The following is a 70,786-nucleotide window of genomic DNA, read 5'->3' as shown; positions in this document are numbered from 1 at the left end:
TGGTACCTGATCCAAGATATTTTCCAATCTTGAGCTTCTTCTCAGGTTGCTTTGGATCTAGGGCGACTTCCTCGACTTCGTCTCCTGGGCCAATTTCTTCTCGGCTCGGGAGGCGTGGGTCAAAATCTGAATCGATCATCATGACCTTGTGAACATCTTTGTCCTGACTCTCTTTGAGATAATTTGCATAGCAGCTCCTTGCGATAGCCTGAGTTCCGACTACTTCACCTATCCCGTGCTCGGTAGGGAACTTCATCTTCAAATATTCCACCGACGCAACGGCCCCGAGGGACTGCAAGGTCGGTCTGCCAATGATCGCATTGAATGAAGATTTTCCGGGGACCACTATCCATGCTGTGTTGATGGTTTTACTCCTCGGGTTTTCTCCCACAGTTATTGGGAGCGAGACTAATCCCTTGGGCTGGATTGAATCTCCCGTGAAGCCATAGAGGTTCTCAGGGGAAGGAGCCAACGTGTCTTGCTTAAGACCCATCTTGTTGAACGTGTCTTCATAGAGTACGTCAACAGCGCTTCCAGTGTCCACCAAAATCCGGTGTACGTTCCTGTTGCCGATTAAGGTCGAAATGACCAATGGATCGTTGTGAGGATACATCACCCACCGAGCATCTTCTGCTGTAAAGGTAATAGGCTCCGAGCTAGACTTGGCTATCTTGTTAGGCCTCTGCTCGGCTGTAAACAAGATCTGCCGGGGTCCTGCGTAGGCTTCCCTTACATAGCTTTTTTGAGCGCTCCTTGAAGTTCCTCCCACATGTGGTCCTCCGACTATGAGTGAGATTTCGGCGTATGCCTCACCTCTCTGCTCCTCTTGCTCCCCTTGCTCGGCCTTGAATTTCTTCAACGCTCCTCTTCGGATTAGAGCTTCTATGGCTTCTTTGAGGTTGAAACAGTCGGCAGTACGGTGACCAATGTCCGCGTGGAAAGCGCAATATTTTGTTTTGTCTCTCTTTGAGATATCTTTCTTGATCGGCTTTGGCTTAGGGAAATCTTCATTGTCCTGTGTAAGACTAAATATCTCCTCTATCGGGGCATTGAGCTTATGATATTTATCGAACTTACTGGAAAAAGGTTTCAGAGGTCCTGCTCCCGACCGGCTCTTCTTTGGTGGGCGGTGGTCCTCAGAGTGTCGTTCCCTATGCTCTTCTCGGTAGCTCTTCGGTGGTTTTGCTTTTCTTGCTGCCAGCCTTGCTTCCTCCGCGTTGATATATTTCTGAGCTCTCTTCAAGAAATCGTTGTAGTCCCTTGGACTAGTCTTCTGAAGAGACCACCAGAATTCTGACTCTGTTCGGACGCCGGAAGAAATCCCGAAGAGCTTAAAGTCTTCGTTCAGATCGTCAACCTGAAGTGCTTGTTCCGAATAGCGATTAATAAAATCTTTTAGAGACTCGTCATGGGCTTGTCTTACCGCCAGCAATCTTTCTTTGAGAGTTTTCCCTGAACTGGAACCGACAAACTGTTCCAAGAATTTTCTAGACAGCTGTTTCCAGGATCCTATGGAGTTTGGCTTTAGTTTTCTGTACCATCTTTTGGCTGAGCCAGTTAGAGTGATAGAGAAGGCTCTGCACATAACTTCTGGTCCGGCCCCTTGCAGCAGCATCCAAGAGGAAAAGGTGTCTATATGGTCTCCCGGGTCGGTCTTTCCGTCGTATACTGGGATGCTTGGCATCCTAAACCGATCAGGCAACGGGTGTTCTAACACGCGGGCCGTGAACGGGGAGATAGCTTCTCCAACCTTCGAAACAGACTCCTTCTGACCTAGAGCTACCTCTTCAATCCGACGTTCCAACCTTCTAAGGTTTGTTTTGTTGGTACTTGCACTGTCTTCGGTCTCCGAGCTTTCTAAGCTGTGCCTGAAAGTGCTTGAATGTCCTTTGTCCATGCTGGGCTGGTACCGATCAGGAATCTTTTCCTGACTGTACTGCTCCTTCTCGGACTCAGAAACATCTTCCATCCTCTCATACCGATCTCTGGCATGTTTCCGAGGTTTCTTAACCTGCGGATCTTGTCCGATGGGTTCCTTCCCTGATCGGTGCGAGGGCTCTTCATCTGGGATCACTATCGCGCTTCGCAGTGTGACCCTCTTTGCCTGTAACCTTCTCTTCAAATCCCTGTTATTTGCCTCTAAGACCGAGAGACGCTCTTGCATCTGTCTGAATTGTTCTTCGAGGCTGGGTTCCGGAAGGAGTTCAGCTATTTCTTCCGAGGTGAGAGGCAGGGTGCGGTTATGGTGCTCTATTTCCGTCTCCTGGATAGAGATAGCGTTCACGGGTGCGGACGAACTAGCCATATTCTTCAGCTGGTTCCCCTCCTTCTAGCGCCAACTGTTGACCTGTAAAATTAGTACAACAATATCTCACGAAAATACACTGACTCCGAGTACAGAGGTGATTTAGGCAAGACTTTCTCTTTATACAGACGAATCTAATACAAGAGAGCAATGTTTTCTAGAGATTTTAAGTGAAAGAAAGTGTGTAAAAAAGTCCCTCCCTCGTTCTGTGCTGCTGCCTCTATTTATACTCATCTGGTCGTGTCTTTGACGGTTATTTTGAGGAACGTGGGGTGATCAATCCCACGTTCTGGACGGTTATGGGTAACTGCCTTTCGCCTCTCTCTGAGGTGGGCGGTTAATGCTCCTGGCGTGGTTCCTGAACCGTCGAGGTGTGCGTTTTAGAGCTTGAAACATGTTTTCTATTAGTTTTGACTAGTCTTTGACCCACGTTCTTCTCTTCTCTTCGAAGTTCTGATCGGTGGGTTTCGTTCTTAACTTATGAACGGTTCGTTCCTTCTCAATGGATGGCCCTTCGGTTTACTTAACCTGAGCTCGGTGCTGGATTCATATTTCTGCTCGGTAGTCCGACTAGCCAGATCGGAGTCTGACTAATTTATCCCGTAACACCAAGTATAATGGCTATACGTTAAATCCTACATGAACTTTAATCCTTATACTTCTGTTGCAATCCACAATTCTAAGTTCTTAAGTAGTAACTCTCATTAGTTTATGTTGCACTAATTAAATCAATTTACACTCTTTTGTTTTAGAGAACTGATTTTTACTCGTGCCTTTGGTACGTAAGCGGTACTCATACAGATAGGACCCACAGCAGTGGTGGGGCCACTTGTGTGAGATGAGTTAGCGTGTTAAAAATCTAATTGAAAGGACATATAGAGAATTCGACGAGTTAAATGGTGAATACTTTCTCCGAAAGCCTAATGTGTAGAGAGAGGGGTTATTAGTGGTTACCACACGAGGCGACAAACGCTGTGTAGTCTTGGAAGAGGGTATCCAAACCGGAAGCAACATCCTCAACTAAGCCTTCACTCATTCCGATAGGAATGTCAAATAATTCTTTCACCGTCTCCTCCGCTATTCTCACCAGCTCCAAACCTGACTGCCCATACGGATCCGCTTTTGATTTTGGATTCCAATTCTGCTTTACGTTTTTATTTATTAATAATGGTGTTTTAGTTAAATAGTCGTTACAAATTAAAATTTTCTTAAAATTAATTAACTAAATAGTTCTAAAATAATAATATTAAAAAATATGAAGAACACACAAGACATACAAATAATTAAGAAATTCAACAGAAAATCCCATATAATTTTAATAATAAATTAACCAAAAAGTACAATGAAATCGAACTAAGTGATAAACATTAAAAAAAGATAAAAATTAACAAAAAAGATTACATAAATTAGCTAAGTAAACTTAATTGATTAAGAAAATAACTAAATTTTTTATTTTATAGTCAAATAGTTAGGGTTTTAAGCTTTTTAACAATATAACTAAAGTTTGACGCTCTTGAAGCCGTTGACATTTTATACATGGTAGTTAAGTACTATTTATTTCTGTATATAAATTTTCTGGTAGGGTTAGACACTTGGTATTCCCACATTTTTGTAAATGATCGACTATTTCACCATACAAATCTTAGTTATTTTTATAAATTTATTAATTTCAATTGAATATTTAACTACAAGACTATATATATTTCATGTAACAGTTTTAAACCTTGATTTTATTTAAATTTTTAAAACATCTGACTATGTATAAATCTTAAGATCATTATCTATTTTTATAATATTTAAGTTAGAAAGACTATTTATCAATATTTAAAATAAAATAAAGTAAAAAAAACAGACCTCGTTCTCTTTGGCTCGTTGAATGCAGTCTCTCCCTCTCTCCATTCTCATCCCAACCCACGTCTTCAAAAGATTAGAAACAAAAGACTCGACATCAAACGGAACCATCTCTCTCACAACCGACTTTCCTCCATCAGGGCAGTCCACAGAATCCTCCACAACCACGTGGACCAGCGTCTTCTCCAGCCTCGCCGCCGTCTGAAGCACCTCCACCGCGTCGGCGCTGAGGGCCGCCACGCCGCGCAGGTACCGCCGGAGCACCGAACCGAAGCACCCGTGGAGTGTCGCCGCCGCCACCGCCGCCGCGCTGGAGTGCCACGTGTTTAGGGTTGGGCTGAAACACTTCCTCTCTCTGAAAACTAGCTCCTCGGTCTCTTTCGCTAGTTTAAGCATCGCTGAGCTTCTCACTTCCTCGTTCCCGGTGATTCCATTTTCAGCCAACTAATGCATAAGCAAAAAATTACACTTTCAGTATATATTTTGTAATATGGCTGTATAAGAAATAATTAAACCAGAAATTTCTCGAATGAGGTGATTAAATTTAAACATGCAAGATATTGCTACCAAAATAAACTGTCTTTTTTTTTTTGAAGAGGCTATTACGTTATTGTGGGGCACATCAACTGTTCAAGAGGGCTATTACCTTAAAAAATGATCATGAGCGAGCAAAAAGTTTCCTAATTTTACTATATTATTAGCAAAATAAATAACTAAATTGTATTTATCTTTTTCTGTCCATCTATATCATTAATTAACAACTTACCATTCTTTGAGTTTATTTATTGGATTCGTACTACTTCATTATGATAGAAATCTTATGATACATTCATCCATAGGCAAAAGGCAAAGATATGAACTGGGGGGGGGGGGGGGGGGGGGGAGGACAAATTCTTCATACAGTTAAATGTACTATATTTTTATAATAAATTCATTCATCCATAGGCAAAAGGCAAAGATATGAACTGGGGGGGGGGGGGGGGGTGTTTAAACAAATGAGAATGTATATATATATATATATTTTATTACTTGTCTTGTGTTGTGTTATGCCGTTTGGACTGTAGAAAATTCGATGGAAGAAAAGCACTATTTACCTTTTGAAACGCATGGGTGATAGAAGATCTAATGAAATGCTCAACCCGATGACCGGAATCTTCCCCGCCGGCCTCGAGAAGCGCGATGGGCAAGAGCGTCTCGATCTGCCCGACCGTGCCTCTGAGAAAGTAGTCATGATACCTGGTCAGCCTCTTCTCCGCCCACTCCCTCACCGACCCCACCACCGCCCCAAACAGCTCCCCTCCCCCTCCCTCGGCCGCCAGAACCGAGTGAGCAGCGCAGAGAAGGTCGGGCTCAACCATGGCTGTGGCGACGTACTGGCGGAAGAGAACCCAGGCAAAGCAGGCGCTGTGGGCATGACGGTCGATCCCGAGCGTGGGCCACGTCTTGGCGATGAGTTCGAGGAGCTCGTCGACCTCGTCGAGGACGAGGGTGTCGTCGCGGGGGTCGAAGACGGCGGCGCCGAGGAGGGAGGCGTAGAGGTGGGCGTTGAGCGGGGATCCGTCAGCCCAGCGGCAGGCCTGGCCCCCGCGCCACGAGAGGGACACAGCGGAGTTGCAGAGGCTGCGCATGGCGTCCGCGGGGCGGCAGTCGGAGGAGCGCACCACCGCGCGGAGCCGGGCAGCGAAGGGCTCCGCGGAGGGGTCCAGTGGGAGGGACGGGTGGACGAGGAGCCCAAGCTCCAGGACTCGAAGCTGCCGCCTCTGCCAGGCGTTGTACTCACGCGTGTCGTTGAAGTCCGATGGCTTCAGGTGCCGCAGGAGCTCCAGTGGCAGGATTATCGTCTCCGCTCTTCTTCCCATCTGCAAATTTTTTATGATTCTCCATCATGTCATTATCATCAGTGTCTGTACATTTGGGTGGTGTGTCATCATTTACTGATTACATGTACTTTGAATTTGGATTTTGCAGAAGAAATATTGGAATTTTCTTTTCAGAAAATTACAATTTTTGTGGTACAATTTGATTGAATTTTAAATTTTCATTAGTCTTTTGAAAAAAATGAAATTCCAATTATAGTTATACATTTCCTTTCAAATTTTCCCATAAATTTTCTTTCCATTCAAATTGTTGACCTGTAAAATTAGTACAATAATATCTCACGAAAATACACTGACTCCGAGTACAAAGCCTCCGAGTACAGAGGTGATTTAGGCAAGACTTTCTCTTTATACAGACGAATCTAATACAAGAGAGCAATGTTTTCTAGAGATTTTAAGTGAAAGAAAGTGTGTAAAAAAGTCCCTCCTCGTTCTGTGCTGCTGCCTCTATTTATACTCATCTGGTCGTGTCTTTGACGGTTATTTTGAGGAACGTGGGGTGATCAATCCCACGTTCTGGACGGTTATGGGTAACTGCCTTTCGCCTCTCTCTGAGGTGGGCGGTTAATGCTCCTGGCGTGGTTCCTGAACCGTCGAGGTGTGCGTTTTAGAGCTTGAAACATGTTTTCTATTAGTTTTGACTAGTCTTTGACCCACGTTCTTCTCTTCTCTTCGAAGTTCTGATCGGTGGGTTTCGTTCTTAACTTATGAACGGTTCGTTCCTTCTCAATGGATGGCTCTTGGGTTTACTTAACCTGAGCTCGGTGCTGGATTCATATTTCTGCTCGGTAGTCCGACTAGCCAGATCGGAGTCTGACTAATTTATCCCGTAACAGCTGCCCTCCAGTTTCTTAGTCTTTTCTTTAGCAAAAATGGTAAGGAACTATTTCGATTTGCTTTGTGACCGTGTTCATCTTTGCTTACTCGTCTCGGGATGATCCGAGTAGAATTCTTCATTCTTTTTCTTTTTACAGGACGACGTCGTTTGTCGTCTGGCCTTTCTGAACCGTAGCGTCTTTTGCTTCGACGGTCAGATGTGTTTGGCTTCCTGGACAAGCTTAATCCTCACCGTTCATGAAGTCTTTATATAAGGCCTTTCCTCAACCTTTGACTTCATTTCGCTTTTTCTTCTGAATTCTGGTCTCAGAGCGTTCTCGGCTTGATCTGCTTATTCAGATTGTGCTTTTGGCTTTTTCGTTTTTGCTCGGATCTTCCGATCTTCAATCTCGCGGGTAAGGTCCGTTCTTTTTTCATTGTTTTGATACCTTCCTTTTGTTTTGAGATTGTTGTTCGGCAATCGATATCTTCTTTATTTATTGTATTCGGACCCTTCGGACTTTAGGAATCTTAGTTTCTCAACTTCATTAGGGCTATGGGTGGACTTGCGCGTCCTGATCTGAGCTTCGATCCTCGCGTCGTTCGGCGATCGGAACCTGATCCCGATAGTGTTACCTTGTTGGATGGGTCCAAATTTCCTTTCCTCAGAAGTCCCGTGTGGTATCATGTCCCAGAGATCGGATGGGACCGTCCTGTAATGGCATATGATGAATCATGCGTGCCTCCCAATCCTGAGTCCGAGGGGGTTGATAACGAGAAAAAGGTTTTTGACTCGTCTTCCCTGTCGTGTAGGGACACTATGGTCGTGGAGATATCGTCCTCGTCCGATTCTTCGAAGGAGAGCGGGTCGGAATCTCGTGATACGACGAGCCTTTCTCTTTCGCAAGACCGAGGAGAGGGTTGCTCTCAAGGCACTCCGGGTCCAAGTGGGAGGACTTTTGGGGTTGATCTTCCAGAGGAAGAGGAAGAGGCCCTGGTCTTTGAACGGAAAGAGGGCCAGTTTTCGGCCAAAGTTTGGACTTCTCGGGTTACCGAGAAATATCTACAAGGGTTGAGGGAGGAATTCGAGATAGCTGATGGAATTATCCTCTCGGCACCTTTGGAACACGAGAGAGCCGATCAGCCTCCCGTCGGAAAGATTGCGTTCAATAGGGCCATTTTGAACGTGATCGGAGGGTTGCCAATGCATCCTCTCATTTCCCAGTTCGTTTCCGACCTGGGTTGTTCTCCTACCCAGCTCGTCCCCAACGTGTATAAAATCTTTGTCGGGATGGCTGTGCTGTGGGCGAAAATTTATGATCGCCCTGTCACTTTGCAAGATTTCTCACAATACTACTCGTTTAAGTCGGCCCCAGGGCAGCATGGTTACTATTATGCTCGGGCTAATGACGATCAGTCTAAGGTGGTTACTCGCCTGCCGACCAGCCAGAAAAATTGGAAAGATCATTTCTTCTGGGTTGAAGGGAACGCCTCTTATGAAAGGTGCCCCATAAGGGCTCCGTTCTCGGAATTGGGTGTGATTTTGGTCCAGAATTTTTGTTTGATAATCTGTGCCGGGCTTTTGTTCTGGGTTCTTATATGTTTTATGTTTGGTTCCAGGTTCCCTTCCGCAATACTCCGAGGAGGAGCGACCACTTCACTCGGAAATTTTTGATCTTTCAGAGGCTGATCGGTCGACGTTTTTGTTATCGGATCCGGACCTGCTCGACCAATATTATTATTACCCTTATTCAAGTAAGTATTTTACCTGTCCTTTCTCAACTTACATATGTTCTTTTCTCATTTTCATTTTCGTTTCTTAACAGAGATCGCCCAGATGGCAAAAAAGAAATCCGCTCCCGAGCTGATCCCTCCCAATCCGAAACGCGTCAAGGCTTCTAAGGCTTCGACGGCCGGCAAGCGGGCGTCCTCGTCGATTTCGAAGGTCTCGGAGCCTCTGAGCTCTTCTCCCGTTAAGGGTCTGGCTGAGCCTTCCTCTGCCTCCGATCCTTTGGCTCCGGTCGTTTCTTTCTTCCGCGAGCGTTTCCCTGCCGAGAAGGCTCAGGAGGTTCTCAGGCTCGAGCCTTTGGAGAGGCTTAACCAGGCCACTGACTTGGCGATTTCGGTAAGTTTTGACTCGTCTAGTCGGTACTTCTTCCCTTTTGATAACTCATTGTGGCTGATCGTTTGATCGTTGCAGAATTTTGTCAGTATGACCGGGCTAGTCGGACTGCTAGGCTCCGAGCTCACCTCCTTGAGACAAAGGAATGATCGATTTCTCAAGGAGAGAGATGTTGCCAGGGATGAGACAGCCAAGGTTAGGTCTGAGTTAACTCGAAAGTTCCGAGAAGACCTCGAGGCTGCTCGTCTAGCGGCGGTGGAAGAGTACAAAGCTTCCGACGATTATCGTGATATGCGCGATGATCTCTATACCGCCGGGATGACCGAGGCTGTTCGGCTTCTTGGTCCGAAGAATCCTACTCTGGATGCGACGGATCTCGATCTCGACTCGGAGTCAAGGGCTAGCGAAGAAGGCGACCAGGAGTAGAATTTATAGTTGTTGTTTTATTATTATTTTTTTATTTCTGCTAACCCGCTTGGGTTTTGAACAATTGATCCGAGGTCGGATCTTTATTATGTAATTTTTGTTTTTCCCTTTCGGGATTTGAACAAATGATCCTTGGTCAGATCTATATTTTGTGTAAATTTAGTTTCAAAATTTTGGTAAAGTAAAGTATTACTATTACTAGGTATATTTTCTAAAAACTGTTCGTTAGTTATCCAGCCGCCCAGTTTACTTTGTCGAAATATTTAAAGATAATTTATATATAGCGTGATAAGTAATACATAATGCGATACATAAGTAATTACGAGCAGAGGAAAGAAAGATGAACAAATACTTGAAATTATAAGCACGTGATTACTCGAAACTCCGAGTAGAAAATTGAAAGATAGAAAATTACTTGAAATCATAAGTACGTGCGACCAAGCCGCCTTTCGAAAATTTTAACAAGTAACCATAATTTATGCGACCAAGCCGCTTTTTGAAAATGTAAAAGCGATTCATGCGACCAAGCCGCTTTTTGAAAGGTTAACAAATAAATAAGTCAAACGTAAAATTGGCGAAGGTGCTCAGCGTTCCAGGGGTTTTTCTCCATATCGCCGCTCAACTGTTGTAGTCGGTAGGCCCCGTTTCCGAAGTCTTCTCGGATGATGTAGGGTCCCTCCCAGTTTGCGTTGAAGGCTCCTTCCTGGTGGATTTTGGTGTGGAGAAAAACTCTTCTGAGGACTTTGTCGCCGACTTTGAATGACCTTGGTCGGACTCTCCTGTTGAAATACCGAGAAACCTTTTGCTGGTTAGCTAGATTTCTCAATCTGGCGTTTTCTCTTTTTTCTTCTAACAGGTCTAGACTAATTTCAAGCATGTCGTTGTTTACCTTTGTTGAGTAATTTTCTCTTCTCATTGTTGGTATTAAGACGTCGGTCGGTATGGCCGCGTCGGAACCGTATGCGAGGGAGAAAGGTGTTTCGCCAGTTGCGGAGTGCTCGGTGGTTCTGTATGACCAGAGGACTTCTTGAAGCATATCCACCCACTCTGACTTTTGCTCGTCTAACTTTGTTTTCAGGCCGTGTTTTATTGTTTTGTTGACGGCCTCCACCAATCCATTGGATTGTGGTCTGACTGGTGTAGAAAAAACTTTGTTAATGCCATATTTTTCACAAAAGCTTTTGAAGGAATCGCAGTCGAATTGGGTTCCGTGGTCGGATACAATTTTGACTGGTATTCCGAAACGAGTAATGATATTTTTCCATACGAATTTCTCAATTGCATGGGCCGTTATTTTATTTAAGGGTTCGGCTTCAACCCATTTTGAAAAATAGTCGATGGCTACAATCGCATACCTGCATCCTCCTCGGCCTGTAGGCAAAGCTCCGATTAGGTCTATTCCCCATTCTGCGAATGGGATCGAGCATGAAAGGGTGATGAGCGGATTAGGTGGAAGCCTCGGGATGTTTGAGAACTTCTGACACTTGACGCATCTTTGTGTCATGTGCCACGCATCGGCCTTTAATGTCGGCCAGTAGAGTCCTTGTCGGATGATCTTTTGCGCCAATGCCTCGCATCCGATGTGACTTCCGCATATCCCTTCATGGATTTCTTTGAGAGCATACTCGGCTTCATCCTCATCCAGGCACTTGAGTAGAGCTTGGGAAAATCCCCTTTTGTAGAGATTCTGACCTTCGAGGAAATATCGGGCGGCTCTGAACTTCAAACTTCTAGCCTCGTTTTTGTCGTTGGGTAGAGTTCCCTGCTGCAAGTATTTCCTGATCGGAGTTTGCCAAGACTTTCGTTGCTCGATATGAAGCACGTGGGTGGCCTGCTCGATGCTGGGCTGCCCAATTTTGATCACTGGGATTGACTCTGAGTCTGATCCTTGAGTGGCGTGCTTTGCTAATGCGTCGGCCTCTACATTCATGGCTCTTGGGACCTGGGTGATCTCGCAAAGTTCGAATTCGTTTGCTAAGTTCTTAGCCTTCTCGGCATATAGCGACATCTTTTCGCCTTTTGCCTGAAATTCACATTTCATTTGATTAACAATTAACTGAGAATCCGAATATACTTTGAGCTTTTTGATTTCTAAATCTTTTGCTATTTGCAGCCCATGTATCATAGCTTCGTACTCAGCTTCATTGTTCGACGTATTAAAATCGAATTTTAAAGCGAATTTTACCTTGTCTCCTTCTGGACTGGATAGCGCAATTCCGACCCCGGACACTTTTTCGTTGACTGCTCCGTCTACATACATGTCCCAAATCGGGAATTCGACTGGCCTGTATGTGAACTCTGCAATGAAGTCGGCGACTGCTTGTCCTTTAATTGCTGGTTGGGGGCTGAAGTGTATGTCATATTGTGTCAACTCAATTGACCATTTCATTAGCCTTCCGGATACGTCAGGCTTTTGCAGCACCTGGCGCAGTGGGAAATTGGTGAGGACCGTAATCGGATGTGCAAGGAAGTAGTGTTTTAGCTTCCGAGAAGCAGTGATGAGGGCGAAAGCTAGCTTTTCGAGCTCCGGGTATCTTCCTTCTGCCTCGTTAAGACGCCGCGAAGTATAATAAACCGGGACTTGGTGTTTTCCCTCATTCTTGATTAGTGCTGAGCTTACTGCATGTTCCGAGACGGCTAGGTAGATCTCCAGGGGCTCTCCCTCCTGTACTTTTCTCAAAGTCGGAGGCCATGCCAAGTGTTCCTTTAGAGATTCGAAGCTCTCGTCGCACTGCTTGGTCCATTCAAATTCCTTGGAGCCTCTGAGTATATTGAAGAAATGAATACTTCGGTCGGTAGACCGAGAGATAAAGCGACTTAGTGCAGCTATGCATCCCGTCAATTTTTGCACCTCTTTGATGTTTCGTGGTGGTCTCATGTTCCATAGGGCTGTGATCTTCTCTGGATTCACTTCAATGCCTTGTTCATGAACGATGAAACCCAAGAATTTTCCTGCGGAGACACCTAATGTACATTTTAGAGGATTTAATTTCATGCGATATTGCCTTAACAGTTCGAATGATCTTCTAAGATCATTCGTATGTTCAACTATTTTTCGGCTCTTAACTAACAAGTCATCAATGTATGCTTCCATTGTGATCCCGAGTAATTCGGCGAACATTCGATTTACTAATCTTTGATATGTTGCTCCAGCATTTTTTAACCCGAAAGGCATTACCGTATAACAGTATAGCCCCCGATCAGTTATGAATGCCGTGTGGTCCTGGTCGGGACCATACATAGGGATTTGATTGTAGCCAGAGTAGGCATCCATAAAACTTAGGATTTCATGACCTGCTGTGGCGTCTACTAACTGATCAATTCTCGGCATAGGAAAACTATCATTTGGGCAAGCCTTGTTCAGATCTGTAAAATCCACACAAGTTCTCCATTTCCCGTTGGGTTTCTTGACCAAGACGGGGTTGGCCACCCACTTAGAATATTTAGTTTCTTTTATTGACCCGTTAGAGATCAGTTTGTTTACTTCTTCTTTCAGAGCAGTATACCTTTCGGAGTTTAAAGCTCTTCTTTTCTGTCTGATAGGTTTTTCTTTAGGATCTATATTTAACCTATGACATGCTATTTGAGGATCTATCCCTGTCATGTCGGACTGCGACCAGGCAAATATATCTAAACTATTAGATAGGAGAGTAATTAGGTTACTTTTGGTACCTGATTCAAGATATTTTCCAATCTTGAGCTTCTTCTCAGGTTGCTTTGGATCTGGGGCGACTTCCTCGACTTCGTCTCCTGGGCCAATTTCTTCTCGGCTCGGGAGGTGTGGGTCAAAATCTGAATCGATCATCATGACCTTGTGAACATCTTTGTCCTGACTCTCTTTGAGATAATTCGCATAGCAGCTCCTTGCGATAGCCTGAGTTCCGACTACTTCACCTATCCCGTGCTCGGTAGGGAACTTCATCTTCAAATATTCCACCGACGCAACGGCCCCGAGGGACTGCAAGGTCGGTCTGCCAATGATCGCATTGAATGAAGATTTTCCGGGGACCACTATCCATGCTGTGTTGATGGTTTTACTCCTCGGGTTTTCTCCCACAGTTATTGGGAGCGAGACTAATCCCTTGGGCTGGATTGAATCTCCCGTGAAGCCATAGAGGTTCTCAGGGGAAGGAGCCAACGTGTCTTGCTTAAGACCCATCTTGTTGAACGTGTCTTCATAGAGTACGTCAACAGCGCTTCCAGTGTCCACCAAAATCCGGTGTACGTTCCTGTTGCCGATTAAGGCCGAAATGACCAATGGATCGTTGTGAGGATACATCACCCACCGAGCATCTTCTGCTGTAAAGGTAATAGGCTCCGAGCTAGACTTGGCTATCTTGTTAGGCCTCTGCTCGGCTGTAAACAAGATCTGCCGGGGTCCTGCGTAGGCTTCCCTTACATAGCTTTTTTGAGCGCTCCTTGAAGTTCCTCCCACATGTGGTCCTCCGACTATGAGTGAGATTTCGGCGTATGCCTCACCTCTCTGCTCCTCTTGCTCCCCTTGCTCGGCCTTGAATTTCTTCAACGCTCCTCTTCGGATTAGAGCTTCTATGGCTTCTTTGAGGTTGAAACAGTCGGCAGTACGGTGACCAATGTCCGCGTGGAAAGCGCAATATTTTGTTTTGTCTCTCTTTGAGATATCTTTCTTGATCGGCTTTGGCTTAGGGAAATCTTCCTTGTCCTGTGTAAGACTAAATATCTCCTCTATCGGGGCATTGAGCTTATGATATTTATCGAACTTACTGGAAAAAGGTTTCAGAGGTCCTGCTCCCGACCGGCTCTTCTTTGGTGGGCGGTGGTCCTCAGAGTGTCGTTCCCTATGCTCTTCTCGGTAGCTCTTCGGTGGCTTTGCTTTTCTTGTTGCCAGCCTTGCTTCCTCCGCGTTGATATATTTCTGAGCTCTCTTCAAGAAATCGTTGTAGTCCCTTGGACTAGTCTTCTGAAGAGACCACCAGAATTCTGACTCTGTTCGGACGCCGGAAGAAATCCCGAAGAGCTTAAAGTCTTCGTTCAGATCGTCAACCTGAAGTGCTTGTTCCGAATAGCGATTAATAAAATCTTTTAGAGACTCGTCATGGGCTTGTCTTACTGCCAGCAATCTTTCTTTGGGAGTTTTCCCTGAACTGGAACCGACAAACTGTTCCAAGAATTTTCTAGACAGCTGTTTCCAGGATCCTATGGAGTTTGGCTTTAGTTTTCTGTACCATCTTTTGGCTGAGCCAGTTAGAGTGATAGAGAAGGCTCTGCACATAACTTCTGGTCCGGCCCCTTGCAGCAGCATCCAAGAGGAAAATGTGTCTATATGGTCTCCCGGGTCGGTCTTTCCGTCGTATACTGGGATGCTTGGCATCCTAAACCGATCAGGCAACGGGTGTTCTAACACGCGGGCCGTGAACGGGGAGATAGCTTCTCCAACCTTCGGAACAGACTCCTTCTGACCTAGAGCTACCTCTTCAATCCGACGTTCCAACCTTCTAAGGTTTGTTTTGTTGGTGCTTGCACTGTCTTCGGTCTCCGAGCTTTCTAAGCTGTGCCTGAAAGTGCTTGAATGTCCTTTGTCCATGCTGGGCTGGTACCGATCAGGAATCTTTTCCTGACTGTACTGCTCCTTCTCGGACTCAGAAACATCTTCCATCCTCTCATACCGATCTCTGGCATGTTTCCGAGGTTTCTTAACCTGCGGATCTTGTCCGATGGGTTCTTCCCTGATCGGTGCGAGGGCTCTTCATCTGGGATCACTATCGCGCTTCGCAGTGTGACCCTCTTTGCCTGTAACCTTCTCTTCAAATCCCTGTTATTTGCCTCTAAGACCGAGAGACGCTCTTGCATCTGTCTGAATTGTTCTTCGAGGCTGGGTTCCGGAAGGAGTTCAGCTATTTCTTCCGAGGTGAGAGGCAGGGTGCGGTTATGGTGCTCTATCTCCGTCTCCTGGATAGAGACAGCGTTCACGGGTGCGGACGAACTAGCCATATTCTTCAGCTGGTTCCCCTCCTTCTAGCGCCAACTGTTGACCTGTAAAATTAGTACAACAATATCTCACGAAAATACACTGACTCCGAGTACAAAGCCTCCGAGTACAGAGGTGATTTAGGCAAGACTTTCTTTTATACAGACGAATCTAATACAAGAGAGCAATGTTTTCTAGAGATTTTAAGTGAAAGAAAGTGTGTAAAAAAGTCCCTCCTCGTTCTGTGCTGCTGCCTCTATTTATACTCATCTGGTCGTGTCTTTGACGGTTATTTTGAGGAACGTGGGGTGATCAATCCCACGTTCTGGACGGTTATGGGTAACTGCCTTTCGCCTCTCTCTGAGGTGGGCGGTTAATGCTCCTGGCGTGGTTCCTGAACCGTCGATGTGTGCGTTTTAGAGCTTGAAACATGTTTTCTATTAGTTTTGACTAGTCTTTGACCCACGTTCTTCTCTTCTCTTCGAAGTTCTGATCGGTGGGTTTCGTTCTTAACTTATGAACGGTTCGTTCCTTCTCAATGGATGGCCCTTGGGTTTACTTAACCTGAGCTCGGTGCTGGATTCATATTTCTGCTCGGTAGTCCGACTAGCCAGATCGGAGTCTGACTAATTTATCCCGTAACACAAATATTTCAGAATCCGAAAGAAAAAGTAAAAAAAAAATTAATGATAATGAAATCTAAATTTTTCCGTTCAATTTTTTGTTTCAAAGTTTCAGCACACCCTTATTGTCATTTGTCACTTAAGAGCTAATAGGTGTCCATTCACATCCTCAATATTATCTCTATTCAAAATCACTTGTAATGATAAAAGAGAACTCTGTCACTAACTGGTTCTTATATATGTTGATTTTTTTAATGCACATTTCTCTGTGTAAATTCGGTTTTGTAATAATTAAATATCAATTCTTTTTTTTTTTCCCATTCAAATTTTCTCGTTCTTATTCTCATAAGCTATACCACCTATTTGGCTTATTCAAATTAAATAGCTCATCACCCTTTTCAATTATTTGGCAATTTCTCTTTATTCTAAAACATTGAATGACACATGTTTGTATATGGGCCCGGGTCCACTAAAAGCCCTGTGCAAATAAGACAAATAAAAATAAATAAGTACTTGTGACTGGCCTATAAAAGGGTAAGCCACGGAATTCAAAAGTGGGAAGCATATAACTTTTAGAAAGATAGAAAGAGGGAAGAGAGAAAATGGCTGTTCCATAATAAAATAAAATTAAAAAAAAAAACATTTATTGATTAAGGATATATATATAACTCGAGGGAAAAAAAAGTATGGCTATTGATGATGATAATCACAAAAATTGCGGAGAAGAAGGGCTCGATGGTTATACGCAAGACGGGACTGTGGATCTCAAAGGAAACGCTGTTCTTAGATCAAAGAGAGGCGGTTGGAAAGCGTGTTCCTTCGTCGTTGGTAAATTAATGTCAAATTATTCCCTCTCTTTGTAAATACATATACGCATAAATATATAAATATACATATATATTTGGCATTATTTGCATATATACATATATATATATATATATTTATTTATGTATATTGTTTTTTTTTTTCTTTCCAAAGATCGTTCCATGAACTGAGGATGTGTGTGTGTGTTGTGTTTTTCTGATGAAGGAGTTGAAGTACTCCGCCCGATTTTCCTTCTCGACGAGAAGAACTTTTCATCGAATTATAGAAGTTAAATTGTCACACGTAATCATGTTGCTTAGCCCATAATTTTGTCATTATTAGTTATTTTTTACCTTCTTCTCATATACATGTTTAGAGTAACCAATCCAATTCTGTCTCTTTCCACTCTTGGGTTCACGAGAAGGTCTGTGTTACATGTGTGTGTTTGAGCATATATATATATATGTCAAAGTTAACAAACATGGTCTTTAAGTTATGGGACAATTAGATTAGCCCAATAATCCACGTAGCTTTAAAAAAAACCAGTAAAAAAATTATTTTATTAAAATATAATCTAACCTGTCGAAGTAAATTAATTGGTTAATGTAATTTAATTTATTTCGGAAAATATTCCACCAGGCCGAAGTAAATTAAATTTATTTAACTAATTAATTAATTTATTTAAGTCTATTAAGCTATTTTTTTAATAAAATAAAATTTCAGTAAAAATCTTAATTGAAGTTAAATAACTGACTAATTGCAAAAAATTATTGGGTAAATTTTATATATTTTTTACAGTTACATTGAGTTTATCGTCGTACACACACACATATATATATATATATATATATATATATATATATATATATATATATATATTGAAGCGAGATCTTTTACATTGGTTGTGTGTGTGGATGAACATGTACTAGTGTGGGTTTATATATCATTTGAGCTTTTATACTTAGTACAAATTGGTTTTAAGATGAAATTTAACATGGTATTAGAGCATTGTTACACAACTTAAAATTGGTCCGGCCAACGCGCAGCGTGAGGGGGATAGTTACTCAACCTGGTTACGCTAAGCGTGAGAGCAAGTATTGAAGTTGGATAGTACCACATTGATTGTATGTGTGAATGGACATTTATTTATATATCAGTTGAGCTTCTTCACTTAATAAAAGTGGTTTTAAGATAGAATTTAACAATATATATACACGTATTTCAGAGTTTACAAACATGGTCTATAGTCTATATATTATTAGGTAAATCTTCTTTTTTTTTTTATTTTTTAAGTTACATTGGGTTTATCCTCTTAGTGTATATATATGACCAATATATTCGGTGGTAGAAATTTCGAACTATTGCTTTGACCTTAAGACAATACATAGAACGACTTTTCTTCTATGCATTAAATTCAAGTTTGTTGCTTCTCTTAATTTCCTTATCTTTTGCGGTAAATACATGCATTTGTACACCAATCATTATATTTCATTGACTATCAACCACCTCTCCGTTGTTCATATCACGTCACACCGTAGCCCCACCTAAAAAAATCACAAAAGAATTTTTTATTTTCTTTCAAATAATCATATGAAGAAATATGCGGTGTTTTTAGCATGACGCCAATTTGAATAAACGCCAATCGTTTCACCCAAGTTGGTGTATGCATTTATGCTATATTATTATTTATGATTTTAAATAATTACAAGAAAAACGTCTGTATGAGTTATTATTAATTATTATGACATATTTAATTATCTGAGAAACAACCACGTTTTGATCAATTAATCCACTTTTTTAATTAAATTAACGTGACATTAAATTTATTTTTTCATTCTTTATTGACTTTTACAGTGTACGAGGTGTTTGAACGCATGGCATATTATGGAATACAGTCAAACTTGATAATATATCTAACAAAGAAGCTCCATCAAGGGACGGTGACTTCAGCGAATAATGTGACCAATTGGGTCGGTTCTATTTGGTTGACCCCTATTTTGGGTGCCTACGTGGCAGATGCCCATCTCGGTCGTTATTGGACTTTTAACATCGCCGCTATTATCTATCTCATGGTACGCAGATTAAACCTTATGATCATATTGTTTTATTGTATAGACTGCAAACATATATATATATATATATATATATATATATATATATATTGGTTTTATATATATTCGTATTGAAACTGTTTGATTCGCTTGCATCATTGATTATATACGTGTCTACAACTTAAGACTTTTTTTTCATCATCCGTTGCGTTGATAAGTTTTTACTCGTGACTCGTGAGTTTAAAAGTAGCTATGGCTTATGAAGAAACCTTCGGGAAATGTGCTGTACTAGTTTAGGGTCATGAAACTTAGATATTATCCTGTAGAACTTTGAAATCAGTGTCAATACAGCTTATGATTTCTTTGTGGCCTAACATGTTTATATAACGTGAGTCCAACTATTTAGCTACGTATTATACTGTGCAAGTAGTACATAAATATATTACTTAATACTGATGATATATTTTCTTAAACATTATTTATAATAGTTGTTATCGGAGCGCTATTTTCAAAGGTCACACAAAGTTGAATTATTTCGTACATGTCGGTTCAATATGTGGTCCTTAAGATTTTATATTGCAAAAGAATCACAAAATTTTCTTTGAGAATTTTGTCTGGTTGGAACACTTTCACATGCTTTGTTGATTAAAGATATATACGTTTGACCGAGTGGGTTAACTTAGAGGATCAGAAACGAATAATAAAACAATTAGCAACTCAATTTTTAATTAGTACATTACCTATTGTATAAATATAATTTATTCACATGTACTAATATTATTTTATTGATAATAAGAGCCGTAAACAAAGGAGAGAGATCTTGTAGTTCAGACAAAGTCAAAATGTCTAGCTGGTAACATACGTTTTGTTGTTACAAGAAGTTGGCCCATTGATTCAGGCTTGCTTATTGTCTCTCGTGGTGGTTCTAACATCTCAAAAAACATCTCTTAGTTATAGTTGTCAGCTCGCGGTGAGGTCTTGCTGACAACTTTATTTCTGGGCTCGCTGGATGCGTGCCATCTGTCTCTGTCTTGGATCAGAGGACATTCGTTTTGTTTGTCTCGTATATAAGACAATGCGAAACCCTAGGTAGGGTTACACACTTTCACGCCGAAAAACCTGAGTGTGCCAAAAAGGTTTTTGTGTATTCTCCATTGTGTGAGTTTTGTTTTCCTGGGCGAAGAACAACACACTAATACACTGAGTGATTGTAAGGGTGAAAAGCGAGGGGAGCTCAAGTCTAGGGGGAGCCTAGACTAGCATCAAGCTACGGTTCACTGGGAGTTAGGAATAGTGAAAGGTTATCATTCATTGTATTCCGATTAAACTCATTTTCCGTTAGTGAAGTTGCTCTTTTCATCGGGATACTCATCCCTCCAGATTAGGCTTTTAAGGCCGAACTAGGTTACCATTCTGTGTGTTCGTTTACTATTATTGTGTGGTGTCTTTACAGGTGTTACTACTGTCTGATACAACACCTTAGAAATAGTTCATACAGTAGATCTGGACTTTCAAGTGGTATCAGAGCGGGCACCCAAAGTTACTGGGTGAGATTCGTTAGATCTAGCTGTTGTTGACCGAGATGGACACGTTCAGGGAAAGAGGTTCTATCTCACGAGCACCACTTCTTGATGGGCAGAATTACGCGTACTGGAAAGCCAAGATGGGTGCGTTCATTAGGTCTATTGATCACAAAACATGGAAGTCTGTTGTCACAGGTTGGGAAGCACCCAAAAAGCTGCTGAGTGATGGTATCACCTCTGTGAAGAAGCCAGAAGTCGAGTGGAGTCCCACAGAAGATGAAGCAGCCCTGTACAACGCAAAAGCTCTCAATGCCATTTACAATGGTGTTGACAGGAATGTCTTCAGACTGATCAATACATGTGAAAGCGCTAAGGAGGCTTGGGACATCTTGGAAACTACTTATGAGGGCACTGACAAGGTCAAGAACTCTCGTCTCCAGCTTGTTACTACCAAGTTTGAGAACATGAAGATGTATGAGGAAGAGACAATCAGTGAGTTCTATGTAAGAATTAGAGACTTGTCCAATGAGTCTCATGCTCTCAGAGAACCCATGTCAGACGCTAAGCTGGTGAAGAAAATCTTGAGGTCTCTTCCAGAGAGATTCAAGATCAAGGTGACTACGATTGATGAAGTCCATGATACATCAGAAATGAAAGTTGATGAACTCATTGGGTCTCTTCTCACTTATGAAATGTCTTTCACTGACTCATCAGAGAAGAAGCACAGGGGTTTAGCTCTCAAGACCACGTCAGCTGAGCCTGAATATTCGAAAATGGAAGGATCCTCAGAATCCTACGATGAATCCCTTGCCCTGATGGTCAAAAACTATGGGAAGCTGATGAAGAGGTTTGAGAGGAGATCTCCAAACACACCAAGTCAGTCTAATCCCTCTCACAACCGAGAAAAGACTCCTCAGAACTACAAGCCAGGGAGTTTCAACAAGAAAGGGAGAGAGGATAGAAGCAACCCGTTTGGATCTAAAGTCAAGGGAATTCAGTGCAGAGAGTGTGAGGGTTTTGGTCATATTCAAGCTAAATGCCCAAATTACTTGAGACGCCAATAGAAGAACTTCAATACTACTCTCAGTGATGATGAGAGTGTTTCCGGGAGTGATGGTGAAGAAGAAGGAGGAAACAAGTTCTTGGCATTCATGACGAGGAACACTGAATCTAGTGAGGTCACCTCGAAGGAGAATAAAGGGAATGCCCTGGCTCCTTCTGAGGGTTCTAATGAGTTCAAGTCTGCTAGCAGTAAAGAACTAAGCGATGAATTTCTACTCCATACGTACGAAGTTATCATGTCTCAGACTGAGGCATCGAACTGCTCGGGGAGTCTTAGAGAAGAGGCAGAAGAGGAACTCAATGATGAAGTACTCTTAGAGGCTTACAAGACTCTCTTTGTAAAATGGGCAGATGAGTCTAATGCCTTCCTCAATCAAAAGGCTAAAATAGAAGAACTTGAGTTGATGCAATCTAGTCTCCTGGAAGAAATCGCTGAGATGAAAAAGGACTCTCGTGAGGAGATGAAGATCAGGATTGAATCTCTTCTAGAAGAGAAATCTCATCTGCTTAAGATCATTGGAAGTCTAAAGAAGGAAATCGCAAGACTGAATGGTGAGCTTGCTAGCATGACCAAATCTGTTCAAATGTTGAACTCAGGGACCTCAAGTCTGAATGAGATACTCAAGATTGGCCAATCCTCCTCCAACCACAGAGGACTTGGGTATTGTTCTGGGTCTTTTCCCTCTAAGAAGACTGTGTTTATCCCTGCTTCCCAGCAAAAATCTCGTTCAGCAGAAAAGGTGTCACACATACCTCCTGCAACATCTGATCAAATTTTTCCAAAGCATCACACAAGACCAGACTGGAAATGTCACTTCTGTGGAAAAAGGGGACATATTCGTCCATTCTGCTTCTCTCTGTATGGAAGATTTCTTGAGAGGAAAAATACTGGTCAAAAGGTTCTGGGTGCTCAAAGCAGATTTCCCAAGAAAAGGGTGGATCTGGGAGAAAGATCTCATCTTGTGTGGAGAATCAAGCAGGATCTAAGGGCACAGGTCGCCTATACTTCCTTGAAAGCTACAGCGAGAGAGGACTGGTATTTCGACAGTGGCTGCTCAAGACACATGACTGGAGAAGGCTCTTTCCTCAACAATGTTAAGGGATGTTCCAAGGGACATGTCACGTTTGGAGGAGGATCTACTGGTACTGTTGTAGGGAAAGGGAAGTGGAATGTATCTGGTTTGCCGGTTCTGGATAATATTCTTCTTGTCGATGGGCTCAAAGCCAATCTTATAAGCATCAGTCAACTATGTGATCAGGATCTCACTGTCACCTTCACTAAAAATGACTGCAAGGTAACACGAGAAGACAACTCAGTGTTTATGAAGGGGTTGAGGTCTCCAGACAATTGCTATCTGTGGTCTGGACCGTCTATGACTTCTGCTTCATATCTCCTGAGCCAAACAGATGCGACTGATTTATGGCGCAAGAGGCTTGGTCACTTGAATCTGAGAAGCCTGGGTAATTTGGTCTCCAAGGAGGCTGTCCGAGGTCTACCTTATCTCAAGATCAAAGAAGGCAAGATCTGTGGGCAATGTCAAGTTGGGAAACAAGTCCGTGCCTCTCATAAAAAGGTTGATTATCTCACCACTTCTCGGGTGTTGGAACTCCTCCACATGGATCTTATGGGACCGATGCAAGTAGAAAGTCTTGGTGGTCAACGATATATCCTTGTGGTTGTTGATAACTACTCCAGGTACACCTGGGTTGATTTCCTACGGGAAAAGTCTGATGCTTTTGAAGCTTTTCAATCCTTGAGCTTGAGACTTCAACGTGAGAAAGAAAACTCTACAGGAAAAGTAATGAAAATTCGGAGTGATCATGGTAAGGAGTTCGAGAATGGGAAGCTCCTTGATTTTTGCAGCTCCCAAGGGATCAAGCATGAGTTTTATGCTCCAATCACCCCTCGGCAAAATAGGATTGTAGAACGCAAGAACAGGACTATTCAAGAAATGGCGCGTGTCATGCTCCATGCTAAGTCTCTTCCATATCACTTTTGGGTAGAAGCAGTTCACACTGCTTGTCACATCCTCAACCGTGTCTCCATTCGCCCCGGTATGTCCTGCACCAGCTATGAATTTGGAGGGGGAGAAAGCCTAGTGTCAAATATTTCCATATCTTCGGTAGTACATGCTTTGTGCTTGCTGATAGGGAGCCGAGAAAGAAGTTGGATACCAAGAGTGATGAAGCTATTTTCCTAGGGTATTCCTCTAGTGGTGCTGCGTTCAGAGTCTTCAACAAGGGGACAAAATGTGTCATGGAATCGAGGAATTTCATTGTGGATGATGAAGACATGCCGTCAAAGGAAGATGAGACGGGAGTCTCATCTGAAATTCTCTCCAGTGTTCCTGAAGATGTCTCAGACACTGAAGAAGCTTCCGCTGTCAATGAAGAGAATCCCGCACTTGATTCAACGGCTATTGTCAAGAAAGTCTCTAGTAGGATAAAAAAGAATCATCCCTCCGATGCCATTATTGGAGAACTAAATGAAGGAGTCGTCACCAGGAGGAAAGAGCCAGTGAACTACAGAGAAATGATTAGTAATGTGTGCTTCACTTCCAGAATCGAACCCAAAAATGTCACATAAGCTGTCAGTGATGAGTTCTGGATGAATGCTATGCAAGAAGAATTGGTGCAGTTTGAAAGAAATGAAGTCTGGAAACTTGTTCCTCGACCTGAAGATGTCAATGTTATTGGCACCAAGTAGATTTTCAAGAATAAGTCAGATGCCCTTGGAAATGTTACCCGAAACAAAGCTAGACTGGTTGCTCAGGGCTACTCTCGGATTGAAGGTCTGGATTTTGAAGAAACGTTTGCCCCTGTTGCTAGGCATGAAGCCATTCGACTACTTCTGTCACGACCCGCGTGCGACAGCTCGCGCACGAGCCGTGACCGACAGAATCTGAAACATTACAAACTCAAAATATAAATTAATAAATATTAATTAGTTGCGAAAATCCGGGGAAAATTTTTCGCTTTTAACTTAGAGTCTTATAGCGACTCCTATAGATTTATGTTCCGGAACAAATAAACAAACCCCCGGTCGAAACCCCATAGCCCATAGGTCAAGGCAATACGCGCTCGGTCTCGGTCTTCAACTTCATTTCCCGCTTACGAGCTTTTCCTTTATCTACATTACCAAGGGACATAAACTATGAGTCGAATGACTCAGTAAGTGGGAGTCTAGCTTAGGAAAGAAAAGCAGCTAATGCAAAACATGTGACGTGCAAACAGCAAACAAGAATGCAGGATGCAGCTATCACCTAACAGTGACTAATGAGCGCGCATCCTAGAATACTAGCCGTCCCGCAAGGTTATACACTCCTCACTGCTATAACCTCCGGTCCGACTAGAGACCAGTTTTCAACTTCGAGCAGCAGTCGTCAACTGATCTAAGTTTTAACACATGTCTGGGATCCACTAGTGGTACTTCCTTCATCATGACGTCAGCGCCACTGGTCTCTGGCATAGTGAGCTCGCGAACCGCGACCATCACCCACTACGCCCCGGTGTGCTCAAGGCAGCTTCCGGTGAGTCTTCCAGCAAGCAATGAGCTCGCGATGCGCGACCTTCACCCATTGCTTCGAGTACTCGACGCACGGACCGACATGGCCCGCCAAGCACAAGTCAGGGACTTGTGAGTACCACCGACACAAGATTAAAGTTTGGGTACACTGCAGCTAGCAGCGTACACGTTAAACTTATATACGGAAGAGCGTGACGGGATAAACCCCGAGAGAAGTTATTGTTTCCCTTTGAAGCTCGTTTAGTGTTTTAAGTTGAAAGCTCGAAATGTGACTTTCGAACTCTCTACTCTCGATTGAATTTGAGAGTCTATCGCTCTTCCGTCCTCTCGATTCTAACCTACTTCCTAGAGTTAGAAGAGGAGTCTAACCACACACAAAGCAAACAAGGCTGGTTCAAGTTAGCGTTTGAACCTAACGGGCAAACCCGAGCTAAGTTTTCAAGCAAGAGTGGCCGAAGCCTTAACTTTCGAGTTTATTCATTTTTAGGCTTTTACCTACTCTTGTTTACTAGCAAGCATATGCACAAACAAGCAGGATTATACCCTTGGTAAGTAGTTGACTTATGTCTCCACACTTACCCGAAAATGTTCGACAGAAAGCTTGACGATTCCTGAAGATGTCTTGCTTCACACGTTCTTCGAGACACTTGGCACTTGTCGAACGTCGAGAGAACTAGCATCCGGAGTTGAACATCTGTTAGTTATTGGATTCGAGTTTACTTAAAGATAATAGGGTTCGTTGTCGGGATTAGAGTCGGTTCGGAATTCGAGAATTTAATTTATTATATTCCCCGGTTTTTCGGAGGTTTATTCAAGACTCGCGTATCCTCCTATCGAGAGTGATACGAGATAATGTTCAACGAATAATCACGAGTCTTAAATAAATCAAATAATCCGAAATTAAAAAAATAACCGAGAATTCCAAACGAATAATTAAATTAAATTCATAAGCATCTTTAAATAAATAATTTATAAATTATTTATTTAAATACTGAAAGTACATATCTAAGAGTATTTAAACGCTATAAGCGATTTAAAACTCACGAGTTAATCGAGCTTTATTTCGATAACTCTATCACTTGATATCTTCAGAAACTGATCTCGTCGCTCTTGACTCGTCTGGTTCCCGTTCGTCCGTCAAGATCTGTAATACAAACCTGGAATCCAACGACGAGTTAATATCTTAAATTCCAAACTCTTATCAGTTTCACAATCCAAATCCCGATTCCAAAAATCCCGAACCCAACACCAAACCGAAACCATACTAACCAACGACTCAACACAGACGATCTCAAAACTCAAACCGAGGCTCAGAAAAACCCATAATACAAACAGACCGAATCAGCCAAAACCATAGCTCACGGCCAAACATCAGAATGAATCACTCAACCAACATCAACACCTGGTCACAACAACACACGGCCAACCAACAACTTAACCAAGACAACACTTTCAAACCAAACTAATCACACGGCCAACAATATACTTAGCCAAAAACAACATTCAATCCAAACTTCCAGAGTCTCAAACTTATCATCACAGCCTCAACGAACTCATAACAAATCTGAATACACGTCATAAAAACTCACACGGCCAAGATAACAATTCCAATGAAAATTCGTCCAAAAATTCAACAAAATTCCAAACAGCTATATTCATCAAAACCCAAGCTTCAAACAGGTTTAAAAACGTCTAAGAAACATCAATTGAAACGCAGGAATTCAAAAACCCCAAATCAAACCCTAGCTCATCCATTTTCGGCCAAAACACTACCAAACCAAGAAAATTCAAATCCAATCCTTAAACTCGAACCATAAACATCAACAATCGAGTTCAAACATCGATTAAAAACAAACAATTTCACTGAATTCAATCCGGATCCAAAATCCCCAAATTTTGAATCTAAGAACCCTAGCTCATGAGATTTTCATTCAAGGAAACGAAATTCTCACCTTAACCCGTGAGATTAGCTTCCTCGGAGGGTTCTCGCGTCCTTCCCGGTGTTTTTTCCTTGCTCCGGCGTCACGGCGGTTCTCGGCGGCGTTGTTCTTTCTCGGCCCGGAGCGCGCGCAGAGGCTCGGTGCTCGGTGACGCGCGAAGAAGAAATGAAGGAGAAGAGTGAGAGAGAGGATGGCGGTGATGGTGAAGCTTGGTGACGGCTGAAGATTGAGCTCGAGGTTTTGTTTTTTTTTCTTGTGTGCTTCGTTCGGCCGAGAGACGCAAGGAAGAGGAAGAAGAAGTAGAGGAGAGAGAGAGGAACCGAGAATGAGGAAAAAAAATGAAAGAATGGGGTGGTGAGGTGGCAGCGAAAGAGAGAAAGAGAGAGGCTAGGTGGCATTTTCTCAGCTTGCCACGCTTCCACAAGGGGTCCAATTAAAGCTTGCCACGCTTCTCTCAAAACAACCCCAACTCCCAAATTCCTTTCAATCTCGTCCCTTAAACGTTGCACATAAGTCCTTTTAAAATAAAACCTCATAATTCTGTCCTTAATTAATTAAAAATAATCTTGAAAAATACCCGAGAAAATTATTATTATTTCCCGTTATCTTGAATATATTTAAGGGATTCCGGAATTTATTTTTACTCTTGAGATTTTTAAATCTCCGAGTATGTTTCGAATAATAATATCGGATTACTCGAATATTCTAATTCCGAAATTTCATCGACCTTAAATATTATCATTTTCCAAGATATTTAAAATTTAAGGACGTCTCATATGCAACAAGAATTTGAATTAAAACTCGTCCATTTTATTCAAATTCACAAGTCGAGCGTTTACAAAAGTTTATACATTACAATTCCTACCCCCTTAAAAGAGTTTCGTCCTCGAAACTTAGAACAAGGTAGGGTATTTCTTTTGCATTTCGCTCTCAAGCTCCCAAGTAGCTTCTTCCGTAGAGTGACTCTGAGATGTTTTCATTCGGGCTCGAATTATCTTAATTGCCTCTGTAGTCTGCTCCACCAATTCAGGTCCGAACAGCTTGCTCTCGCCAGCTTCATCCCAATGAATTGGAGAGCGACATTTCCGTCCGTAGAGGGCTTCATAAGGAGCCATTCCGATCGTCGCTTGATAACTACTGTTGTAGGAGAATTCAACCAGAGGGAGATAGCGACTCCACGAGCCTGGAGAGTCTAAGACACATGCCCGAAGCATATCCTCCAACACTTGCATCGTGCGTTCACTCTGACCATCTGATTGAGGATGAAAAGCGGTACTGAACTTCAACCGTGTTCCCATATTCTCTTGCAAACTCTTCCAAAGTTTGGAAGTGAACCGAGTGTCTCGGTCAGATATGATTGAATTAGGAATCCCATGGAGACGTACGATCTCTCTGATATACAGTTCAGCAAGCTTGTCCATAGTGTGAGTGGTTTTGACAGGTAGAAAGTGAGCTGACTTTGTTAACCTATCAACAATCACCCAGACAGAGTCATGACCAGCAGTGGTTTTTGGCAAACCTGACACGAAATCCATCGTTATCTGCTCTCATTTCCATTGCGGAACTTCAAGGGGTTGAAGCACTCCTGCTGGTTTCTGGTGTTCTGCCTTGATCTGTTGACAAGTTAAGCACTTTTGAACAAATGCAGCTACTTCTTTCTTCATTCCTGGCCACCAATAGACCTTTTTCAGGTCCTGGTACATCTTAGTCACACCAGGGTGTACAGAATACGGCGTTCCGTGAGCTTCTTCCATTAACTGTCTCTTGATTCCTTCGTCGGACGGTACACAGACTCTCCCGTTACACCTTAGAACATCTCGCTGAGAAGATACTCATCTGCGTACTGATTAATCTGTTCCAACAACATCGGTCGCACACTGAGCGCAGCTATCCTTCCCGTGATTAGCTGAAGCTCTAGTTGTTGAACATCATTCTTCAGCTTGAGGGACGTCTCAACTAGACTTGCTAGTGAAGCTACCGACTTACGACTGAGCGCATCAGCGACCTTATTAGCTTTACCAGGGTGATATTGCAGCTCGAAGTCGTAGTCGTTCAGAAGCTCCAATCCGCGTCCTTGGCGCATGTTCAGCTCTTTCTGGGTGAAGAGATACTTCAGCGTCTCATGGTGCGTATAAATGTCACAATGAACCCCATACAAGTAGTGTCGCCATATCTTGAGCGCAAAAACAACCGCTGCAAGCTCTAGATCATGCGTAGGGTATCGGGTTTCATAATCCTTCAGCTGTCGCGAGGCATAAGCAATAACCTTACCATGCTGCATTAGAACCGCGCCTAACCCTTGTTTAGAGGCATCACAGTAGATCGCAAATCCGTCGGCTCCTTGAGGAATAGTGAGCACTGGAGCCGTTGTTAGACGATTCTTCAGCTCCTCGAAACTTCTTTCACACTTCTCCGACCAGACAAACTTCTGTCCCTTACGGGTCAATTGGGTTAAAGGCATGGCTAATTTAGAAAATCCTTTCACGAACTTCCTATAGTAGCCTGCAAGACCCAAGAAGCTTCTTATCTCGGTTACCGTTTTCGGCTGATTCCACTGCTTCACTGCTTCCACTTTGGCCGGATCTACCATGATTCCTGCACTACTGACTACATGACCGAGGAAAACAACGTGCTCCAGCCAAAACTCACACTTTGAAAACTTGGCATACAGTTGCTTTTCTCGTAGTCTTGTCAGAGCTTTCTCTAGATGTTGCGCGTGTTCTTCCTTGGTTTTCGAGTAAATCAGGATGTTATCAATAAACACGATGATAAACTTGTCTAATAAATCCTCGAATACTCGATTCATCAAGTTCATGAATGCCGCAGGTGCATTGGTCAGTCCAAACGACATAACTAAGAACTCGTAATAACCATAACGAGTCCTAAAAGCCGTCTTTGGAATGTCCTCGCCCCGAACTTTCAACTTATGGTACCCAAATCACATATCGATCTTCGAGAAGACAGTTGCTCCAGCAAGCTGATCAAAAAGATCGTCACTTGGTTCAGTATGCGGTAGTATATACAAAGCCGCAACAAACCATCTACTTTCTTGACAAACACCGCAGGCGTTCCCCACGGTGAATGGCTCGGTCGAACGAACCCTTTATCCAGCATTCCTGCAGTTCGGTCTTGAGTTCCTTCAACTATGCTTGAGCCATACTCTATGGTGTCTTGGACATCGGAGCAGTGCCTGGAAGGAGTTTTATACTAAACTCAACCTCATGATCCGGAGGTAAGCCTGGCAAGTCTTCTGAAAAGACATCGGCAAAATCTCTCACAAAGGAGATGTCTTGCGGCTGTGGCTTGGCTATCTTCATGACGCCTACCACGTTCGCAAGATATCCGGCGCACCCTTGATGCACCAACCTCAGCGCTCTCAGCACTGCGACAGCAGTCAACGACCTTGCTCGGACTTTATCTTCGCGAATAGAGAAGACTCTCGTATTGGCCTTCGGTTGTTCTTTCGGAGCGAGGATCTTTACTTCTGAAGTGTTGCACCTTCGAGATTAGTGATCCGTTCTTCCGCTATTGAAACCTATCAGAGTACGGCATAAGATTCACATCGCCGCTATCCACTTGGCTCCCAATGTCCACGTTCAAACTGTGCACATTTTTCACTTTACGAGCCTGATTAGTGGGCACCCAGGAAGGAGCGAACCTTGCTAACGAATCAAACTTCGCCATATACTCAAGAATAGACAACGAACCTTAACGCAAGATCATAAACTTACGTGCCTTGTTCGATAAGTTAGCTTTGCTGAGATGTTTCCCATGAAACAAATTTAGGAAATGTACCCACATCATCATGTGGACATCCTCATACGATGCCACTATCTCCCACCATTCTCTGGCCTCATCTTTCAGCTGGTTTACGGCACACGTTACGTTCTCAGCATCTGACAGCTGCATGTAACTACAAATCTGTTGGATTTTCATGAGTCACTTCTCAGCTATGGCTGGGTCAACGTTGCCGTCAAAAGTCGGAGACTTCTGCTTCCAGAATCTCTTATACGCAAGTTCACCAATCAGAGGAACAACATCAAGAACCTAGAAGTTCAACTCTTCAGGAGGATCCACGATCACATGCGGTGGATTCTTACGTCGTTCTACCTGAGCTAGAGGTCCAGGGTTTGGCTGGGGTGGCGCGTTCAATCTCATCAAAAGATATGCGATCGTTCGGTTATGTTGCTCTATCCGCTGAGCAGAGCTTGATTCAGCCGCTCCATCTGGTCATCTCTTCGAGCAGCGTCAACAACTCAAACCTTCAGCATGCGTCTAATCTCCGTGAGATCCGCAGCTGGAACATTCTCTGTATTAGACGTATCTTGTCTAGGCCTTATCCCTTCTTATTTTCACGTATAAGAAGGCGATCAAGGTTGAGCAAACAACCATCACGAGAATGCATAATCAAAAGGACTAGCATTCCAAGGTCTAGTCGAACGAGAGACTTAAACACAACCTCAAGTCTCCTCGTTACACACACACACAAGACTACAACCAACTCTAGTGGTTGCCAAGCAAACGTCTACGCAGCTGAGTCAGCCGGAGACTCAGCAGGAACCTCTTCGGGATATCCCTCGTCATAGCTTGCCCTATCGTCATCATGCAGAATAACCCATCAGAAACAACTATTGGGGGGTACGGTACTCAAACACCACATCGCGTCATGACGAGGAACACAGTCTGCACTCGCAGGACTGCAAACGAGGGACAATCATATGCCAACCTCACATAAGAGAGCTATGTACGAAGCTCTCAAAGGTCGACACTTGGCTAGAAACTATCCTCGAGCACAACGGCACCAGTCCGTACTCTCTTGGACAAATCGGCCTTCACGTCGGACAACCGATTCAAACTCAAGCTGGTAGAATCCGTAAGCTTACTCATTTCACTCACCCCTCTCTATCTGGCCCCAAACGTGTTCTGCATCACATTCGAGAATATCTCTCGATCACGACTGACATCGCCATCAGCGGTGTAGTGAGTCCATCGACTCAACGCTGGGCCAAAGAAGAGGATCACCGCGATACTCATCGAAAGCGGTGAGGCATTGAGGCGACACTAATCCCTTCACAGGTTAACCGATCCATCGGCCCCAAGAGATGGTGTCTCTCACGCCATAGAACACGCGTACGAAACTCATCTAAGATGAGATCCAACTTCTAGCAACTCATCCTGCATCCTAACTCACGACATGTCGACTATATGCACAACACCGTCACATGGCCTATCAGTGACCCATACCGAGAACACGTATTCCAAGTCTACAGAAACGGCTAAACCTGGGGCTCTGATACCAAAAAGTTTGTCACGACCCGCGTGCGACAGCTCGCGCACGAGCCGTGACCGACAGACTCTGAAACATTACAAACTCAAAATATAAATTAATAAATATTAATTAGTTGCGAAAATCCGGGGAAAATTTTTCGCTTTTAACTTAGAGTCTTATAGCGACTCCTATAGATTTATGTTCCGGAACAAATAAACAAACCCCCGGTCGAAACCCCATAGCCCATAGGTCAAGGCAATACGCGCTCGGTCTCGGTCTTCAACTTCATTTCCCACTTACGAGCTTTTCCTTTATCTACATTACCAAGGGACATAAACTATGAGTCGAATGACTCAGTAAGTGGGAGTCTAGCTTAGGAAAGAAAAGCAGCTAATGCAAAACATGTGACGTGCAAACAGCAAACAAGAATGCAGGATGCAGCTATCACCTAACAGTGACTAATGAGCGCGCATCCTAGAATACTAGCCGTCCCGCAAGGTTATACACTCCTCACTGCTATAACCTCCGGTCCGACTAGAGACCAGTTTTCAACTTCGAGCAGCAGTCGTCAACTGATCTAAGTTTTAACACTTGTCTGGGATCCACTAGTGGTACTTCCTTCATCATGACGTCAGCGCCACTGGTCTCTGGCATAGTGAGCTCGCGAACCGCGACCATCACCCACTACGCCCCGGTGTGCTCAAGGCAGCTTCCGGTGAGTCTTCCAGCAAGCAATGAGCTCGCGATGCGCGACCTTCACCCATTGCTTCGAGTACTCGACGCACGGACCGACATGGCCCGCCAAGCACAAGTCAGGGACTTGTGAGTACCACCGACACAAGATTAAAGTTTGGGTACACTGCAGCTAGCAGCGTACACGTTAAACTTATATACAGAAGAGCGTGACGGGATAAACCCCGAGAGAAGTTATTGTTTCCCTTTGAAGCTCGTTTAGTGTTTTAAGTTGAAAGCTCGAAATGTGACTTTCGAACTCTCTACTCTCGATTGAATTTGAGAGTCTATCGCTCTTCCGTCCTCTCGATTCTAACCTACTTCCTAGAGTTAGAAGAGGAGTCTAACCACACACAAAGCAAACAAGGCTGGTTCAAGTTAGCGTTTGAACCTAACGGGCAAACCCGAGCTAAGTTTTCAAGCAAGAGTGGCCGAAGCCTTAACTTTCGAGTTTATTCATTTTTAGGCTTTTACCTACTCTTGTTTACTAGCAAGCATATGCACAAACAAGCAGGATTATACCCTTGGTAAGTAGTTGACTTATGTCTCCACACTTACCCGAAAATGTTCGACAGAAAGCTTGACGATTCCTGAAGATGTCTTGCTTCACACGTTCTTCGAGACACTTGGCACTTGTCGAACGTCGAGAGAACTAGCATCCGGAGTTGAACATCTGTTAGTTATTGGATTCGAGTTTACTTAAAGATAATAGGGTTCGTTGTCGGGATTAGAGTCGGTTCGGAATTCGAGAATTTAATTTATTATATTCCCCGGTTTTTCGGAGGTTTATTCAAGACTCGCGTATCCTCCTATCGAGAGTGATACGAGATAATGTTCAACGAATAATCACGAGTCTTAAATAAATCAAATAATCCGAAATTAAAAAAATAACCGAGAATTCCAAACGAATAATTAAATTAAATTCATAAGCATCTTTAAATAAATAATTTATAAATTATTTATTTAAATACTGAAAGTACATATCTAAGAGTATTTAAACGCTATAAGCGATTTAAAACTCACGAGTTAATCGAGCTTTATTTCGATAACTCTATCACTTGATATCTTCAGAAACTGATCTCGTCGCTCTTGACTCGTCTGGTTCCCGTTCGTCCGTCAAGATCTGTAATACAAACCTGGAATCCAACGACGAGTTAATATCTTAAATTCCAAACTCTTATCAGTTTCACAATCCAAATCCCGATTCCAAAAATCCCGAACCCAACACCAAACCGAAACCATACTAACCAACGACTCAACACAGACGATCTCAAAACTCAAACCGAGGCTCAGAAAAACCCATAATACAAACAGACCGAATCAGCCAAAACCATAGCTCACGGCCAAACATCAGAATGAATCACTCAACCAACATCAACACCTGGTCACAACAACACACGGCCAACCAACAACTTAACCAAGACAACACTTTCAAACCAAACTAATCACACGGCCAACAATATACTTAGCCAAAAACAACATTCAATCCAAACTTCCAGAGTCTCAAACTTATCATCACAGCCTCAACGAACTCATAACAAATCTGAATACACGTCATAAAAACTCACACGGCCAAGATAACAATTCCAATGAAAATTCGTCCAAAAATTCAACAAAATTCCAAACAGCTATATTCATCAAAACCCAAGCTTCAAACAGGTTTAAAAACGTCTAAGAAACATCAATTGAAACGCAGGAATTCAAAAACCCCAAATCAAACCCTAGCTCATCCATTTTCGGCCAAAACACTACCAAACCAAGGAAATTCAAATCCAATCCTTAAACTCGAACCATAAACATCAACAATCGAGTTCAAACATCGATTAAAAACAAACAATTTCACTGAATTCAATCCGGATCCAAAATCCCCAAATTTTGAATCTAAGAACCCTAGCTCATGAGATTTTCATTCAAGGAAACGAAATTCTCACCTTAACCCGTGAGATTAGCTTCCTCGGAGGGTTCTCGCGTCCTTCCCGGTGTTTTTTCCTTGCTCCGGCGTCACGGCGGTTCTCGGCGGCGTTGTTCTTTCTCGGCCCGGAGCGCGCGCAGAGGCTCGGTGCTCGGTGACGCGCGAAGAAGAAATGAAGGAGAAGAGTGAGAGAGAGGATGGCGGTGATGGTGAAGCTTGGTGACGGCTGAAGATTGAGCTCGAGGTTTTGTTTTTTTTCTTGTGTGCTTCGTTCGGCCGAGAGACGCAAGGAAGAGGAAGAAGAAGTAGAGGAGAGAGAGAGGAACCGAGAATGAGGAAAAAAAATGAAAGAATGGGGTGGTGAGGTGGCAGCGAAAGAGAGAAAGAGAGAGGCTAGGTGGCATTTTCTCAGCTTGCCACGCTTCCACAAGGGGTCCAATTAAAGCTTGCCACGCTTCTCTCAAAACAACCCCAACTCCCAAATTCCTTTCAATCTCGTCCCTTAAACGTTGCACATAAGTCCTTTTAAAATAAAACCTCATAATTCTGTCCTTAATTAATTAAAAATAATCTTGAAAAATACCCGAGAAAATTATTATTATTTCCCGTTATCTTGAATATATTTAAGGGATTCCGGAATTTATTTTTACTCTTGAGATTTTTAAATCTCCGAGTATGTTTCGAATAATAATATCGGATTACTCGAATATTCTAATTCCGAAATTTCATCGACCTTAAATATTATCATTTTCCAAGATATTTAAAATTTAAGGACGTCTCATATGCAACAAGAATTTGAATTAAAACTCGTCCATTTTATTCAAATTCACAAGTCGAGCGTTTACAAAAGTTTATACATTACAACTTCTAGGGATCTCCTGTCTGAAGAAGTTCAAACTCTATCAAATGGATGTCAAAAGTGCCTTCTTGAATGGATTCCTAAACGAGGAAGTCTATGTGGAGCAACCAAAGGGTTTTGTCGATCCTAAATTTCCAAACCATGTGTACAAGCTGCATAAGGCCTTGTATGGATTGAAGCAGGCGCCTCAAGCCTGGTATGAGCGACTGGCTGAATATCTGTCCAAAAAGTGATACGTCAGGGGTGTTAAGGATTAAACTCTGTTAATTAGAAAGAGTGGATCGGAGATGATGTTTGCTCAGATCTATGTGGATGATATTGTCTTTGGAGGAATTTCCCAGAAGATGGTGGATCACTTTGTGGAACAGATGCAATCGGAGTTTGAGATGAGTATGGTTGGAGAACTCTCCTTTTTCCTTGGTTTCCAGATTAAGCAATTTGAAGGAGGAATATTCCTGTCACAGATCAAATATGCTAAAGAGTTGGTTAAGAAATTCGGGCTAGAGTCAGGAAAACCAAAGAGAACCCCTGCTTCTACTACAGTCAAACTATCTAAAGATGATGATGGTGAGGCAGTTGACACCAAGCTGTATAGAAGCATGATCGGGAGTCTGCTATACTTAACCACTAGCAGACCTGATATCTCGTTTTCAGTGGGAGTTTGTGCAAGATTTCAGTCTCAACCCACCACAACTCATCTTAGTTATGTCAAAAGGATCATCAAGAACATTCACGGTACTGTTGACTATGGTATCTTGTACTCTTTTGACACGAACTCGTGTCTGGTTGGTTTTTCTGATGCAGATTGGGGAGGCAATTCTGATGACCGAAAGAGCACCTCGGGTGGATGTTTCTTTCTCGGGAATAATCTGATTTCCTGGTTCAACAAGAAACAGAATTGTGTATCTTTATCCACTGATGAAGCTGAGTACATTGCTGCGGGGGCAGGTAGCACAGAGCTGGTTTATCTCAAATCTATGCTTGAAGAGTATGATGTTCCTCAAGATGTTGTCACCTTGTTCTGTGACAACACCAGTGCCATCAACATTGCAAAGAATCCTGTTCAGCACAACAAGACTAAGCATATTGAGATTCGGCATCACTATATCAGAGATCTTGTGAATTACAAAATTCTCTCTCTGGAGCATGTCAATACGGAGGATCAACTGGCTGATATCTTCACAAAACCTCTGGATATGGTGAAATTTGAGAAGCTCCGTTCTTCCTTGGGAGTGTGCATACCTGACTTATAGGAATTATTGGGCTGGCGAAGTCATTTATGGGCTATGACTTTGGCGCACAGAAGGCCCAATTGGGAAAATGTTGTTCACACTCTCTCGCTCAAAACGCAGCGTTTAGAGTAATTCGTTTGAATTACAACGTGACGGTTTATTTCCCAAGAAGAAGTACGATTTTTCCAACTAATATCATCATTTTCGCATATCTTTGCCTCTTATTGCATCTCTCTTTAATCCCTTCTCTTCAGTTCTTGAAAAACTCTGTTTTCTTCATAATCATGGTGTCCACGAGAAGAGGTATAGTGAAAGCCTCCAAGTCCACGGTGAGAGGAAAGGCCAAGGGTCTCTCTACGTCCAAGACAGAGAGCATTCAAGTGAACAAGTACAGTGTAAGAATCAGAAAACCTCAGCCCGTCAGGGTCGATGGTGAGGCCGGAGACTCTTCGTCTAGGGCTGAGGCTACTGACCTTCGTGGTCTTCTTCCTCATTTTCCTGAGGTATCAGTGACAGTTCTCCCTCACCCTGTTCCTTCCTCAGTTTCTAACCAAGAAAGCATGCATGTGGATGTTTCCTCTTAGCCTATCGGTTCTGAGAGGGAAACCATGAGCCCCACAGTAGAGGCCATGGTGACTCTAAGAAATTCAGGAGAAGGAAATGTCGAGAACACCTCCACGGACAACCCCAGTTCTCCCAGATTCGCTAATAAATCTGATCCTCCTAATCCTCAATCTCAGGAGGCTGATGAAGTGGACAATCCCACTCTGGCTGAGATGACCAGAGAACTTAAGGGTCAAGGTTCTAGGTCGGATGAGGACGTTTTAGGAGAGAATCACAGAGAGCTGATCTCCCGTGAAGACTTTGACCGAATCATGGATGAGGGTCTTCAACCAGACTCAGATGTGGTTCCCCCAGGAGACATGCCTAGAAAGAAGACTAAGAGGACCTCCAAGAAGGCTGCTGAGAAGTACTCCATTGCGGAGAAAGTCAAGAAATCTGCTAGGAGGAAGAAGAGCAGAGTGGAGACCACTGAAGCGAATGCCATTAATCCTCAGGAGGAGATTGTGGTGGAGGATGTCAGAGACCATGTCACTAACATCGTCGAAGATGAAGAAGCTGTTGAGGAAGTAAGGTCTCGCGACAAGAAGAAGAAGTCGTCTAGACAGGATGTTCCTGATGTTCCAATCACAGGAATATCTTTTCACACCCTTCAGAATGCCAGCCGATGGAAGTACGTCATTCTTCGGAGTATTGCTCCTGAACATGTGCTTTCTTATGAAGCCATGGAATGCGCTGATGTCATTGAACTTCTCAAGAGCACCGGGCTTCTCTCCACAGTGACCTCAGTGGGCTCCTATCACGCTCAGCTTGTGAGGGAGTTCTTTGTCAATCTTCCTGATCAAGTCGATGATGCCACTTCCCTTCATTTTCAAAAGGTGGTGATCAGGAACAAAATCATTGACTTCTCTCCCAAGGTCATCCATGAGTTCATGGGTTCAAATGCTCCCACTTCTGAGGATCAAGTGCCTTCAAGAATTGAGCTGATTTCTGAACTCACTGGAGGGAAAGACAAGAAAGGGTAGCCTGAGTCTGGGCTGTACCGTGCTTCTCTTCTCAGTTCTAAGTACTCTGTTCTTCACAAAATTGGAGTCAAGAACTGGATTCCTACTGCTCACTCCACAGGTGTTTCTCTCGCTCTAGCTCAATTTCTCTTCATGATTGGCACAAGTCGTTCGGTTGACGTTGGGAAACTCTTCTACTCCCAAATCATCAAGCATGCTGGCTCTGAAGCTATAAAGCTTCCCATCCCTTATCCTGCCATGATCACTGGGATCATTTTGCGTCAACAACCGGATATTCTGTCACCAGAAGAGATGAAAGCTTGCAGCTCGCGACTCCAGGAATCTCCTTCAGCTACAAACTTTTTCAGAAGCATCATGTGGCAGACATCAAGAAGCCTCCCCAGTCCAGCCTACCTCACGCTCGCTTCAATGATGATGATGCTCATGCTGTTCCTCCCATGTCAGCTGACGTCAGGAAACTGATTGCTCTTTCCCTTGTTGATGAGATCAAGCATCTGGAGATAGTGATTGCTACCTCTACTGAGCGCAAGATGGCCCTTGAAGATGCTCTAGTTCGTATTCTCCCAAGTACCTAAACTTTTTATTTTTTCAAGATTTTTTGCGTGGCTCAGATACTGTTTAGCTGTTTTTCTTCCTTTTTGTCTTTGCTTGGCAAAAAGGGGGAGTCAAAAAGTCACTTCTAAAACTTGGTTATTTGGTTATATGTCTGTAACTTCTGAACCTCCCTCCTTCTATGTTGTGCTACTTTATGGATATATTTTGTTTTCTCCTCTGTCAGTCACTGTGACAAGAGTGATCTCAATGTTAGATGTTCTGTTGTGCTGTGTGTGTGGCGAGAGTGCTCCTTGAAGGTTGGCATAGTGTTTCGCTTTTGAAGGAAGAGTTTTGCCTGCTCAAAGCCAAAGGGGGAAATTGTTGTTACAAGAAGTTGGCCCTTTGATTCCGGCTTGCTTATTGTCTCTCGTGGTGGTTCTAACATCTCAAAGAACATCTCTTGGTTAAAGTTGTCAGCTCGCGGTGAGGTCTTGCTGACAGCTTTATTTCTGGGCTCGCTGGATGCGTGCCATCTGTCTCTGTCTTGGATCAGAGGACATTCGTTTTGTTTGTCTCGTATATAAGACAATGCGAAACCCTAGGTATGGTTACACACCTTCACGCTGAAAAACCTGAGTGTGCCAAAAAGGTTTTTGTGTATTCTCCATTGTGAGAGTTTTGTTTTCCTGGGCGAAGAACAACACACTAATACACTGAGTGATTGTAAAGGTGAAAAGCGAGGGGAGCTCAAGTCTAGGGGGAGCCTAGACTAGCATCAAACTACGGTTCACTGGGAGTTAGGAATAGTGAAAGGTTATCATTCATTGTATTCCGATTAAACTTATTTTCCGTTAGTGAAGTTGCTCTTTTCACCGGGATACTCATCCCTCCAGATTAGGCTTTTAAGGCCGAATTGAGTTACCATTCTGTGTGTTCGTTTACTATTATTGTGTGGTGTCTTTACAGGTGTTACTACTGTCTGATACAACACCTTAGACAGTAGATCTGGACTTTCACGTTTGATTAATTATGAGCTTTATTTTTATTTTTATACGACTTAGTTTTAGTGACAAATTCAACTACGTACTATAACTCAATCTTTAAATTCGAATAATACATCAGACTCATAATGACGTAATCAGGTTTATGTTAACCTAAGAATAAAAACGATCTAATGATGTCTTCTTATTATCAGTATCCCCTATAAATAATCTGCGATATTTAATTGAAATATTTTTTGTGCTGGAATACATGTATTATTTTTCTAGTATTTCTGTGAAATCTCTCTTATCTTAAAATGATATCATATATGGATCCCTGATTGATTAGCATTACTACCATTAGATCTTCCTTTAACGAGGTTAAAATTCAACCAACATAAGCATCTTTAATGTTGAATTTTAAAATATTATAAATTGATTGTAACCTAAAATTATTAATGAAATTTTAGAAATAGAGTACATGTAGATAGGGCCGGCCCTAAATTTTACGCCCGAAATTTTTGTGAAAAAAGATTAAAAAAAGAACCTCGAATTTTTTAGAATATAAGCATCATATCTAATTTTATTTAATATATGTTTAAAAAGCCTTAATATTTTTACTCTTGCTTAAGGTCACATATTAGTTTGCACCCCGTGCATGTAGGTATGTTATAATCTTAATTATCTCTTAATTAATTACATTTCTGGGGCTGTGGGGTAATCAGGGAATGTCGCTATTGACTCTCTCGGTGTCAATCCCGTCCCTAAAACCTCCGGCGTGCCACGACCCAAACCCCGAGAACTGCCCGAAGGCATCAACCCTCCAGCTGGCAGTGTTCTACGGGGCACTGTACACGCTGGCGGTGGGGACGGGCGGGACAAAGCCCAACATCTCGACGATTGGGGCGGACCAATTCGACGACTTTGAGCCCAAAGAGAAGGCCCAAAAGCTATCCTTCTTCAACTGGTGGATGTTCAGCATCTTCTTCGGGACGCTCTTCGCCAACACCGTCCTTGTGTGGCTCCAGGATAACATAGGGTGGACCCTCGGCTATGCGCTCCCGACGCTTGGACTTGCCGTATCGATCTCGGTCTTCCTTGCCGGGACTCCGTTTTACCGCCACAAGGCTCCGTCCGGGAGTCCGTTCACGAAGATGGCTCAGGTTTTTGTGGCTTCGGTGAAGAAGTGGAGTGTGAGTGTTCCTTCTGATCCTAAAGAGCTCTACGAACTTGACATGGAGGCGTATGAAAAAAAGGGCAAGTTCAGGATTGATTCCACGCCAAGTCTAAGGTTAGAACAGATTATCCTTTCCTACTTTTGTCTAGAATTTTTGAAATAAACAGTAATAAATTGTTGCTTCTGACTTATGTATACGGCCTTTTTCATTAAAGTTTTCTCGCTTTTGGCGTTTGAGTGCCAACTTTTTTCTAGCATTTTCCTCTCTAACTGATTGATTCAGTAGTATTTCGGTAATTTTCAACGAATTATTTATTCATAAAATTTAACGTCTACACAACAAAACGTAAAACATTATTTAGAAAATAAAATAAATTTTATCAAATTTAAAAATAAAAACGTAGCAGATATCTAAAAACTCATCATCAATATAATTTTTCCATTCACGGTTTCTGAATTTATAAAATATAGCTTAATTTAATTCTATAGAACATGTTTAATTTCGAAATAAATCAAGACGGCATTTATTAGTTTGCTCGTTAATGAATATTTTTGGCTGTGAAACATGTTACTAAAATGTTTTAAACGAACTTTCCCTATGAGGCGATACAAAATCTCACTCACGAATAGCCTTTAACGTTGATAAAAAAAAATTAAAAAAAAAAAAACCCATTCACGTAGAATGTTGCAATGCAAATAGCGTGAACGTGACGATTGTATTTACACAGGTTTCTGAACAAAGCAGCGGTGAGAAGTGGATCAACATCAAGCCCGTGGAAACTCTGCTCAGTAACGCAAGTAGAGGAAACAAAGCAGATGGTACGGATGGTCCCAATCTGGATTGCCACATTCGTCCCAAGCATTATGCTGGCCCAAGTCAACACCCTCTTCATCAAGCAAGGCACGACCCTCCGCCGCCACGTGGCAGGAAGCTTCAACATCCCTCCGGCGAGCCTCATCGGCTTCGTCACCCTCACTATGCTCATCACCGTCATCCTCTACGACCGCTTCTTCGTCCCCTTCGCCCGGAGACTCACTCGAAATCCACGTGGAATCTCGCTCCTCACGCGCATGGGCACCGGGATGCTCCTCCACGCGCTCCTCATGGCCGTCGCCGCCGCGACTGAGCGCCACCGCCTCGCTGTCGCCCACGAACACGGCATCGCCGGCGTCGGCGCGGTGGTGCCTCTCTCGATCTTCGTTCTTCTTCCACAGTTTGTTCTCATGGGCGTCGCTGATGCATTTCTCGAGGTCGCAAAGTTGGAGTTCTTCTACGACCAGGCGCCGGAGAGTATGAAGAGCCTCGGGACTTCTTTTGCGTCCACGAATCTCGGTGTTGGAAATTTTCTGAGCAGTTTTCTGTTGTCCACAGTGGCACGGCTCACGAGGGCGCACGGCCACCATGGCTGGATCCTGAACGACCTAAACGCATCTCGTCTGGACTATTACTACGCCTTCTTCTCCGTGCTCAGCTTTGTTAACTTCATCGCCTTCTTGTTTCTCGCCAAGTCGTATGTATACAAAGCCGAGGTTTCGGAACAATCGAAACCCATCACTGATAACGAATAATATTAATATGCAAAACTTTTGATTGGGCAATTGAAATTACTAGACTTTCGCAAGTGTCTCAAAAAATTATTAGGACAGTTTATATGACACTAATAATAAAATTAATTGCGGAATAATAAATAATAGTAGTCTAATTTGGTGGCTATCACTGCGTGATGGCCTAAGTCCGGTGGAAACAAATTTACCAATAATGTCAAACGCAGTGATTCCGGAGCCTCATCAAGGTGTGGCTGATGCGTTTCATAAAGTTGAAAAGTTAGAGTTCTTCCGTGTTCAGGCACAGGAGACTAGGACGAGTATCGGGACTTCGATTGCATCACGAATCTTGGTGTTGGAAATTTCTCAGCAGTTTTGTTGTCAACGATGGCGAGGTTGATCAGAATGATCTGAATGTGGCTTGTTTGGACGATACTATACGCTCTTCTCTATGCTCCTCTTTGTTGACTTCACAGCGTTCTCATTTTTATTAAATTTTTGTCGTCCATGGAAATTTCTATTAAATTTTTGATGAATTCATTTCGATCTTTCTTAGAAAAATATTTAATTTTTTGACATTTATTTTTCAGACGAAATATTTGGAATGTATTATAAATTTTGGAGATATTAGAGATTTCGATTAAAACTTTGACACAGTTGATTTAATCTTTTCCCCAATGGTCAAACAGATTTCTCATTGAATTTTCGTTGCCATTGTATAAAATTGTTCAATCAGATATGCTTATAAAACGTGCAATATTGATCGCTTTCTCTCTTTCATTAGTAGTACGTATAAAGTACAAGTACTGTAATTTATGCTTGTATCCATCTGAATCACCTCCTTTTAGGTAACTGGAAAGTCCTCTTCAAGAACTGATTGGCCACCCTATCATCCCGGTGGCACAAAACCCTAAGTATGGTATTCGCATCGGAACTGCTCCACCGCCCGGTAGTCGGCGGCATTGGTAGGAGCCTCTGCGAAGCTGCCACCACGACCCCGGCAGCTCCGCTGGCCTCACACGTGGCCACACTAAACTCCTCCACAAGTTCATCAGTGGGCCGGCCCATGAGCGCGACCACCCCCGCGGCAGCCACGGCCTCCCTCTCCACAACGCCCTCGGGGACGAGCCCCTCGAAGACCCGCTTGAGGGCCTTGAAGTCCTCTTGGACGGGCGCGTGGTCGGCCCGGTCGAAGGCCCGGGACGGCCCGCCCGCGAGAAGGACCGTGAGGAAGGCCTCGAGCGCGGCCCGGAGGACCTCCCGGGAAGCGGAGGACCTCGCGGCGGGGTCGTGGACCACGGCGCACATCAGGGTTAGGTTCTGCTTTAGGGCTCGGAGTGCGGGTCGGATCCGGGAGTCGTGCACAGAGTCGGAGTAGAGGGAGTCGGAGAAGGCGGGGGCGGAGTCGAGGAAGATGAGGCGGTAGGCGGCGGACTGGGCCACCTGGTGGGCCGCGGAATGGGCAGAGGAGCGGGCCCGGTCGAGGAAGGGCTCGTTTAGGGTTAGGGTTAGGGTTAGGGTTTTGTGGAGGGAGTTTAGGCGGGAGAGGATTAGGTGGAGGGTGTTGAGGCGGATGTAGAGCCGTTGGGTGGCGCGGCTGGTGGACTGCCGAGGGTCCACCGTTGAGAAATGGTAGGGCTCGTCGGGGTTGACGCCGCACGGGGCCGCTTTCTTCCACAGCTTCGTCAGCTTTGAGTCTTTGCTGCACCGGGTTAATGGTGGGAGTGCCGGGATATAGCTTTGCTTTGGGGCTGAGAGAGCAAAATCAAAGATAAAAAGAATCAATTATTTGATGTATCAAGTCAAATGTAATAGGAATTGCATTTGTGAAACAGCAACATTTTTCAGTTCTTAAAATTTAGTTGAGGACGTGGGTGGTTAAGTTTACCGTGCACGTTAAATGTTTTTTTTTCGTCCAAGTATAATGGCTATACGTTAAATCCTACATGAACTTTAATCCTTATACTTCTGTTGCAATCCACAATTCTAAGTTCTTAAGTAGTAACTCTCATTAGTTTATGTTGCACTAATTAAATCAATTTACACTCTTTTGTTTTAGAGAACTGATTTTTACTCGTGCCTTTGGTACGTAAGCGGTACTCATACAGATAGGACCCACAGCAGTGGTGGGGCCACTTGTGTGAGATGAGTTAGCGTGTTAAAAATCTAATTGAAAGGACATATAGAGAATTCGACGAGTTAAATGGTGAATACTTTCTCCGAAAGCCTAATGTGTAGAGAGAGGGGTTATTAGTGGTTACCACACGAGGCGACAAACGCTGTGTAGTCTTGGAAGAGGGTATCCAAACCGGAAGCAACATCCTCAACTAAGCCTTCACTCATTCCGATAGGAATGTCAAATAATTCTTTCACCGTCTCCTCCGCTATTCTCACCAGCTCCAAACCTGACTGCCCATACGGATCCGCTTTTGATTTTGGATTCCAATTCTGCTTTACGTTTTTATTTATTAATAATGGTGTTTTAGTTAAATAGTCGTTACAAATTAAAATTTTCTTAAAATTAATTAACTAAATAGTTCTAAAATAATAATATTAAAAAATATGAAGAACACACAAGACATACAAATAATTAAGAAATTCAACAGAAAATCCCATATAATTTTAATAATAAATTAACCAAAAAGTACAATGAAATCGAACTAAGTGATAAACATTAAAAAAAGATAAAAATTAACAAAAAAGATTACATAAATTAGCTAAGTAAACTTAATTGATTAAGAAAATAACTAAATTTTTTATTTTATAGTCAAATAGTTAGGGTTTTAAGCTTTTTAACAATATAACTAAAGTTTGACGCTCTTGAAGCCGTTGACATTTTATACATGGTAGTTAAGTACTATTTATTTCTGTATATAAATTTTCTGGTAGGGTTAGACACTTGGTATTCCCACATTTTTGTAAATGATCGACTATTTCACCATACAAATCTTAGTTATTTTTATAAATTTATTAATTTCAATTGAATATTTAACTACAAGACTATATATATTTCATGTAACAGTTTTAAACCTTGATTTTATTTAAATTTTTAAAACATCTGACTATGTATAAATCTTAAGATCATTATCTATTTTTATAATATTTAAGTTAGAAAGACTATTTATCAATATTTAAAATAAAATAAAGTAAAAAAAACAGACCTCGTTCTCTTTGGCTCGTTGAATGCAGTCTCTCCCTCTCTCCATTCTCATCCCAACCCACGTCTTCAAAAGATTAGAAACAAAAGACTCGACATCAAACGGAACCATCTCTCTCACAACCGACTTTCCTCCATCAGGGCAGTCCACAGAATCCTCCACAACCACGTGGACCAGCGTCTTCTCCAGCCTCGCCGCCGTCTGAAGCACCTCCACCGCGTCGGCGCTGAGGGCCGCCACGCCGCGCAGGTACCGCCGGAGCACCGAACCGAAGCACCCGTGGAGTGTCGCCGCCGCCACCGCCGCCGCGCTGGAGTGCCACGTGTTTAGGGTTGGGCTGAAACACTTCCTCTCTCTGAAAACTAGCTCCTCGGTCTCTTTCGCTAGTTTAAGCATCGCTGAGCTTCTCACTTCCTCGTTCCCGGTGATTCCATTTTCAGCCAACTAATGCATAAGCAAAAAATTACACTTTCAGTATATATTTTGTAATATGGCTGTATAAGAAATAATTAAACCAGAAATTTCTCGAATGAGGTGATTAAATTTAAACATGCAAGATATTGCTACCAAAATAAACTGTCTTTTTTTTTTTGAAGAGGCTATTACGTTATTGTGGGGCACATCAACTGTTCAAGAGGGCTATTACCTTAAAAAATGATCATGAGCGAGCAAAAAGTTTCCTAATTTTACTATATTATTAGCAAAATAAATAACTAAATTGTATTTATCTTTTTCTGTCCATCTATATCATTAATTAACAACTTACCATTCTTTGAGTTTATTTATTGGATTCGTACTACTTCATTATGATAGAAATCTTATGATACATTCATCCATAGGCAAAAGGCAAAGATATGAACTGGGGGGGGGGGGGGGGGGGGGAGGACAAATTCTTCATACAGTTAAATGTACTATATTTTTATAATAAATTCATTCATCCATAGGCAAAAGGCAAAGATATGAACTGCGGGGGGGGGGTGTTTAAACAAATGAGAATGTATATATATATATATATATTTTATTACTTGTCTTGTGTTGTGTTATGCCGTTTGGACTGTAGAAAATTCGATGGAAGAAAAGCACTATTTACCTTTTGAAACGCATGGGTGATAGAAGATCTAATGAAATGCTCAACCCGATGACCGGAATCTTCCCCGCCGGCCTCGAGAAGCGCGATGGGCAAGAGCGTCTCGATCTGCCCGACCGTGCCTCTGAGAAAGTAGTCATGATACCTGGTCAGCCTCTTCTCCGCCCACTCCCTCACCGACCCCACCACCGCCCCAAACAGCTCCCCTCCCCCTCCCTCGGCCGCCAGAACCGAGTGAGCAGCGCAGAGAAGGTCGGGCTCAACCATGGCTGTGGCGACGTACTGGCGGAAGAGAACCCAGGCAAAGCAGGCGCTGTGGGCATGACGGTCGATCCCGAGCGTGGGCCACGTCTTGGTGATGAGTTCGAGGAGCTCGTCGACCTCGTCGAGGACGAGGGTGTCGTCGCGGGGGTCGAAGACGGCGGCGCCGAGGAGGGAGGCGTAGAGGTGGGCGTTGAGCGGGGATCCGTCAGCCCAGCGGCAGGCCTGGCCCCCGCGCCACGAGAGGGACACAGCGGAGTTGCAGAGGCTGCGCATGGCGTCCGCGGGGCGGCAGTCGGAGGAGCGCACCACCGCGCGGAGCCGGGCAGCGAAGGGCTCCGCGGAGGGGTCCAGTGGGAGGGACGGGTGGACGAGGAGCCCAAGCTCCAGGACTCGAAGCTGCCGCCTCTGCCAGGCGTTGTACTCACGCGTGTCGTTGAAGTCCGATGGCTTCAGGTGCCGCAGGAGCTCCAGTGGCAGGATTATCGTCTCCGCTCTTCTTCCCATCTGCAAATTTTTTATGATTCTCCATCATGTCATTATCATCAGTGTCTGTACATTTGGGTGGTGTGTCATCATTTACTGATTACATGTACTTTGAATTTGGATTTTGCAGAAGAAATATTGGAATTTTCTTTTCAGAAAATTACAATTTTTGTGGTACAATTTGATTGAATTTTAAATTTTCATTAGTCTTTTGAAAAAAATGAAATTCCAATTATAGTTATACATTTCCTTTCAAATTTTCCCATAAATTTTCTTTCCATTCAAATATTTCAGAATCCGAAAGAAAAAGTAAAAAAAAATTAATGATAATGAAATCTAAATTTTTCCGTTCAATTTTTTGTTTCAAAGTTTCAGCACACCCTTATTGTCATTTGTTTCAAAGTTTCAGCATAAATTCGGTTTTGTAATAATTAAATATCAATTCTTGTTTTTTTTTTCCATTCAAATTTTCTCGTTCTTATTCACATAAGCTATACCACCTATTTGGCTTATTCAAATTAAATAGCTCATCAAATGTCATAAATGTAGAGATCTTACAAGCGACCTATTTGGCTTATTCACATTTTAGTTTTGTCAGTATTTTTGGTCTCTTCTTTGAGTTTTGCATGTAAATAACAATTACTATTATATACAAAGCCCTTACTTGTCCGACAAGCGTCCTCATGAGAGCCTTCCTGAGCCGATTATCGCTCTGCTCGCTAACCCTCATCTGCTGCCTCATAATCTCCGCCGACGTCATCGGCCGCCGCGGCCTCGCCCCGTGTGGTGGCACCGTCATCGCCGCCGCCGCCGACGGACTGGACCCGCCGCCGCCGCCCATCCTCCTGGACGGCGACCGCTTCACCATCTTCAGCCCCAGCGCTCGCTTCACGCGGCTCGTCGGCGTCGTCACGACCACCCCTCCTCCGCCGGGTCTCGCCGGAGAGGAGGTTTCAGAGGTAGGGTAGAAGGAGAGGGCGTTTCTGCCGCCGCCGAAGCCCGGGGAGGAGCGGCAGGCAGTGAAGAAGATCTCGTAGGCGGTCTCGCGTACGTCGTCGGGGCTCATTCCCTCGAGGTGCCCAAAAGGCCACGCCAGGTCGGTGTGGTCTTCCGACAGCCTGGCGATGGGGAAAGGGCCGGAGAGGGTGTCGCGCCGGGCGTGGTGGTGGGCGGCGGCGGCCATGGCCGAGGGGTGGCTCGGCGACGCCGACGTGGCTGCGTTCGTGGTCGCAATGGTCACGGTCGAGGAGGAGGCAGATGAGAAGAACGAGGAAAGAGGAAGCTCTTTCTCTTATTATACATGGGTATAATATATAATAAGAGAGAGAGAGAGAGAGGGAGCGAAAAATGCCTGGACGATGACAGAGAGATTTTGATGAGATTTGAATAAGCTGATGAAGAGGAGAGAGAGAGAGCAACGGTTTTGTTTCGTTACGACAGCGATTACGTTAGAAATATTTTTGGGTGGTGGAAGATGAGTCGGGAAAATGTGATTTTTCGTTTTTCGGGTTGGCGGAAAATGAGAAATGAATGGGCTGGGCTGGCAAATTAGGATCTAGATAGATAACTATTGTCTATTATATCTGGCCTAATATTATTGATCGCGATCTTAGTTCTTTCTTTCCTCTTCTTAGTATTTCCCATCTGTACTGTTGCTTATTCATATCCTTATTTTTTTTTACGTTTTCTCAGGGGTCAAATTCAAATTAGAGAATAAGATGAATATCTATGTTAGAATATATATATATATATATATATATATATATATATATATATATATATATATATATATATTTTATATAAATGTCTTTAATTACATAATATATATATATATATAAGAATAATAGAAGGAAAAACTGAACAAAATAGCACTTTGAAACTTATTAATTAGTAAAATAGTCAAAGTTTACTTTTCAATAAAGTAGTAAAATTTACGTTTTAAAATTTTTTTTAATAGTCAAGATTAAATTTTTTTTAACGATTATTATAAACAATTATCACTTTCAAAAAAATTAATCTTGACGTTAAATTTTTTTTTTTGAAATCATATTACTGCATATTATGGCTATTTCCTTAAATTAAGGCAAACTTTGACTATTTTTCAAATTCATAATTTTAAATTGACTATTTAACTATATCACTCGTAATAAAATATGATTGACCAATATTGAAGAGGTTTTGATGCAAGGTTACAAGGCTAATATAGTACTAACATAAATATATATTTAACACTTGAATACATATATACATAAATATATAATATTGAAGAGGTATTGCTGCAAGGTTACAAGGCTTTTATAGTACTAACATAAATATACATTTAACACTTGAATACATATATACTATTTGCAGTACATCATTCATAGACTAAGGGAGTGAGGGTGCTCCACTGTTTACCTGAACAATTAAGGAAGATGTTAGCATTGAAGAAAAAAATTATTTGTAAGCTCGAAGCCCTAAAGCTTATAGGTCAATGGTGCTTATGTAATTACTCTAATCATGTGGTGTGTCGATTCATTTGATAATGATCAAGATTCTAATTAATGTGCCGATTGCTCGAAGGTTATTGATATTACTTAATCTCGTTGGAAGTTTACATTTATATAATTTGTGTAAATAATTGCTTCACACAATGTGCATCACCACATCCCGAGTGTTATACAAAGGGTTGCAAGTGTGCGTATAATTTAAACGATTCTAATTAGTCAAGATCTTAGAAGTAGATGATTTTCACAAAACATTAGAGATCGAGAAAACCTACATCAATCCATGACGATAGCAACGGAGGTGGTGACGGAATCATCGAAATTGATTTCTCTCTCTTGACCATTTTAATCTTGATAGCTTTCTTATGATGGCAGATAAAAACTAGGTTATGGTTTGAGAGATAATCAGTCTCTAAGATTAGCTTTATATAGACCCAGCATCAGGGTATATAGGAAAATTACCTTTTATTTATCAACCAATAGAATTTATCTGATTTATTATTGAACTCTAATAGGTAATACACTTGGACAACAAATCCCACTAATGGACTTTTTTTGAAATATACGGTCTAGCATTCTCCCACTTGGCCCATGTGTCATACCATATAGCTTAATAACAAACATAAGTAACATATCATAAGATAAATCAATCATAATATTGGATACATCGTAAAGTCTCCATTAAACATGAAAACTAATAATGATCATAGCGGTTGTACGTCAATTTGTCGACATAATCTCTTCCATGTATCACAATACTAGCTTCACACTTAATATGACATATAAAAGGTATTCATAAAGGCCCGACAATAATGTCTTTGTCAGAGACTAAACGAATCTTGATCACATAATGCATTCATGTATATACTAATCATAAAACAAGATTCATAAGTTCATATCAAAAACAAAATATACGAGCTCAAAGTGTCAATCACATAAAAGATTAAAAAAAAAACATCAACGATGACATCAAGTGATCGCCACTCTTTCGACATGTTCAGTAAATGCGTTTGGGGACAATCCTTTTGTTAATGGATCAGCTACCATAAGCTTTGTGCTAATGTGTTCGACTCACACCCTTTGTTTATGAACTTCTTCTTTAACGGCAAAGTATTTTATTTCCATATGCTTAGCACCCTTCGAATACTTGTCGTTCTTGTTAGGAGTTCTTGCCCATGAGAGATAATCATTACTAAATAGAATAATGGTTTACATTATTATGATCATATGATTTATGGATTGAGCTCTGAATATCAGAATCAATAGCAACTATCATTCGTAGCCTTCGTATTAAACCGAGTCACGCACTGGGCACCTGAGTTAGGGCGGTGAGCTAAAACATGGTCGATGACTGATACACGCCTGGACAGCTGTATCTAAATTCATCTATGTGGAACACTAGTGAAGCTTGATCACGACGTGCGAGCATTCTGCACTGGTGGTAACTGCACGACCGAGACAGGCTTTGAATGTAGATGTGTCGTTTAAATACTGTTACGGCACACTAATCGAGGTCGCTATGATGGTCACAGTGAGACTTGATCTACATCCTGAAGTGATCATGGACACTGGATCATGTTACCGCGCTCTTTGAGTCATTCGCTAAAAGGCTACTATCATGCTAATCACATCTTATGTGTTGGAAGTTTCGGAGCATGATTCGAGTGAGAAGTGGTTGACAAATACGGAATCCATAACCGATAGATTGTCGCCACTTCCGAAGTATGAACATTCGGAAGAATCTTTCACTAAGGAAGTAACAATGCTTAGGGTATATCAAGAATCATTAAATTTCGAATTCTGAGCAGAGAGTTATGTCACTTTTACTGCGGGTTTTACTCGAGCTCGAAGAAAACAGAAATAATTAAAGTTCGGACTTGAGTGCGAAAAAGAATCATGTGTAACAGAACGTTTTAGGGAGTTGTTAAAGCTTTTATTTGTGTTTTATTAACATGATAATAACATGGTATAAAAGAAATAACAACAAGCATAAAACGAATCAAGTATTTGCTGAAATTGATCTAGGGTTAAGAAAAGATTTAACGCTTCGAGCAAGCGGCGGAATTTAAAAATTTTCTTTAAAACAAGTAAAACGTTTTTACTAACCTAGACAAAGAGCAAGTGCATATAAATTAAAACTATCTATGAGCATTATTTGTTTACTAACCTTTGAGAAGCTTGAACGTTGAGAAGCCTTAGTAGGGTCTAAACGTTCGTCTCCCCACGCAGCTCGTCTATCTTCTTTTCTCGGGAACTCGAGCAACCACGAAAGTTTCTATCACAAGAATCACTCGAGAAAGAAAGGAATTAGTGTGTGGGCACTTTTAAACACGACGACTCAAGAACAAGTCTAAGAGTCGAAGAGCTAAAACATTAGGTCTAATGTAGACCTAGGTGCCAAAACAAAAACGAAAAGAACTTAGAGAGAGAAAGAGAGGGGGCGGCCACAATGTCTAGAGAGAGAAGCTCTCAATCTCTAACTTATGTGGGATGAGAAACAATGAGAATGAGGTGGGGTATTTATAGGAGGAGGATTACCTTCAAAAGATAGTTTCCTCTTTTCTATAGAATATCACATATTCATGAGCAAATCTTATTTCCTCATTTTTACACCTCTTGGATGTCCAACATAGTAGTCACGACACCTTGGATTTGTTTCCTCATTTGTTTGCTCCTTAGTTGGCCGAAAATTAGCTTTCCTTCTGGAAGAAATTTGTTTCCTCATCTTTTCCTTGGGTTGGACGTGCAAGGCTTCTAGAGAAAATTAGCTTTCCTTCTGGAGGAAATTTGTTTCAACATAGTAGCTTTTCTTCATACAACATAAACTCTCTTTCACACTATGGCATGCACTAAATTCAGCCTCTCTTTTCCTTGGGTTGGACGTGCAAGGCTTCTAGAAGGAGCTTCTAGATTTTTCTTCATTTGTTCATGACAACATAAGAAAAACCCATTAAGAATTTTCAAGGAAAATTCCATGAAATGAAATTAATCCTCAGGGCCCAAATAACTTATTATGGCCGTGTGGTTTAAATCATTTGTCATCGCATGACAATAAAAAAAAAATTATTGACATTAATTTCGTCCTATGTCAAAAAGACAAAATACCCTTTAGACAATTTTCGTAAAACTTGTCTCGTTCTTGTTTTGACTTAGCTTCTAGTTTAACTATTCTTACTCGATATGATTTGTGATAGTGACCTCATGGATCCAAATGAACAAAGCTTGAGCTAAAATACTTGGACTCAAAAGTTCACAAACCTTTTCCAAGTTTAGCTTAATGTCAACTGACTCCACTAAAGAGTTGACACTGAGAATCTCTCGGTTCAAATGAATTTATTTTCTACTCAAGAATTCAACTTAATTGTGATGAGTGGATCCACTGAATATTATCTATGCTTACCCTTCATGAATATCATCAACTAGTCGGGATTTACAAAATTACAATTTTACCCTTCTAGCTGTTATTTCCTCAACTCCTTTGTCGCTTGTGGATAAGTTAGAAACAATGTATTTACGAGGAGCTAACAAGTCACATTGATTCATCCAAAATAGTCATGACTCAATTTGGACACTGGTCAGTTCATTTATTCACATACCAAGGAACAAAGCATAAGGTGATACACATTGCATTTCAGCAATCTTGAACAAGAACTGTTGGAATTGATCTAGGGTAAAGAAAAAGTTTAACGCTTCGGGTAAGCGGCGGAATTTAAAAATTTTCTTTAAAATAAGTAAAACGATTTTACTAACCTAGACAAAGAGCAAGTACATGTAAATAAAAACTATTAAGAGCATTAAAAATTTACTAACCTTTTTAGAAGCTTGAACGTTGATGAGCCTTTGGAAGGTTGAAAACGTTCGTCTCCCCTCGCAGCACGTCTCTCTTCTTTCCTCGGGAACTCTAGCAACCACGAAAGTTTCTAATACTAAAATCACTTGAGAAAGAAAGGAATTAGTGTGTGGGCACTTTTAAACACGACGACTCGAGAACAAGTCTCAAAGTCGAAGAGCTAAAACACTAAGTCAAATGTGGACCTAGGTGCCAAAACAAAAATCGAAAATGACTAGAGAGAGAGAGAGAGAGAGGATCGGCCACCACAATGTCTAGAGAGAGAAGCTCTCAATCTCCAACTTATGTGGAATTAATAGAATGAGAGGAATGAGAGTCCTATTTATAAGAAAAGGGTTGGCGTTGAAAAGATGTAGTTTCCTCTTATTTTCCAAGCCTTCATGAGCAATCCTTTATTGCCCATTCCTATCCAAGTCACACGGCCAACTTGTGCCTTCATGACACCTTGGATTTGTTTCCTCTTTTATTCTTTGCTCTCTCCTTGCTTGTTTGGCCGAAATCCTACTTTCCTCATAGAGGAAATTTGTTTCCTCTTTTTCTTTTGGCAAGTATCTTAATACATTTATGCACAAAATAATCTCCCTTTCTTTCTTTCGGTTGGGCGGCCAAGGTTCTCTAGAAGGAGCTTCTAGAAGCTTCTTCATTTGTTCATGAAAACATGAGAAAGGCCCATTAAGAATTTTCAATAAAACTCTTATGAAATGAAATTAATGTACAAGACCCAAATTAATTAATTTGGCCGAGTGGATGTAAGTCATCAAATGACCATGTCAAAAAAATTTATTGACATTCATTTCATCCTATGTCCAAAACGACAAAATTACCCTTTTGACAATTTTCTTAAAACTTGTCTCGTTCTTGTTTTGGCCTAGCTTCTAGTTAACTATTCCTACTCGATGTGATTTGTGACAGTGACCTCATGGATCCAAATGAACAAAGCTTGAGCTAAATACTTGGACTCAAAAGTTCACAAACCTTTTCCAAGTTTAGCGTAATGTCAACTGACTCCAGTAAAGAGTTGACACTGAAAATCTCTCGGTTCAAATGAATTTATTTTCTACTCAAGAATTCAACCAAATTATGATGAGTGGATCCACTGAATATTATGTATGTTTACCCTTCATGAATATCATCAGCTAGTCGGGATTTACAAAATTACCATTTTACCCTTCTAGCTGTCATTTCCTTAACTCCTTTGTCGCTTGTGAATAAGTTAGAAACAATGTATTGACGAGGAGCTAACGTGTCACATTGTTTCATCCAACAGAGTCAGGACTCCATTTGGAAACTGGCCAGTTCATTTATTCACATTCCAAGGAACAAAGCATGAGGTGATATACATTGCATTTCAGCAATCTTGTACATGAATTCCATATCTATGAGAACTTCACAAAGTTACTCATGACATCTTCATAACTTAGTACTTCACCAATAGGTCCTGTTCGGAATCACATAGTGAGTCCGAACTCTGACTTTCTCAAATGAGAATACGTAACTATGAAATGACATGTCTCATTTCAGGATTAAGGTAAGCATGATGCAATTCATACGTAGTGACTTCGAGACATAAGAGGTTAAATGGTTTGTTCTTATTTTGTCTCTAGAAGTGCACTGGTCAATTCAGTACCTTTGGAAGATACCTAGAAGAACTATAGAGTCTCCAACTCTCAACGCCCCATAACCAGACATCATAGATTCTCCTAACAATCGTACTGAGGTCAATAGTCCTTTGATCCTTAGATTGCGAATATATCGTTTTAAGCAAACCATGAAGAGTTTTGTTCATGCAAATCTACATTTGTCTCTTCATGTGTTGTTAGGTTTGTTTATGGACTAAAAGACTAAGGTTTTATCATAAAGCTTCAGACAAGGAAGATTGAATAAACGTTTCAATTTTTATTAATAAATAAGCAATTACAAGAAAGAGTCTTTGTTAGACTTTATTACATCAAATGTACAACTCTTCTTGTGGGCACCATTGACATCTTCTTTGTGAGACTTTACTACAACTCTTCTTGTGGGCACCATTGACAACAAACTCCCACTTGACTCAAAGAAGATGTGTGTAGTCCTTCATGCCTAATCCCTCTTGATGTTGGTCGAAGACCTTGTTCACTAGGGCCTTGGTGAATGGATCTGCCAGGTTGTCCACCGTTGAGATCTTCTTCACTTCCACGTCTCCGCGCTGTACGATCTCTCGAATCAAATGGTATTTCCTCTCAATATGTTTAGAGCGCTTATGGCTTCGAGGTTCCTTTGAGTTAGCGACAGCCCCCCTATTATCATAATAAAGGGTCATGGGCTCGTCGACGTTCGGAACAATTTCCAAATACTTAGGAATTTTCTAAGCCATACAGCCTCTTTGGATGCTTCGCAAGCAGCCAAATATTCTGCTTCCATTGTGGAGTCAGCAATGCAAGATTGCTTAATACTCCTCCACACAACAGCTCCACCATTAAGGATGAACACAGATCCCGAAGTGGATTCCCTAGAATCTTATCCGCCTGAAAATCGGAGTCGGTATATCCCGTCATAGTCAGGTCAGTACCTGAATATGTAAGCATCAAGTTCCTAGTTTTTCGAAGATACTTGAGAACATGCTTAACAGCAATCCAGTGCTCGGGTCCATGGTTGGATTGGAAACGGCTAACTACGCCAACGGCGAAACAGATATCAGGACTAGTGCAAAGCATAGCATACATGAGGCTTTCTACGGCAGAGGCGTAAGGAATTTTTCTCATGTCTTCAATCTCTTGTGCAGTCTTGGGAGACTGGTCCTTAGAGAGTGAGACTCCATGCCTAAAGGGTGTTTGGCCCTTCTTGGAGTCTTGCATCGAGAAGCGATCCACCACCTTATCAATATAAGATACTTGAGAGAGCGACAGGGTCCGGTTTTTCCGATCTCGAAAGATTTGGATCCCCAGAATGTACGCGGCTTCTCCTAGATCCTTCATATCGAATTGCTTTGCCAGCCAGACCTTAACCTCAGATAACTTACCCACATCATTACCTATGAGTAATATATCATCAACATATAGTACCAGAAACACAACTTTACCTTCGTGCATTAACTTGTAAACACACGGCTCATCTATTGACAGCTCAAAGCCGAAGCTCTTTACAGTTTCATCGAATCTAGTATTCCATGACCTAGATGCTTGCTTTAATCCATAAATAGACTTAAGCAACTCACAAACCTTGGTCTGTTGAACTTCTTCCACGAAACCGTCTGGTTGAGCCATATAAATGCGCTCGTCAAGATTGCCATTAAGGAAGGCCGTCTTGACATCCATTTGCCAGATCTCATAGTCGAGAGCTGCAGCTATGGATAGAAGTATGCGGATGGATTTAAGCATTGCGACTGGCGAGAAGGTTTCTTCATAGTCAATCCCTTCTTGTTGGGTATAACCCTTAGCCACAAGTCATGCTTTGAACGTCTCAACGTTCCCATCCGGACCCATTTTCTTCTTGTATATCCACTTACACCCTACGGGTTTAATCCCTTCAGGAAGGTCTACAAGTTTCCAGACTTTGTTGACATACATCGAGTGCATTTCAACTTTCATGGCGTGAAGCCAAAGGTTTGATTCAGAACAAGCTATTGCTTGGCTATAGGAAACAGGATCATCCATGTTAGAGACAGCTACGAGAGAGTCTCCATAGGACATGTACCTGTCAGGCTTTTGAGTAGCCCTCCCACTACGCCGAAGTACTACTTGACGAGATTCTGATGAGTTAGGTTGTGTTTCAATTGGGATAAGAAAAGTTCTTACAGATGAGGTAGAAGCTTCCTCACCCAACTTTTCTTCAAACACAATTTTGCTTCTAGAAGAACTATAGAGTCTCCAACTCTCAATGCCACATAACCAGACATCATAGATTCTCCTAACAATCGTACTGAGGTCAATAGTCCTTTGACCCTTAGATTGCGAATATATCGTTTTAAGCAAACCATGAACAATTTGTTCATGCAAATCTACATTTGTCTCTTCATGTGTTGTTAGGTTCTTGTATGGACTAAAAGACTAAGGTTTTATCTTAAAGCTTCAGACAAGGAAGATTGAATGAACGTTTCAACTTTTATTAATAAATAAGAAATTATAAGCAAGAGTCTTCGTGAGACTTTATTACATCAAATGTACAAAATAAAGACTACAACTCTTCTTGTGGGCACCATTGACAACAAGAACTCCATATCTATGAGAACTTCACAAAGTTACTCATGAAATCTTCATAACTTAGTAACTCACCAATAGGTCCTATTAAGAATCACATAGTGAATCCGAACTCTGACTTTCTCAAATGAGAATATGTAAGCTATGAAATGATATGTCTCATTTCATGATTGAGGTAAGCATGATGCAATTCATACGTAGTGAACTCGAGACATAAGAGGTTAAATGGTTTGTTTTTATCTTATCTCTAGAAGTGCACTGGTCAATTCAGTACCTTCGGAAGATACCTAGAAGAACTATAGAGTCTCCAACTCCCAATGTCCCATAACCAGACATCATAGACTCTCCTAACAATCGTACTGAGATCAATAGTCATTTGATCCTTAGATTGCGAATATATTGTTTTAAGCAAACCATGAAGAGTTTGTTCATGCAAATCTACATTTGTCTCTTCATGTGTTGTTAGGTTTGTTTATAGACTAAAGACCAAGGTTTTATCATAAAGCTTCAAACAAACAAAGAAGAATGAATGAACGTTTCAACTTTTATTAATAAATAAGCAATTACAAGCAAGAGTCTTTGTGATACTTTATTACATCAAATGTACATAAATAAAGACTACAACTCTTCTTGTGGGCACCATTGACAACAGAACCTGGAGGATCTTCTGTTGGCATTGGTGCCCACAAGAAGAGTAATAGTCATAACTTATATACATTTGATGTAATAAAGTCTGAGGAAGACTATCTCTTGTAACTGCTGAATAATTAATAAAAAGTTGAAAATTTCGTTCATTCTTCCTTGTTTGTTTGAAGCTTTATGATAAACCTTATTCTTTAGTCCTTAAACAAACCTAACAACAAATGAAGAGTCAAATACAGACTTACATGAAGAAACTCTTCATGGTTTGCTTAAAACAGCATACTCACAATCTAAGTATCAAAGGGCTATTGATCTCAGTATGATTGTTAGGAGAACCTATGATGTCTGGTTATGAGACATAGAGAGTTGAAGACTGTATAGTTTTTCCTAGGTATCTTCTGAAGATGCTGAATTGACCAGTGCACTTCTAGAGAAAGTATAAGAACAAACCATCTAACCTCTTCTTTCTAAAAGTCACTATGTATGAATTGCATCATGCTTACCTCAATCTTGAAATGAGACATGTCATTTCATAGCTTATATACTCTCATCTGAGAAAGTCAGAGTTCTAGATTCACTATGTGATATAAACAAGACCTATTGATGAAGTACTAAGTTATGAAGATGTCATGAATAACTTTGTAAAGATCTCATAGATATGGAATTCATGTATAAGATTGCTGAAATGCAATGTATATCACCTCATGCTTTGTTCCTTGGAATGTGCATAAATGAACTGGCCAGTGTCCAAATGGAGTCAGGACTCTTTTGGATGAATCAATGTGACTTGTTAGCTCCTCGTCAATACATTGTTTCTAGCTTATTCACAAGTGACAAAGAAGTTGAGGAAATAACAATTAAAAGGGTAAAATGGTAATTTTGTAAATCTCATCTAGTTGATGATATTCAAGAAGGGTAAACATAGATAATATTCAATGGATCCACTCACACAATTAAGTAGAATTTTGAGTAGAAAACATATTCGTTTGAATCAAGAGATTTTCAGTGTCAACTGTTGTCGCACGAAAATGAACAACGATTAAATACCTCGGGCGGTTCGATCCAAGCCCGGACCAAGTGACTGCGCCCGGGCCAAAAATGGGAGCTCGTAGACCGAGCTGCACCCCCCAGACCCTGAGGTGTGTTTTGGGGGGTGTGACCGTGCCAAAGGTTGGCTGCCTACGTACCCTTTAGTCGGGATCAGGTCAGAACGTAGTTCAATTTGAGTGTTGGGGGCTATCTTGGGCTTGGAGGCTTGAGAATCCAAGGCTTTAGAGTAGGACCCGGCTCGTAGCTTCTGTTGAAGACTTTAGAGGGGTCGCGTGCCTCGTAGCTCGGAGTTCTAGCTCAAGGGCCAAGAAGAAGGAGAGCAGTGTGTACTGCAGAAGCTCGGGTCGCAGAAAAGGAGCGCGCTCCCTCTCATGGAGGGGGGTCCTTGTATTTCTGAGCCGAGGGAGGAGGAGCGCGCGCTCTTGGAATGTCACAAGAGCACGGGAGAAGAGAGAATTCTCGAGTGAGAGAAGTGTTGGATGAGGAGTTGTGGGGCTGAATGAGCGTGTCCTTCCCTCCCCCTAAGGGGGGGGGGTATTTATAGCATTGGGAGGAGGCCTTGGGCCAGCCCCTTGAGGCCCACTGGGTGGCCGGGAGCGGGGCGCGCGAGGCACAATGCCGAGGAGGGCGCAGGGCGTGTCGTTTGGATGGGCGCGGCGTGCCCGACAGCCAGTGTGCCCGGCCGAGGCGGTGGGATCGCTCGGCCGAGGCAGCAGGAGTGCTCGGCCGGGGCAGCAGGGATGCCCGACCGAGGCAGCAGAGGCGCTCGGCCGGGGCGGCAGGGGCACCCGGTCGAGGCGGCAGGAGCAGCAGGAGCGCTCGGCCGGGGCAGCAGGAGCACCCGGCCAAGGCAGCAGGGGCGCTTGGCCGGGGCAGCAGGGGCACCCGGGCGAGGCGGCAGGAGCACCCGGCCGAGGCAGCAGGGGCGCTCGGCCGGGGCAGCAGGGGCGCCCGGCCGAGGCAGCAGAGGGGCTCGGCCAGGGCGCTGGGGCGTGCGCGGGCCGGGACGCCCGGGACGTGGGAGCGCGTGAGGGCCGGGGCGCCCGGGAGCGAGGGAGCGCGCGCGGGCCTGGTTGGCCGGGGCGCGAGAGCGCGCGCGGGCCGGGACGCCCGGGGCGCGGGAGTGAGCGCGTGTGGGCCGGGACGGCCGGGGCACGGGAGAGCGCGCGGGCCGGGACGCCCGGGTCGCGGGAGCGCGCGAGGGCCGGGGTGGCCGGGGCGCAGGGCGTGCGCGGGCCAGGCGCGCTAGGGTGCGCTAAGGCCCACTGGACCGGGGGCGCGGGTGCGCGTGGCCTCTAGGCCGGGGGCGCAGTTGCGCGCGCGCCGGCCCTGTTGGGCCGTGGGTGCGTCAGGGCACTCGGGCCTGGTGGGCCGGGGCCTGTTGGGCTTCCGGTCGGCGAAGCCCGGCCGGTCTTGAATTATTTTTGAATTTCCGGTGTCTCGAAAATGACCGGTAACATTAGCCCCCCAAGTTTACGGCTGCGGGACGCAAGTCGTGAACTTTTAGAAAAGAGAGGGAGTTGAGGTCATTTACCTTTTGTTGCGTGTGAACGCAACACACAATATATATATATATATATATATATATATTTTTTTTTTTTTTGGTTGGCCGGACCCTAGGGGGTCGGAGCGGGCCGGCTGGGCAGCAAGGCCCGCGCACGGCCTGGCGCCGGCGGACTGGGCCGGCCTTGCGCGCGCGCAGGGGGGGGGGGGGGAAGGAGCAGGGTTTGCTCTTTCCTCTCCTATAAATAGGAGAGATTCCTCCCTTTCTATTCATACTGGCAGCCTTTGGGTAATTGGAAAATTCCTTTGAGTTTGAAATTTCCCTTTGGGTAGCCGACTTTTTTACCTTTTTTTTAATGGAGAGTGAGCTTTTTTCCCAAGTTGATGATCCCAAGGTTGACTCTTCCTGCCCTCTCCCAGATTTTGGGGTGGCGGCCAAGGGTCCCTTTGAGGAACTCGACGTGATTCCTATTTTTGTCGAGGATGACTCTGGCGCGGCCGATAAATGGCTCGCGGAGTTGGAGACTGACGCCGCGGCGATAGCCGAGCTGGCGGGGCCTGGGAGCGGCCTTCCTACCGGGTGCGGCCCCGAAGGGGAGGACGAAGGGTCCAAGGACCCGCGTTCGTCGCGGCTGGTGATCAGCCTGGTTTCCCGCGAGGCGTCCTTTGATGCCCCCTCGCTCAAGCAGCGAGGTGAAGCGATGGTGAGTGCTGGGCTTCCCCGGGCGTCTAATTTAGATGCCTCGGGTGATGAGCTTGCGATAGTGCCATTCGAATCTTTTTTGGACGTGATTTATTCCGATGACCCCCGAGGGTCGGGCTCAGAAGGCCATGAAAAGGACTTGGAGGTTCCTCCCACGAGGGGGAAGGAGAAATGTAACGGAAAGGTGCTGGAGACGGCCTGGTCGGCTTTTGAGTCCGCGGAGGCCTCGGGCTATACCTATGCCAGGTCTCTGGAGAGGACCCGCATGTACGGAGTAGGCGACTCTATTGCCCCCGTCGGCCTAGACTGCAGGGGAATCGATGCCGCGAGCACGCTCACTTCCCGAGTTTTTAGCACGCTCTGGTAGACGTATAACATCTCTCCCTCGGTGGGGCTGCTTAGACCTGCCCCCGAGGACAGGCCCTCTCGTCCAAGGGACGGGTACGCAGCCGTGACGGTCGGGAGTCTCGTCTGCGGGTTGCGCCTCCCGTTCCCGACGATCGTCCAGTGGATCTTGACCCGACTAGGGGTCCACGCATGTCAAATTAGCCCGACGTTCTATCGCCTGTTGGCTACATGCTTCATGGAGTGGCATTGCCAGACGCAGCGTGCCAGGACCGTTGATGACTTCCGCAATCTGGTTGCTGTCTTCAGCGGGGTTTCACATGGCCCGCGCCCGGGGCAATGTACGATTGGTCGAGGATAGTGACCCGCCTAGCCGCCGGGCGTGGGTGTGGGTCTCGACGGACGCCTTTGGCGAGGAGCCCCTTCGCTTTGGTCGCTTGGCCGACTTCCCAGCGGATGAGGGGGCGCCGGAGTTCCCCTTTGTGAGAGAGATATCGGGAATGGCGGAAGCCCGCAAGGCTGGAGAGCGGTTCCGTTCCCCCGAGTTGATGGCGCTTACCGGGTGGTTCCTGCCCTTTGCTCCGGGCACCGAGGAGGCGCGCCGGGCGATCAGGCCCCTGAGTCCCGAGGCTCAGCCAGTCGCTCCTGCTTCTCGAGGTAACTTTACGGTTTTGTAAATTTTTGTTTGACAGGAACCTGACCTTTGTTGCTATGTGTCGCGCAACCACGAAGAGGCGAGCTAGGAGGCTGGCTTCCGCTTCTCGAGACCCTGCGTCAATGGTGGAAATTCGCTCTAGGGTCGCTGACCGCAAGGCGAGGGGAGAGCGTGTCGAGACTGCTGATGTAGCTGAACCAGAGCCCCGTGCTTCTTTGAAGAGGGTTTCGACATCGGCGCCTCCTGAAGAGCGTTCCGAGCCCAAGAGGGCGAACTCGGCGGTGGAGCTGGAGGCGATAGAGGCTCGAGGGGATTGCTTCCGCCATCTCGAGGGATCCCCACTGTCTTGGTGGAAGGGCATGGTGTCGAAGAACGATATTGCCTTCTTCCAGGCGGGGGTTACCGACGCTCAGAGGGTCAGTATTTTTGTTTATTCTGTCGTGAGTGTAGGTTTAGTTTTAACCCTTGATTCTTTGTCGTCGCAGGCGTATGCGAGGGCCGTGCGGAGCGACAGGATTTTGCACGACTTCATCCGGCGCTTGGGGGCATCCCAGGAGGAGCTTGCTCGGACGAAGGCTAGGTTAGCTCAGGTCGAGCGCGTTCGCACCCGGAGGCGGAGACCGAGACGCTTCGAGACCAGCTTTGTGAGGCTAAGGTGGAACTTCAAATCGCACGGGATCAGCATGACGGAGCCCAAATGTCTGTGGCCAAGATGGCGGGGGAGCTCACCGAAGAACGGCGAGTTTGTGAGGTGGCGACCCGATCAGCGGAAATTTTTCGCAGTGAGGTTACCGACCTTCGGAGGCAGCTGGATGCTCGATTCGATGCTTTAGAGACGTTGCACCGCCAGCTTACCGACCGAGGAGGCCCGTCGTGCCGGAGCGATGGAATGTCGAGATGTGACCGCGACCGAGAACGAGGCCCGGAGGGTCACCTTTGACTTCTTCGACACCCTGTTTCCCCTACTAGATGAGGGTGCTGTGTGAGCCGTGTGGCTTCTTTTTAGCGCACATGTTTACCGCTTTGCTTTCTTTTCCTTCTTTCAGGATTTTATTTATTTCCCACGCACTTTTCTATTCAGCACGTGTTCATTGGATTCAGAGCTACGGCTCTTTTTTTATTTATGAGATACTTTTGTTGCTTTCATGTTGAATGCTTATCTCAATTTTTGAGCAGTTTTGCTCGCACATGCCTTCTTTGTGAGCTAACGTGGCCCGAAGGTCTTGTATCCTTACCAACAGTTTTGGAAGGTTTTACGTCCTTAACTGGGGTTCGTCCTCTGCTCATTTCATCGTTACGATTCGTCGTCGTTTAAACGTTCGAGATGAGGGGGCGTTTGTGTCCAGTTAGGCGATGGGCCGACCCGTGTCGAATGGTGATATCGGCCTGTTGGGTTAGGCCGATGATTCAGTGTGCCTAATGTGGCTGTAGCCCAATGACTTCGCTCCGTGCCATTCTGCGATCGAAGAGGTCGCACCGGGTAGTTCCCGGGGGCTCTGCGTCCGTGCCTTCGGCGACTGGACGTGCATGTTGCGCCGGGTTGGGCCGGCGTCTTTTTCGTTCGCGCCCTGGAGCCTGTGAACGTAGCTTGCGCCGGGTTAGGCCAGCGTCTTAGGAGCTCGTGCTTTTGAGCGACCGAGCGTAGGTTGCGCCGGGTTAGGCTGGCGTCTTTATGGGGTCGCATACCATGGAGCAAGCGAACGCGGGTGCGTCGGGTTAGGCCGACGTCCTTTTGGGTTCGCTCACCCTTGATCAAGCGAACGCGGGTGCGTTGGGTTAGGCCGACGTCTTTTTGGGTTCGCTCACCCTGGAGCAAGCGAACGCAGGTGCGTCGGGTTAGGCTGACGTCTTTTTGGGTTCGCTCACCCTGGAGCAACCGAACATGGGTGTGTTGGGTTAGGCCGACGTCTTTTTGGGTTCGCTCACCCTGGAGCAAGCAAACGCGGGTGCGTCGGGTCAGACCGACATCTTTTTGGGTTCGCTCACCCTGGAGCAAGCAAACGCGGGTGCACCAGGTTAGGCCGACGTCTTTTTGGGTTCGCTCACCCTGGAGCAAGCGAACGCGGGTGCGTCGGGTTAGGCCGACGTCTTTTTGGGTTCGCTCACCCTGGAGCAAGCGAACGTGGGTGCGTCGGGTTAGGCCGACGTCTTTTTGCGTTCGCTCACCCTGGAGCAAGCGAACGCGGGTGCGTCGGGTTAGGCCGATGTCTTTTTGGGTTCGCTCACCCTGGAGCAAGCGAACGCGGGTGCGTCGGGTTAGGCCGACGTCTTTTTGGGTTCGCTCACCCTGGAGCAAGCGAACGGGGGTGCGTTGGGTTAGGCCGACGTCTTTTTGGGTTCGCTCACCTTGGAGCAAGCGAACGCGGGTGCGTCCGGTTAGGCCGACGTCTTTTGGGCTGGATTGCCCTGGAGCAAGCGAACGCGGTTGTGCCGGGTTAGGCCGACGTCTTTTACTCAAACCCTATTGCGTCGGGTTAGGCTGGCGTCTTTGGTGTTCGTGCCCTGAGGCTAGCGAACATTTGTTTGGCTCAAATTTGGCCTTTTTAGGGTTTGAGGCAGCGCCTTTACGCGACTTACATGCGTCCCGGGAGACGTCTTTCACCTGCGCCTTTACGCGTCTTACGGCAAGCCGGGAAGGCCGATGTTTTACTCGAACCCGTATGCACGAAGGGCCGTCGGGGTCCGAGCTTCCTAAGTCTGTATCCCCGTGGGGGACTTAGGCCTGGGTAAAGTGTTCGTGCTGTTGAGCGACTGTACTTATGTGTTGCGCCGGGTTAGGCCGGCGTCTTTTCTCAAACCCGCATGTTTGGCGAGCCGTCGGGGTTCGAGCTTCTTAAGCCTCTATATCCCATGAGTGGGGGGTTAAGGGTTTTTTTTTATGCCGTGATTTCTTGAGTGTACGTCTCAGGACCCATAGCCCCCCAAGTTTTTAGTTTACAGGTCGTGCCATGATGACTAAAAACTTTGATAAAGTGGGTAAAAAGACCGCAAACTTTATTTTTTATTAATTTTTTTGCTAACAGGGAACATCCTCAAACAGTGGCACGGTGGCCTTATTGAATAAGGGAAATCAGAGCAATGGGGGGGGGCCAGTCACTGGTGGTACTGCCTCAAGTGTTCGGCGTTCCACGGGTGCCGGATTGGAGTTCCATCCGTGTGTTCGATGTAGTAGGTTCCGTCGTGTATGACTTGTCGAACTCTATACGGTCCTTCCCAATTTAGGCCCAGGACCCCAGCGCCTTGTACTTGGGTGTTTTGGAACACGCGTCTGAGTACAAGGCTGCCGACGGCGAAGATCCGCCTTTTGACTTTGGCGTTGTAGTATCTCTCAACCTTTCGCTTTTGTGCAGCGAGTCTGGTGAGGGCCTCGGATCTTTTTTCGTCGATTAGATCCAATTCGAGGCGTATGGCTTCGTCATTCTCTTTTTCATCGAAAGCATCGACCCGGTAAGTGGGGACCTCCGTTTCCACGGGGACCACCGCTTCAATCCCAAAAGCTAGGGAGAAGGGGGTCTCTCCGGTGGCATTTCGAACGGTTGTTCGGCAGGCCCACAGGATGAAAGGCAGCTCCTCAGCCCAGGCGTCTTTTTTGGCTTCGAGCTTTTTCTTGAGGTTGCTTTTAATCGTCTTGTTGACGGCTTCCACCTGGCCATTGGCCTATGGGTGTCGCGGGGATGAGAATGTCTTGCTTATCCCTAGTTGGGCGCATATTTCTCTAACCCTAGCGTTGTCGAATTGTGTGCCGTTGTCGGTCACAATTGACGCGGGGATGCAGTGGCGGCATATTATGGACTTCCGGATGAAGTTCGTAGTGTTGGCCTCGGTGATTCTGGCCAGAGGCTCGGCTTCGACCCACTTAGTGAAGTAGTCGATAGCGACGATGGTGTATTGGTATCGCCTCGGAGCTTTAGGAAGCTTGCAAAGGGACATGGGACGACGATGCTACCCAGGGGAGATGGCGGCTGTCGTGGAACGTTAGAGAAACGCTGACACTTATCGCACTTTCTCGCCCAGTCGTAGGCGTCTCTTTTCATCGTCGGCTAGAAATAGCCTTGTCGAAGCGCTTTCAGCGCAAGGGACCTCCCAGCGGAGTGGTTTCCGCAGAGGCCTTCGTGAATTTCGCAGAGGACCTTAGTCGACTCGACGCTGTTGAGGCATCGGAGCAGCGGGGTTGAGTACCCGTACTTGTATATGGCTTCGCCTCTCAACACGTACTTAGATGTGAGGGCTTTCAGCCTTTCGGCTTCTTTGCGGTCTTCGGGAAGTGCCCCTTTTCGCAAGAAGTCCGTAAGCGGGGTCATCCAAGTTGGATGAGCGGTGCTCTCAATCGTTCCAACCTCATCACGTGAGACGGACGGTCGCGAGAGAGACTCGATCGGGATAGTTCCCAACCCGTCTTCGGTGATACCGGATCCGAGGCGAGCTAGGGCGTCACCTCGGAGTTCTCTTCTCATGGGATCTGGATGATCTCGAACCAGGAGAAGGCATCTAGCTTGGCATTTGTCTATGCCAAGTAGGCGATCATGTTAGGCTCTTTGGTAACGTAGTCGCCTTTAACCTAATTTACGATCAACTGCGAGTCACAGTGTATTCGTAAGTCTGTACGTCGAGCTTTTGAGCGAGCTCTAGCCCTACGATGAGGGCTTCGTACTCGGCCTCATAGTTGGAGGCCTGGAATCCGTAGTGGAGGGCGTATCGTAACTTTTCCAGGTCGGGATTTGTTAGAATCACGCCGGCGCCTGCTCCCTGGGCATTAGATGCTCCGTCTACGTGTAGTTCCCAGATAGGACCCGTAGGGGCGACCTTTCTCTTTCGAGCCGACAAGTCGTCGGTCGAGTCGTCTTATGCTCTTCCCATGTCGGGAGTGTAGGAGAATTCTGCCACGAAATCAGCTAAGGCTTGAGCCTTTATTGCTGGTGTCGGGTGAAACTCGATCCCGTACTCGCTCAATTCTTGGGACCAGATCGCCATGCGAGTCGATGTTCCCTTTTGAAGAGCTTTCCCGATGGGGTGCCCTGTTCGGACAACAATTGGGTGAGCCTGGAAGTAGGGGCGTAGCTTTTTGGCGGCTACGAGGAGAGCGAGAGAGAGCTTCTCTATCTCTATGTAACGCGTTTTGGCGTCAAGTAGGGCTTTGCCTATGTAGAAGATAGGCCATTGAGCCTTATCTTCTTCACGAATCAGCACAGCGTTCACAGCTTGTTCGGAGACGGCGAGGTAGATGTAGAGCTTCTCGCCTTCTTTTGGCTTGGAGAGGAACGGAGGTGTCCCGAAGTAGGCCTTCATTTCTTGAAAGGCCTTTTCGCACTCGTCCGTCCATTCAAAGCCGTCCGTCTTCTTAATTGCTTTGAAGAACGGTTGACACTTGTCGGTTGCTTTGGCCACAAAACGCGAGAGGGCGGCAATCCGACCGGTCAGACTTTGGACTTCCTTGACACGTTGCGGAGATTTCATATCAAGGAGTGCCTTGATTTTCTCGGGGTTCGCTTCGATACCTCGACGGCTAACTATGTAGCCTAGGAATTCCGGATTCGACCCCGAACACACATTTGTTGGGGTTGAGCTTCATTTTGTACCGGCGGAGGATTAAAAACATCTCCCTCAGGTTGTCTACGTGATTGGTAGCCAGTAGGCTTTTAACGAGCATGTCGTCCACGTAAACTTCCATAGTCTTGCCAATTAGGTCGGCGAAGATCCGGTTTACCAATCGTTGGTAAGTAGCTCCTGCATTTTTAAGGCCAAAAGACATGACCTTGTAGCAGTAGAGGCCGCGATCAGTGACGAAGGTCGTCTTGATCTGATCGGGCTCGTGCATTCGTATCTGGTTATAGCCCGAGTAATCGTCCATGAAACTTAGCAGTTCATGTCCTGCCGTGGCGTCGACCAGTTGTTCGATGCGTGGGAGTGGAAAGCAATCTTTTGGGCAGGCTTTGTTAAGATCTTTGTAATCTATACAAATGCGCCACTTCCCATTCGGCTTTTTGACCATGACCACATTGGCCACCCACTTGGTGTACTTGGCTTCTCGGATGAAACCAGCGGAGAGAAGCTTTTCGACATCCTCGTTTATCGCTAGGTATCGTTCGAGGTTGAACGGACGTCTAGCTTGTACCTTTTCAGCGATAGTTTTATCATCATTCAACCGTTGTACAATCACATCGGGGTCTATACCGGGCATGTCTACATGTGTCCACGCAAAGACATCCTTAAACTCACGTAGGAAGGACGCGAGTTGAGTTTTGATGGCGAGAGGGAGTTGTGCACCGATCTTCACTACCTGGTCAGGTTTAGCTTCGTCGAGAACGATCGAAGTAAGATCATCGGGGGTGTCAATTTTCAACCTCTCGATATTGTCACGGGGATCTAGCTCCTCGAACTGCCGTGCATCTTTTTGATCACACGGGTAGTCGTCTTCTAGCTGGTAGATCATGTTAACCGTTTTTTCTGCGGGCTTGCCGTCCACGCCTTGGACATAGCATATCCTCGCTTGGGTTTGATCACCAGCCATGACGCCGATCCCCTCCTCGGTGATGAATTTCACCAGTAGGTGATATGTGGATGTGATGACCCTTAGTCTGTTCAACGTGGGTCGCCCAATGATAACATTGTAGGGCGACTCCTGGTCAACCACAAAAAATGGGACCATGTGAACAACTTCGATACCTCCGGTAGTCCCGAAGGTGACTGGCAAATCAATAATTCCTTCAGTCATGACCTTTTCTCCCGTGAACCCAAACAGAGGCGTCTGAGTTGGAACAGGGCGGAGCTCTCCGAGCTTCATGCGCTCTAGGGTGGTCTTAAAGATTATATCGGCAGCGCTGCCGTTATCAATAAGAACTCTCTTTACGAAGTTGTTAGCCACCTGGGCCTTAAGGACTATAGCGTCATTGTGCGGGTGCACAACTCGCTTGGCCTTTTCATTGGTGAATTGTATCGTCTCGTGAGGTACGAACGGAGGTTCCTTATAGGTGGGGTTAACTTGCCCAGCAAGGCCTTCTTGAGAGGCAGCTCTGAGGAGCTTTTTCCTTTGCCGGGCCGAGTCCCCATCTTGCAAGCCACCTAGGATGGTGGTGACGACGTGGAGTTACGCATCCGCCGTAGCCGCGACCGCGGTGCGGTCGGTGTTGGCGTTGGCCCCTCCACCTTTCTCAGGCTGTGGCCTGTTGTCGGCGGGGGCTGCCGCTCCTACCATGCGAAGGACAAACTCTTTGAGTTTGGCTTTTTGGATTAATGTCTCAATTTGTCTCCTAAGATGGAAGCATTGAGCGGTCGTATGACCGTAATCCCGGTGGAACTCACAATAGCGGGACCGGTCGCGAGATGCGTGGCTGCCCTTTATCGGAGCTGGAGCGACAAACTTGTCACGCGCCACAGCGTAGATTTGCTCTACTGGGGCGTTCAAGGGAGTGTAACTTGAGTAGTCCCTAAAATTGCTCGCAAGACGCGGCTTTTGAGACGTAGGGGGTCGGCTATCGGAAGCTTGACCTCCCTTGTTTATCCTCTTGCGGGGGTTGCCAGGCTCGTTGCCGGACTCCTCTCGACGGCGGGAGCTTTCGTTGCTGCTCCTGCGGCCGTCGAGGTAATCTTCTACCCCCATGAAGGTTTTGGCTCGGTTCATTAACTCGGCCATCGTATAAAGTATTCTGTCGACGACGGACTTTAAGAAGTCTCCGGTGCGCAAGCCGT

The 70,786-nt window shown here is 44.3% G+C and overlaps 3 protein-coding genes and 2 long non-coding RNA genes across 5 annotated transcripts; 1 reads left to right on the top strand and 4 right to left on the bottom strand.

Annotated features, from left to right (window-relative positions):
- Window positions 1-3,248: 3,248 nt before the first annotated feature.
- Window positions 3,249-6,015, bottom strand: LOC149393536 (protein unc-13 homolog). Its single transcript, XM_089618067.1, has 3 exons — window positions 5,251-6,015; window positions 4,160-4,600; window positions 3,249-3,446 (listed from the first exon to the last, which is right to left on the bottom strand). Exons 1-3 carry the CDS (start codon window positions 6,013-6,015, stop codon window positions 3,249-3,251), a joined length of 1,404 nt encoding a protein of 467 aa, XP_089474193.1.
- Window positions 6,016-16,506: 10,491 nt separating this feature from the next.
- On the top strand, window positions 16,507-43,387 carry LOC149393533 (protein NRT1/ PTR FAMILY 5.2-like). Its single transcript, XM_089617329.1, has 4 exons — window positions 16,507-16,795; window positions 18,626-18,843; window positions 40,703-41,268; window positions 41,883-43,387. The coding sequence occupies exons 1-4, from the start codon at window positions 16,654-16,656 to the stop codon at window positions 42,721-42,723; spliced, it is 1,767 nt and encodes a 588-aa protein (XP_089473455.1). The 5' UTR covers window positions 16,507-16,653; the 3' UTR covers window positions 42,724-43,387.
- Window positions 25,430-27,342, bottom strand: LOC149393535 (uncharacterized). The gene is made up of 3 exons (XR_016299791.1): window positions 26,886-27,342; window positions 25,978-26,090; window positions 25,430-25,606 (listed from the first exon to the last, which is right to left on the bottom strand). It is a non-coding gene; the product is annotated as an uncharacterized LOC149393535 (long non-coding RNA).
- LOC149393534 (uncharacterized) lies at window positions 33,185-35,290 on the bottom strand. Its single transcript, XR_016299850.1, has 3 exons — window positions 34,806-35,290; window positions 33,898-34,010; window positions 33,185-33,526 (listed from the first exon to the last, which is right to left on the bottom strand). It is a non-coding gene; the product is annotated as an uncharacterized LOC149393534 (long non-coding RNA).
- A 136-nt stretch (window positions 43,388-43,523) lies between the features above and the next one.
- LOC149393532 (protein unc-13 homolog) lies at window positions 43,524-48,874 on the bottom strand. The gene is made up of 5 exons (XM_089618066.1): window positions 48,356-48,874; window positions 46,948-47,712; window positions 45,861-46,301; window positions 44,961-45,147; window positions 43,524-44,450 (listed from the first exon to the last, which is right to left on the bottom strand). Exons 1-5 carry the CDS (start codon window positions 48,872-48,874, stop codon window positions 43,534-43,536), a joined length of 2,829 nt encoding a protein of 942 aa, XP_089474192.1. The 3' UTR covers window positions 43,524-43,533.
- Between the last annotated feature and the right edge of the window lie 21,912 nt (window positions 48,875-70,786).

Source organism: Urtica dioica, chromosome 6, assembly GCF_054948205.1.
Source record: "Urtica dioica subsp. dioica isolate 48M chromosome 6, U.dioica_male_clone48M_v1_H2, whole genome shotgun sequence".
Lineage (NCBI taxonomy): Eukaryota > Viridiplantae > Streptophyta > Magnoliopsida > Rosales > Urticaceae > Urtica > Urtica dioica.
Note: the sequence above shows the minus strand (reverse complement) of the source record. Positions and strands in the feature narration are given on the sequence as shown.

What these genes read in the sequence shown, in the direction of transcription:
- LOC149393536 (XM_089618067.1), bottom strand. Translation starts at nt 6,015, where the DNA reads ATGGGAAGAAGAGCGGAGACGATAATCCTGCCACTGGAGCTCCTGCGG. An exon ending in TCACCCATGCGTTTCAAAAG is followed by an intron (nt 4,601 to 5,250) that starts GTAAATAGTGCT and finishes CTTATGCATTAG; the next exon opens with TTGGCTGAAAATGGAATCAC. An exon ending in AACGAGCCAAAGAGAACGAG is followed by an intron (nt 3,447 to 4,159) that starts GTCTGTTTTTTT and finishes AACGTAAAGCAG; the next exon opens with AATTGGAATCCAAAATCAAA.
- LOC149393533 (XM_089617329.1), top strand. Translation starts at nt 16,654, where the DNA reads ATGGCTATTGATGATGATAATCACAAAAATTGCGGAGAAGAAGGGCTC. An exon ending in AGCGTGTTCCTTCGTCGTTG is followed by an intron (nt 16,796 to 18,625) that starts GTAAATTAATGT and finishes TGACTTTTACAG; the next exon opens with TGTACGAGGTGTTTGAACGC. An exon ending in GATTCCACGCCAAGTCTAAG is followed by an intron (nt 41,269 to 41,882) that starts GTTAGAACAGAT and finishes GTATTTACACAG; the next exon opens with GTTTCTGAACAAAGCAGCGG.
- LOC149393532 (XM_089618066.1), bottom strand. Translation starts at nt 48,874, where the DNA reads ATGGCCGCCGCCGCCCACCACCACGCCCGGCGCGACACCCTCTCCGGC. An exon ending in TGAGGACGCTTGTCGGACAA is followed by an intron (nt 47,713 to 48,355) that starts GTAAGGGCTTTG and finishes AAAAATTTGCAG; the next exon opens with ATGGGAAGAAGAGCGGAGAC. An exon ending in AGCGTTTGTCGCCTCGTGTG is followed by an intron (nt 44,451 to 44,960) that starts GTAACCACTAAT and finishes TTGCTCTCTCAG; the next exon opens with CCCCAAAGCAAAGCTATATC.